The 72,089-nt window shown below is 41.4% G+C and overlaps 4 protein-coding genes across 7 annotated transcripts in view; 1 reads left to right on the top strand and 3 right to left on the bottom strand.

Annotated features, from left to right (window-relative positions):
• Nucleotides 1-19,324, top strand: part of plagl2 (pleiomorphic adenoma gene-like 2) — a 40,070-nt gene extending 20,746 nt beyond the window's left edge. For both annotated transcript variants that reach the window (XM_041945234.1, XM_041945235.1), the window contains exons 2-4: nt 15,345-15,507; nt 15,601-16,065; nt 16,916-19,324. In XM_041945234.1, coding sequence (XP_041801168.1) covers nt 15,731-16,065; nt 16,916-18,401 — 1,821 coding nt within the window. In that variant the 5' untranslated portion in view covers nt 15,345-15,507; nt 15,601-15,730 and the 3' untranslated portion in view covers nt 18,402-19,324. The remainder of the gene's footprint in view (nt 1-15,344; nt 15,508-15,600; nt 16,066-16,915) is intronic.
• Nucleotides 19,325-29,627: 10,303 nt separating this feature from the next.
• On the bottom strand, nt 29,628-45,598 carry tm9sf4 (transmembrane 9 superfamily protein member 4). Its single transcript, XM_041946438.1, has 18 exons — nt 45,575-45,598; nt 43,141-43,251; nt 40,840-40,939; nt 40,516-40,672; nt 39,859-40,003; nt 39,122-39,245; nt 38,830-38,951; nt 38,398-38,509; nt 36,785-36,855; nt 36,516-36,648; nt 35,163-35,244; nt 34,987-35,062; nt 34,731-34,814; nt 34,167-34,342; nt 33,968-34,031; nt 33,652-33,771; nt 33,308-33,397; nt 29,628-32,200 (listed from the first exon to the last, which is right to left on the bottom strand). The coding sequence occupies exons 1-18, from the start codon at nt 45,590-45,592 to the stop codon at nt 32,051-32,053; spliced, it is 1,935 nt and encodes a 644-aa protein (XP_041802372.1). The 5' UTR covers nt 45,593-45,598; the 3' UTR covers nt 29,628-32,050.
• A 297-nt stretch (nt 45,599-45,895) lies between these two features.
• hck (HCK proto-oncogene, Src family tyrosine kinase) lies at nt 45,896-63,250 on the bottom strand. The gene is made up of 13 exons (XM_041945047.1): nt 63,019-63,250; nt 57,252-57,391; nt 54,390-54,420; nt 53,520-53,613; nt 53,293-53,388; nt 52,855-52,958; nt 51,582-51,731; nt 51,143-51,295; nt 50,867-51,049; nt 50,420-50,496; nt 49,109-49,262; nt 48,632-48,763; nt 45,896-48,360 (listed from the first exon to the last, which is right to left on the bottom strand). The coding sequence occupies exons 2-13, from the start codon at nt 57,381-57,383 to the stop codon at nt 48,158-48,160; spliced, it is 1,509 nt and encodes a 502-aa protein (XP_041800981.1). The 5' UTR covers nt 57,384-57,391; nt 63,019-63,250; the 3' UTR covers nt 45,896-48,157.
• Nucleotides 63,251-66,118: 2,868 nt separating this feature from the next.
• Nucleotides 66,119-72,089, bottom strand: part of rbbp8l (retinoblastoma binding protein 8-like) — an 18,322-nt gene continuing 12,351 nt past the window's right edge. For all 3 annotated transcript variants that reach the window (XM_041946298.1, XM_041946300.1, XM_041946299.1), the window contains exon 14: nt 66,119-70,064. In XM_041946298.1, coding sequence (XP_041802232.1) covers nt 70,003-70,064 — 62 coding nt within the window. In that variant the 3' untranslated portion in view covers nt 66,119-70,002. The remainder of the gene's footprint in view (nt 70,065-72,089) is intronic.

Below are 72,089 nucleotides of genomic sequence, written 5' to 3'. Positions count from 1 at the left end.
ATGACGCTGTCTAGCAACAGTTATGACTTTGGCCTCAATATTTGTATGTTACATCTTTCATACAGTAGATATCACAGGCCTATGTAGTGTACTGTAAGAGAGGAGGCCAGTGGTTGTAAAAGTATGTTTGTTGTGTCTGCAAAGGCTCTGTTCTTTAAACATGTTGAAGAGAGGGGGTGGGGGTGGGGCAGGGAAAGAGGGGGAGGGCGATTGGCGTGACGCCCACTGGCACCGTGCCCACATCTCCGGCTGCTGTGGAGCTCCGTGTCACGGCCAGGACTCCCTGCCAGAAGGGCTTTCCCCAGAATCACCTCTGCACACACACACACACACACACACACACACACTGACTCTTCCACACAAAAAATCACATGCCGCACACTCAGTAATGCTGCCCATGTGTTTAGTGTCAATATTTTGCTAAAGCTCTGCCAAGCAAACAGTATATGCTGTGCTGATGGTGTGACTGAGCAGTTTTATTACTGCTCACCAATAACGTATTTTAATGTAAACATCATGAAAGGCTGAAGGCCTATAGGTTTTCTAAAGTACTTAACAATTGTACTGCAGCACACTTTTCAGGTACTTGCACTTTTCTTGAGTATTTCTATTTTCTGCCAACTTGTACAGCTACTACACAACATTTCAGTGAGCAACAGTGGATTTATTACTCCTTCAAGTTATGAGTTTCTTTACAAATTCCAATTTTACATTGAACACACGTAATCATTTCACGGATATGACTCAGTGTTATTGATTAAACAGCCTAGCGGAATAGAAGATCCACCTTAACCTCAACTTTGTTCTTATTTGTTATTTATTTTTAGAGTCATATTTTAAGCTTGTTCAGCACTTTGGTCAACTGTAGTTGTTTTAAACACGCTATAGATAAGATAAGATAAAACGTTATTGATCCCGCGCTGACGAAATTTACTAGTACAAGTACACTTTGATTTGACCTTGACACAACTAAACCATTCAACCACATATGCAATAATGCGCTTGTAAATTTGGAATGCAGGACTTCGCCTTGAGTATTTTACATTGTGGTATTTCTTCTTTAGCTTAAGAAAAGGACCTCGGCACTGCTCATTAACCTTAACTGACCCTGGAAAAGATCATTTTACAGATGAACTGAAATGATGAACATTTGGATGTGAGTCTAAGTTAAAATCTGATTTAAAAAAAACCTTTTCAGCTGAAAAGTATTATTTCATCAATAAAGAGATAACCAAAGTTGCAACTCTCTTAATGTGTTAAATAAAAAAAGTATACTTGTAGGTTAGCATGTGATCACTGATTCAATGTGACAGCTGTGTCTAATACCTGTACGCCTTCACTGAACAGGATTCGTGTAGAAGAACCAGCGCATGCTGTATGTGATGGACAGAACATGGAACAGTGTCTGTTGTCTAATCAAATGAAGAGAATGCATTTTTGAATTTGGCCCGAAATCGTTGCGTATGAGATGAGAGCAGTCCACGTGCTGCCACCACAGAGAGAGAGACGCCCTGTTGGTGTTTGTTTGTGGAGCCAATTAATTTTCTAATTAGCCTCCACCAAACCCCAGCCATCGTTAAAGGAAGGATGTGTGTTACCCAGATGTGTCTCTCAGCCTGATGGAGAGAAAGTGAGAAACATGGTGACAGATGCATCTGTGCTAACATGACGTTGCACTTTGATGTAGTTTAAGTTAGTGGGAGATGACTTGCGGTGTGTGCCAGCTTTTACATGGACATATACACACTGTAAGACTTGAAGACCAGTTATTTTGATAGGTGCCTCCCAAATGTGTCTGGAGTGACCACAGCAGGAGACGACGGAAGGGAAACTAGAGAAAAGAGAAGATGAGGCTCCGAATGAGCGCCGGCTGATTTCTGGGTGTTTGAATTGGCATGCGGGACAGACAGAAGAGAAGGAGTGAGGGATGGAGGTTGAAGGGAGGAGGAGGAGTATGGGAGGAAGAAGAAGGGTTGGTGCATGTGCTGTCAGACAGTTGTCTCTCATTACGTATTTTATGTATTTTGGGCAAATTGTTAGCAGCAGGAATTAATGTTGCTTAGAGGCGTTTGTCAGTCAAGTCCAACTGAAATTTGAATTCTCACTTTTTCTGCAAACTTCCAACCAGTCATATTTGTTGGAAGAGCGTTCTGGGTGGGTGTTTCCTGCAGGAGGAGGTGACTGACATTTGAATGTCATACTTGTGTATCATGGTCCCCACATGAGCTTTCCTGCTAAAGTCTCCCTCTTATCTAACTTACAAACATGAAGACACGTCTTGTCCTGCTCCTGAGCTCGTTAAACAAGTGATCTAGCAAACATTCACTGAGGAAGAGTCACTGCTACATCATGTAATTAGCCGCTCAGTTGCAGCACATTAAACTGCATGCGAAGGGCTCGTCCCCATGTTCCTGTGTTCGGAGGTATGTGCCTCTTCATACCTCTTGAGATGGGCGTTTCAGATGCATTAGAATGGTAAGAACACATTCAGAGAGATCATTAGAGATATCAACGTCTTAAATCTGTCTGTCTGTGTTTACTTTGTCTGTCATCCCTGATGTTGTAACACCAGCACTCTGGTAGGCTGCCAGCTGCTGTCAGTCAAACACAGACACGCCCAGAGACTGAAGAAGCATTTCTGATCTTTCTCCAGAGATCTTCCTTTTAATAATAATATGTATTTATATTTTAAATATATTTTCATGACACTGGGGTCTTAATGTGGCCACCTACTAGAAGGTTGGATCCCTGGCCCCTCTGGTCTACATGTCAAGTCTGCTTGGCCAAGATACTGAACCCTGATGCTGTGCCACTGGAATATGAGTGTGAGTGTGTATGGTTATTGCTAGTACACTAGTGGCACGGTGTAGGAATGTGTGTGTGAATGGGTGAATGTTGACTTGTGTTGTGAAGCACTTGGGTCAGTAAAAGTAAAGTTGTTGGTAAGCACAGTTTGTTGGCTGCAAATGATTGTAGATTTTACTTCTGTTTTTTCTCAGCGTCACAGTTACTTTAGAACTGCGGTTGTTTGAAATCTTTTAGTGCCCAGTTGATGGATATTGCATCAGTTTATCAGTGCTGACAGTATCAGAGCCAAAAATTCATGGAGATCACTAATCACTGGGAAAAGAACTTCTGGGCTATTACAGTTTTGCTAAAAACACAAGTCAAAGACAAACACTGATGATGTATGTACTGACTCAAGTTTGGACTAAGCATTCCACGATTTTAAGTGTTTGAATGGATTTGAGTTGAGATTTGCAGGCCTGTGCATTCATATGGGAAGAATAGGCAAGGACTTGTTCATGCATCTGTGTGTATGTGCGTGCGTGTGTGTGTGTGTGTGTGTGTGTGTGTGTATGTGTGTGTGCATGTCTCAGAGTGTGTGGCCTGCGGTCTCACTAACAGACACATTCCCAGTGTCAAATAGGCAGCGTGTACTCAGTGTCACCCCCAACAACCTGGCTGACCCCTGCATCCACACACACACACACACACATACACACACACACACACACACATTCAAACACTGGACCGATATGTTAGTGGCAGTTTAACAAGTAATACTAATTAATGTGTCTCTGTATATATGTGATATACCTGTAGAGTTACTTATTCTGCCTCCATCACACTGTGCTTTTGTATCGTCTTTTGTACATGTTTTTGTGTTGCAGCATTGATGGTGTAGCCTTTCCTCCATAGACTCCTGTCTGTCTGTTGTGCCACAGGTGGATGATTGATGCTTATTGGCTGTGACTGTACAATTTCAATAGTCTTATTTTGCAGATATGAAGAATTCACTTTAGTTATTGGACTGGTTTCACCTGGCTTCACTGATGAATACAACTGGGAATCAGCTGCATCCTAATGAAAATGTGTTTCCTGATAATATTTCCTAAAGTGAGCATATGAAGGAAGCATATATCATATCGGTGAACAGTGTCAGTCCAAGCACAGAGCGCTGGGGAACGGTGTTACTAACTGTGGTGTGTACAGAGGAATCATGAACAACGACATTTACAAACTGGAATCGAGCCTCTGTCTGATTAGATGACTTTGGTGACTTTGACCAGTGCTGTCTCTGTGCCATGATACGCTCTAAATCCTGAAAATCCTCAAATAAGCTGTTGTTATGGAGTAAGAGTGTTCGCAGTTCACCCTTCAAACTGAAGTTTCCTTCACTGTTTGTGCTGAAGCTGGTAGATAAATCACATGACATTGTAGCATGAGTTGTGGGGTTTATGTGGTGCACAGAGTGCGTATCCCTGATGTTGTGTATGCGACGCGTATTTGCCCTGTCCTCCAGGCTCCTGCTGCCCACCAGTCCGCGTTTCAGACCCGCCAAACTTTGTTAACTTGCTCAGATCTTGTGTATTTGGTCATTTCATAGTGAAGTGCTTTCTTTTCTTGTCTGTTTTAATTGTGTTTATCGTTGATGTGCCATCGGGAGTCTGCACAGAGTGTTTTATTTTAAAAGATTACACGTCTCTACACTGTTCCTGTGTCTGACTTCCAATGTGGCTCAAATTGCTCCTTGTAGATCAACGCATCATCCGTCAAACATGTGCATATTCTTCGTGGAGCAGAGCGTAAATACGCTTCTGGGACGGGTCTGAAATGGAGACGCTACGTCTGGTGGAAACGCACTCATTGACTATGGCAGCGATCAGAAGCAGCATATGCTTTGCAGACATTACGTGCCTGGTGGAAATTAGGGGTCAGAGATCACTTGCCATTATGGAGTCATTTTCATTGGACTTCCTGTTGATTCAATTTTGTAGGTGAGGCTGTTTTCATTTTTTTTTGTAAACTCAACTGTTTCTGCTCGTGTCTACCTAGTGACTGTTAATCAGCCACGTTATTTATTTTGCCGTGAACATACAGGTGCCTAGCCCACATGGACTTCTCAGACACCCAAAATACCATTGCAGTCATGAAACAATTAAAAAATGACACGAGAATTCATACAAAGAACTCTACAGGCTCTACAGATATATTTTAGCACAAAGAAGGTTCCTTCGTAAAACAGGACTCGAACGATGTGGCTCTAGGAATAGCATCGTCGCCGTGAGCATGTTAGCATGCTGATGGAGCATGTAGCTCAAAGTACAGCCTCACAGAGCTGCCAGCATGGCCGCAGACTTAGTCTATAGTCAGTCTATAATCATTCAAGCAGAAGAACTCATCAGAAGGGAGGACGTGCATTCTTTTCTATCATATTATAATGAATAGCAAAGCATGAAATGGATGCGCTCTTCAAACTCAAACCTGTTTCTGTAATGTACCTGAACGTGTCTGTGACTTCTGGTTAAATTCAAACAAATTAGATTTGTACCAAAGAAGGACAGACCATCTTTTCCCATACATCAGGGACAATTTGCACTAAGAATCGTGAATATTATACTGTAACATATTTTGGATATTCTGTCTGATGTTTTAGGGTTCCCATCCCATGCCACCACTGATGGTCAAATTTACAAAAATTTTCAGTGTTCACATAACATGGGCAGAGCAGTTTGGTCAGTCTTCACGCGGTTGGTGGTCCGATCCACGGCTCCCGCTGTCTGCACGTCGAAGTGTCCACCTTCAGGCCTCTCCTGATGTCAGGCCAGCACCTTGCATGGCATCTGCACCTCGACCTTTGTGTGAATGGGAGAAGGACAGACAAATTGTAAAACACTTTTCACCACTACACACAATGTGTATTTCTTATAAACAAAGCTGGTTCTGCTTCTGGAATGTCAAAAGTCCATCACTTCTTTTGCACCGGCATTTAGATCAGCAAGCCTTTCAGCTGGTGAGCTATATGTTGAATCACTACTGTGAGCAGTGTGTGTGTGTGTGTGTGTGTGTGGAAATGAATGTCAGATTACTAATTAGTGAAATATAGCCTCTAAATGAGTGCAAAAACAATTACAGTTAAGCGAAATGTGTGTTGTTTTTCACTGGCTTCTAACAGCAGGGTGAGGTCAGGAGAAGTAGGCAGTGCAGGAGTGAAGGTGTTCCTTAGTGACAGTTAGATGAACCACCCCCCCCCCTTGCAACCACACACACACAACCAGACCACAGCCTGGGCCAGGAGACCAGGGCAGCAGAGCTGGTTTTATGGCCACATCCCGGCCCGATGCGGCCAGGACTAACTGTCGGGATGGATGAGGGTTTGGCATGGCAGAGCTGAGCTCTGGTTGGGGGAGGGACTCTTCCTCTTGCCGCCAACCGCCCCTCCAATCCCCCCCTCTTCCATGTGTCAAGCTTCACCCTGGTTCAAAAAACACGAGCAGGAGAGGAACTGAAACTCGGGGGAGGAGAGGAGGAGGGAGGAAGGATGGAGTGACAGACAGAAAGAGAGGGAACACTGGTGAAAGAGGTGAGGGGTTTGAGCTGTGCTGTTACTGCAGGACATGACGGAGCTGCTGCAGACCTCGCATTCAAGGTCTACTGATAATTCCCTGTCAAGTCATTTTAAAATGTTCAATCATCACATTATAATGACAGAGCATTGATTCATTCTGGCATTCATATTCTATCATACATCAGCATTTTTGTATTGTTTTCTGAGGTGTTGTAGACCAAATCACTTATTGATTAATGGAGAAAATAGCTGGCAGATTAATTGCTAATGAAGTTGCAGCCCTACAATGTACTTAATTAATCTACACATTTATTTTGTGGCATTGTTTATCTTTATATTTATTTCTGCTGTGTTTGGTTGAGTAGTTGTGTTGACCTCATCTACACTTTCTATCTGTTGCCATAATGATCCAACATTCTAACAAAGAAATGAGTGCATGCGAGTCCCAATTTGATTGAATATACAAGTGAATGTATAAGTGAAGTGATAGCGGCCATGCTGTTCCTCCCTGGCTTCCAGTCCAGATCAATGTGGTTAGTAAAGCATGACCTATCTCTCTCTGAAGTCACTGGACTGGCGCAAAGACCCTGATTCCTCCGCTTCAGATGACTCCGTTTTCCCTCCCTTTTCTGCCAGCCTTTATCCCTCTCTGCTTTACATCGCTTCTGCCCGGCACTAACCTTCACTCTGTCCGTCTCAGCCGACTCTGCTGCTTCCAGTGGTGCATGAAGTATTCAGGGTCTTTACTGGAGTAACAGTACTGAAAATACTCCAGTACAAGTAAAAGTATTAAAACTTAAAGTAATCATTGCGCAGTAAAACGGTTCCTGTCACTGTTTAACAAATATATGTTGACTCTAGATGAATACTGCTGGGGCACTCATGTGTATGTTGAATTTTGCTGCTGTAGATGTTAATGGTTGAGCTAATTTTAATTCTAACTCATTTTTATATACTGTTGGAGAGTTACATCTCTTTCACTGTGTCATATACTCTGATCAGACTCTCCAGGTCCAGGTGAAATTTACACAGCTTTAGGTATCACATGCTTGTAATTGGGGTTTTATAATAGTGTGTTTTAGTAACTTTTCTAAAATCTTGAAATTGATTTGTTTCACATTATCACATATTTGCTTTTCTAAAGGTGAATAAATGTATTCTCTAATTATTATCAGATAATTCATGTTTGTCATGTTTCATACTGACATTCTTCTTCTTATTCTTATTATCATTATTACTATCATCTATTTATTTCTTTTGTGTCTTTACTGGATCTCTTTTTCAAGAGTGCTCCAGCCAAGATAGGGAGTAATACCAATGAGGTGCAGAAAAGCAACAGACAGGAGACAGATGTCTCTCTCTCTCTCTCTCTCTCTCTCTCTCTGTGTGTGTGTGTATATATATATATATATATAAGTTTTCATGCAAACCACCCAAAGAGCTGTCTAAAACTATAAAAATATTTGCTCTGTAAAAAATAACAATAAACCACCTCTGAAAAAGAAGATTAATATAAATGCATTAAAGATAAGAACTGATAATGAAACTTCAGTCATTTTCCATTCTGTCACTACTTGAAGCGCTGTTGCTGGGTCTACTTTCTAATTATCTTTATCTTTATTATAATTAAGAATCTTTTTTTAGGCATTAATGAAACTTTCCCGTGTCGTCAATAATCATTTTCTCTGTTTTAGTTCATATGTTTGTGCAGCATGTTCACCTCTCCAGAGCACTTCACCCCTCCTTCCTCCTCCCCCCGCGAGTGCGGCTGTTGTCACCTAAGCTCCGGATGGTGAACTCACTTTCTATATTTAGTTTGCTCGTATAGTTTAGTCAAACAGCTTCTGTGGCCGCAGCGTCCTGCTACGTGGATCATGGTTTTCCAGAGGCTACCAGCCTGCTCTGGTCTGGTCTGGCATCAGCGCCACAAAGAATCTGACATACCCGTAAAGCTTTCTCACATGTTACTCAGTATAGCTGCGGCAGGCAACGAAGGGGTTAATACTAGTCACTCAGCATGAGGGAGCCATGGCGGGCAGGCAGGCAGTGCAGAGGCTGACCTCTGACCCCTCAGGAAAGGAATGTGGAAGCTCTTTCATCCAGGACAGAAACTAAATACACCCAGGCGGTTGGAAAGTGGCAGTTCAATTCTGCTTTCAGCGTTTATAGGGGAAGTAAGCGGAGGTTCAATGTGAATGTGCTGTGGAGTGTTTGTCAAAGCGGCATCTGCCATTTTGGAATGGAGTTCCATTCTGCAGCAGTGTGTTTGTTACTTTGTGATCACTGCAGTGACGGCGATGTGTGATTAGTGGTTGGAAATGGTTGCAGTTGTGCTGTTTGTGCTGGCGGAAAACGCTGGTTATGAAGCAATGTGCTCTGACCTAACCTATAACTTGGAGTGTTTGTAGTTATGTGACAAGATGGTCATTACGTATTACTGACATTCAGGGCTGCGACTAATGATGGTTTTTGTAAGCACTTAATCTGTCAGTTTTCTAATTACATTGATTAATTATTTAGCCTCTAAAACACCAGAAAGTAGCAGAAAACATCATCACCCAGAGTCCTCGATGATGTCTTAAAAATTGCCTGTTTTGACCGAGGAACTGTCCAAAAGCCAAAGGTAGTTAATATACTATCATATCAGGCAAAGATAAGATAGAATAAGATCATCCTTTATTAATCTCACAGTGGGGAAATTTAGTGTTACAGCAGCAAAGGAGATAGTTAGATAGTATATAGCAATAGTTAGAAGCATCAATAAAAAAGATGAGAAATAAATAACAGAATAAGTAAAACAGTAGTAAAACAATTAAAAATGACTGAATTCAGTTTCATATAGAAATACTGATATTGCACAAGTGAATTTGTCAGTTTGAATTTGTTTCTGTTCGTGTGGTCTCCTGGGAGCAGTATTAATTGTAAAGTCTGACAGCAGCAGGAAGGAGGACCTGCAGAATCTCCTTCACACACCGTGGGTGAAGCAGCCTGTCACTGAAGGAGCTGCCCAGCTCTGCCAGAGGGTCCTGCATCCGGTGGGACATGTTCTCCATAAGGGATGATAGAGCTGTGTCATCATTTTCCTCTCTCCCGCATCCCTCTCCCTGTATCCTCACATGGTGAGGTAGTCCATGATCCGTGGTGTCAGGTGGTGGTCCACACCTGTACACTCCAACTTGTCCCACAGAAGCGTGGGCTGTATGGTATTGAAGGAGAAATGAAAAAAAAAAAAAAACTACTGCCGCTGGCCTGTGGCTGCTGAGGTCCTCCTGAGTTATTTCCTTACCTGGTTTGTTGTGAGGGACAGTTTGGGGCAGAGGGGCTGTGAGCTGAATGTTGTGGGAGTGAGGTGGGGATGTTGCATTACACAGGGGCTGCAGACGATGGGGGTTGCAGCAGGGAGGGCTGGACAGGAGGGGGGGCAGATGATTTATCAAATCTATTGAAGAAAGAGTTCAGATCAATCACCAACAAGCTTGAAGTTGGGTTCCTTGTTGCCAAAGATGGTCTTAAAGTCCCTCCAGACTCCACTGGTGTTGTTTTGCCCCAACTGCTCCTTCATTTTCATCCTGGAGCTGGTTTTCCTTCCCTGATCCTCCTCCTCAGCTCCCTCTGCACATTCTTCAGCTCCTCTTTATTTCCTGACTTAAGGGCCCTCTTTTTTTTTCCTCGAGGGGGGCCAAGATTCGTTTTTGGAAAAACACTCTAAAGTCGGAATTCCTCACAAGATGGAACCAGCAATTTCTGGAATTTTCTCTTGGAAAATGTTTTCGATTGTTAATCAGTGATCACAGTTGTTGGCGGATGAATCAGTGTTGGATGATATTTAAAGTGGTTTCATTATTGTTAGCAATTCAAACGAAAATGATTTTTTTTGTTTACCAGGTTTTGATTCAGTTGGATGTAACTCTATGCTATAGTTGTAGAAATAAAGCACAGTCAGTGTGGATGTTGTTTATTGTCTGGGGCTGGCCAGCGAACAGGTGGAAACCATGAAGTCATATAGCCGGATTAAAGTTAGAGTTACCATGAAACAGCAAGCAGAGTGCGATTAGATTCTGCAGTTTACATGCTTCCTGGAAAAACAGGAAGCTAGGTAGAGACTTGTCATGGATATCAATTGATGTTTACAGCAGCCAATAACACTATTCATACCCAAGATGGCAGTACAGACTACATGGAGCTGTCAAAACCTGCTCGCACACTTACACACTGGGGTGGGACTTGGGTGTGCAGAAACTGAAAATCAATACCAAGATGCCTCAGAGGGGACTAGCAGGCAGGTAAACAGCACCTCAGTCACCAACTTTGACTTTGTCCTGCTCATCACAGCAGTAGGACTGATACGCACGAACACTTGAAGCAAAAGCATCCCAGAGTTCTTTGTCACGATGCCAACAGCAAGACAGCACCTTCCTTTTTACCTTTTGCCCCCACCCAAGCATTATGTATTTGGATTATCAACACATGAACATGTTTCTGTTAGTAGTGGCGCCTTAATTGTCATGAATGTGATTGTTCAAATACTTGCCCATATACTAAATGTAAAATGTAATGTAACACTCGAGGACGTCAGTATTTTGTTAATTCTGAGATCAAGGCAGAAAAAGTGGCAGCAGGTTACTTTCAATCGGCTATCTACTATAGCCTCTGCATAACCTGGTCTCTATGGCAATGTTAGCTTGATTGGTTTTGACTGGAATTATGCTGACAAGCTTGATCTCTCCTGTGTGCACGTCTCATGCAACAGATTCACTTTCATTTGAATGTATGCAGCTCTGTATGCACCAGTCTCATGCAGGTTTGTGTTCCAGCTGTGTCTCACCGGTGTATCTCGTTTTGCCAAAACGAGAAAATGATGGTGAGAAACACCAACACATCACACACACACACACACACACACACACACACACACACACAGTGAGCCAGTCAGTTCAGCACAGCCACTTGCTGTCAGCCTGCCCTTTCCAGCAACCAGCATCTCCTACCATCCCATGTCTGCCTCTATACTGCCCCGATCGTTGCATCTTGCGTTCACGTAGCGTTAATTTCTGAGGATAAGTGAAACCAATGCTCCAAACAGACGCAGGGTATGCAAGGCAGCCATCATGCACATGTGAATGCATAGTTAAAAACAAGTGTATCTCGAGCCTTACGTTTTTTTTATTCAGCTGATTTATATTCTCTGTTTACTTTAACGGCCATATATGAGTGAGAATGGCTTAACCTAACGTTGAGGACTGTTTTTACCATCTATAAACTGTCTCAGTTCATTTGCTCGCCCCACACTGATGCAAAAATACATGTGCCAGTGATTATCTTAACTTCATTTAACTCATAAACTCATAAACATTTGAAGTTTTAAGTCAAGTACTTTAGTTAAAATACTGTTCCTCCAGTTCAGGGAAAGTGTTGCTATGAGAGTCATCACATTTATCATGTCATAGCGATCCTTTTGAATTTCAGGTCCAGTATTTTTCTGATCAGGCTTCTGACAAATAGGCTCTATTATTAAAATTATTGAAATACTTATGAGAAAAGTTTTTGATATTTGTCTTGGTTAAATAAATAGTTATATCGATGGTGATCACTGCAATATATATGTCATAAACATCTATTATGATTTCATGGGAACTTTAATAGAGTAACAAACAAATTGAAACAAATCGAAAGTATTTGTCTGATAACACCTGATTTAGACAGAAATTACAAGTGTGCACGACTACAATCCAATCTCCCTTCTGCCTTTCACGAGTGCTAGTGAGTGCACAGATACTTAGAAACTCTGCATGAAAATAGAGAAAAGGATGAATCATTCACAGGTACAAAGGTTACATGTACATTCTTAAAGGAGGGCCACAATGGCTAACAAGTTTTTCAAGATTTTCATGTTTATGTGGAACTGATTTGAAAGAAAACTATCAAAGCTTGCCACAGTATTCTAGATCAAACTAATGAGAGCTTTGAATCTACGAATGGCCTTTGAAAAAAAAAGAGTTGTTAAGAGTATTTCTATTTAAATGTTCCTTATTTGTTGTGTGTTAGTATTGTTCCTGTGAAATCAGCATTTGAACATAAGTGCATCTGGAGCTCGTACATCAGTTGATCATAGCTGTAGTCTGATCGTGATGGACTGACTGCACAAACACAACAGATGTAAATGAACAGAGGGGTTTTCTACATGTGGAGTGGGAACACAGAGGAACCTCAGCCTGATTGACACATAATGAGGAACATGCAGCAGCGTGTGAGGTGCTGCAGAGAGACATGCGAGGAAGATCCTAAAGCACATGCTGCTCGTCCTTTGACATAAACAGAAACATGAGAGGTGTTGATTTATTGGCTGGCAGAAAATCAATAACCGTACTCATCAGCTGAGAAAAGATTAGGAGCCCGCTTGATGATGTACTGTAGAAGAGTCAGGGATGTGTAGAGATTTGTTGCTTCAAATGATGGTTCAGTCCACATACCTCCACTGAGTACTAACTTACTAATCATACTAATGTACACAGCACTGCAAAGGAGGGAACAGTAGCTACAGAGAGGGTGACGTTGAGAATATATATCTATATTTATATATATAGCTAGTTTTTGTTTGAAAACAAAAATGGTCGCTCGCTCCTATAGAGTTATCAGAACAAGAGACTATTCCTTCATTGAAAGAAGAGCAAGGAATTGAAAAGATGTTTTTACTCTTTCCTCGACTGACTTCGAGTTTCACTTCGCTTAGTAAGTCACATGGGCCATTCGTCTGATTGGCTGAAGTCACTTGTCTAGTATTTTTTTGAAATACTAGACAGGTGACTTTTCCAAGCAGATCCATGGACCACTTACCAAATGGCTCTGTTTCGCAAACCATCTGGTGTGTCAGGTGAAGAAATGTTCACTTATTTAACAAATAATGTTCACCACATTGATTCTAATAGTTCTTCTAATTAGTTCCATGCTTGATTTTTCTAATGAAGTTAGACTTCTGTAACTAAACAACAGTATTGCATCGCAACAAAATTAAGTTGAAGGACAATATACGCATGTTACTGTCTCAATTCAAAACTTCAAACATTATTTACAACATAAGACATAAATTAGATTAAAAGAGTTGCTGTATCAAGCATAACACCGGTGCTTGAGGTGATGTAGGTGGTCAAACTGAATGAAACTAACACTGATTTAGGCTAATATTATGTGCATTTTGAAACATTATTTTGATCATCATAATAATATTGCATAGGTCAGTATCTTTTGGAGCTTGAGCGCAGCATGTGTTAAATCATCGCTCTAAATGGTCTATCATGGTGTGCCATTTGTTTTCAAGCTCTATTTGGTATATTTCTATAACTTGACGGTGGTGATTCGCTTCATTGTATTGTATCTGCCTGTCTGTGTGCGAGCCTTTGTGAGTGTATTTGAGCCTGCTGGCTTCGGGGGGGAGGGTGTGTACATGATGTTGCATTCGGCGTGACCAGAACTCTGTGTGTTGTATGTGCTGTTGTGTGGAGAGAGGAGAGAGGCAGTGCGACACGGCATGGTTCAGGCCAGGAATGTGCGACGTGGGTAGGCTGTACAATAGAGCTGGGCTCCCTGAGGGCGGTCAATGGGACGGGTGTCAGCCCCTGCACCCTCCCCACTGGGTGATGACCACCACACAACGCTACAGCTGTCAGGTCCTCTTAACCACCACTGTAAACACACATACATTGTGAGAACAAACACACATGTATGCACATGTACACACTGAGACATACGTGAGCATGCAGGCACACAAGTGCTAAAGTGTATCGTGTGTAGAAGAAATGACATGAACACACTCACAACTCACACATTTTTAACCACATCTACCAACCTGTGGATACATGTTTGTGCATTTCTATGTAAAAATGTAATTATTAACATCTGCAAAAACAATCAAAGTTGTCTTTCTTAACTCACTGACCTCTCACACAGAAAGGATGCCATTACTTTTGGAGTTGTGTATGCATGTGCAGACCTTGTGCATGTGTGCATTCTGTCACATACGTATGCCCACATGTGTTTACAGTACTTATATGCGCTCTTGCTTCACGTGACTGACGGCTAACATTGCGATCAGTCTGCTCAACCTTGGACTTAGCCGGTGTGTCAGCTCGCAGGGGTCACAGAGGTCACTGAGGGTAAATAAGGGAATGCAGAGATGACAGGGAGGGAGCTCAGCGATCTCATGGGAACACAAGTTAGCGTAGTTTGTGGTTTATTTTAATAAACACGTGCAGCTCAGCAGCTGCTTTGCGGTTGTCAGTTATGCTGTCCACTTTTTCGCTTCAAAGTTTTTCACCGTTTTCAACTGTTGACAAGAATTTGTTGAGTTCAGGTAATCCTGGTTCTAGGAAGAAGCCTGAGTGTGTGTGTGTGTGTGTGGCGTAAACACTCCTCCACCCGCCACTCTCTCTACCCTGGGGGTTGGGTGTGTGTGTGTGTGTGTGTGTGTGTGTGTGTCTGTGTTTTCCCAAGGATTACAGGAGTCTTATCCAGTTTCATAACAAGTACATACATGTACACACATTAACACACACACACACAAAGCTGTCTTTGTGCACTATGCTGTCATCTGAAGACACACATGATGAGGGATGAGGCTGTCTAATTACATTCTTCATACCGTCTTCACATGTGGTTGTACAAATAAAGGTATTGTGGCGTGACTGTGATTGAGAATCATCATTCACAAAACAGTTTTTTGCTAATCCTTCGCAGTTCCTGCCATGTCAGACAGACTTGTCGTTCAGCTCCCCCTAGTGAGCACAAAGGACACTTGCTTTTGAGGTGGAATATGGACGTATGTTTCAGGTCAAGCCTTTGAATTATGGGCAGGTTTCATTGTTGACTTGCTTGTGTTTTTAGGGTTTGAGCGTTAATGCGTTTTGTTACAATTTTTTCAAAGCTTAGAAATAAAACCATTGGAGTCAGTTTTTGTCAACTCACCTTTATGTCTGTCATGTTTGCTTGCTTCTTGCAGAACAGTAAAAATGCAAAGCAGTGTTTCCCACTCACCGCCAACCATAGCTGTTGGGACTGGGTGAGGAGGAGAGAACAAGAGAGTGAAGGAGAGGAGCGACTGAAGCAGAGAGTGAGAGAAGGAAAGTGCAGAGGCAGAAGAAGAACCAATAGGATTTCAACAGGTAAAAGGAGACTTTATGAGAAAAATGTGTTCAATATTGCCACAAACTTGGAAAAAGTTAGCTTCAAAGTATACACCTTTTATCTCAACACAGATTTTCCACTGGATCATTGGCCCTTCCTGTGAGCTTCATTTTCTATAATACCCCCACAACTTCCACGGTGAGCCTGCAAGGCAGGAGAGCCACGAGTGAATTTTCATGGCAGCGGCACTTTAGGGCTGCCATGGCAGCTGCTGCCGCCGATGCCTCACACCGTATTACCGCACTGACGCCGGAGGAAGAGGGACGACGGACTGCCGCCAAGCTGTTTGGTAGCGCCGCCCCACTGCCACGGACAGAGAGAGAGAGAGAGCAAGAGAGGGGGAAAGAGAAAGAGAGGGAGAGGGAAGAAGAAGAGGTTGGGAGAGCAGGTGGGAACGAGTGTTTGGTGTGCGGGGACCTGTTCACCTCACCGGAGAAACTCCGGCTCCACGGCTTGAGCCACACAGGAGAGAAACCCTTCCACTGCTCGCAGCCACACTGTCCCAAGGCCTTCAGCTCTAAATACAAACTTTTCAGGTACTGCACGTTAATCCCATCGCTCAGTTCACATTCTTTTAAATTTAAATCTTTAGTTTTCTCAGAATCCCCAGTGAGCCGCCTCAGAAACAACAGGATTGTTACTTTTATTCAATATGTATGAACCTGATAAAGTAGTGCTTGATCTTCAGAAAATAACCTACTCGTTAAAGAAGCCTTAAACAATATTATTGTGATAACAATGAATCACATGACTACTTGTATGTAAAAGATGTCACTGATAGCAATAAACTTCCAAAGGATGATCACTGGACGCTGCAGTTCCGCCGAGCTCTACGAGGAGTTTCAGCATCTTTCAGCTTACTGCTTCATTTCACACACACAACATTTCTGCTTTGGTTCACCAAAAGCAAAAGCACTAGACTTATATTCATCATCTGGCCAAGAACCCAACTCCATGTCAATGTCAATGTGTTTCTGTAACTGCTGGATGAAAGAGCAGCTGTTTGCTAACACCTTCTGTACATCAGCTGTATAAGGTGATAACAATGTAGTGTTTACATCTTGTTTACCCTAAGTGGCCAAAAAAAACAACAACAATCAGTTGCAGGTTTAAATGGCTCAAGTCAAACTCATCAACATACTACTAGGGTGTTTGGAATCCGAATCACAGGAAGTGGTTCCAAAACCCTGGCCCGGACTGCAAACCACCGTGACTCATTTATGTATATATGGACACAAGGGAAATTTGACTGAAAGGAATTCATGCCTCACTTTAGCATGGACACTACTGGCAGGCTACATAACATGACAATAAGACAATAAATGTGTACCTCCTCCTGAAACACCCCCACCATTTACAGTCTCCTTTTCTTATGTTTCTTTGCAGGCATATGGCCACACACTCTCCACAGAAGACCCATCAGTGCTCGTTCTGTGAGAAAATGTTTCACCGAAAAGACCACCTGAAGAACCACCTGCAGACCCATGACCCCAACAAGGAGGCCTTCAAGTGTGAGGAGTGTGGGAAGCACTACAACACGAAGCTGGGATATAAGCGGCATGTGGCCATGCACTCTGCCACGGCAGGGGATCTCACCTGTAAAGTGTGCATGCAGACCTATGAGAGCACGCCTGTGCTCCTGGAGCACCTCAAGAGCCACTCCGGGAAGTCTTCAGGTGGCACCAAGGAGAAAAAGCACCCGTGTGACCACTGTGACCGTCGTTTCTACACACGGAAGGATGTGAGACGGCACATGGTGGTCCACACGGGCCGAAAGGACTTCCTGTGCCAGTACTGTGCCCAACGCTTTGGCAGAAAGGACCATCTGACTCGCCACGTGAAGAAGAGCCACTCACAGGAGCTGCTGAAAATCAAGACGGAGCCTCTGGATATGTTAGGGCTTTTAGCTTCTGGGTCACCACCTTGCTCCGTGAAGGAGGAGCTCAGCCCCATGATGTGTGGCATGGGTCCCAACAAAGACCCCATGATGGGCAAGCCGTTCCCCAGTGGAGCCCCTTTTCAGATGGGCATGTACAACCCCCACCATCTCCAGGCCATGTCTAATTCTGGGGTGGGTCACCCACACCCGTCCCTGATGCCCGGTCCCTTGTCTGCAGCTATGGGCATGGGTTGTCACATGGAATCCCCTGGATCTCTTCATCCACACTCCCATCACCACCACCATCATCACCACCATCACCACCACCACCATTCCCCTCCGCTGCCCCCACACCACCAACCTCCGGCTCCCCAGCAGCAGCACCAGCCCCAGCCAGCCCCCAAATACCAGCTGGGATCTACCTCATACCTGCTGGACAAGCCCTTGAAAGTGGAGATGGAGAGCTTCCTCATGGATCTGCAGAGTGGCTCGCCAGGCCCGGTTCCCTCTGCAGAGCCCCACGTTGCTGCCTCGCCCCCTAAGGATGGACTGGAGTCCACCTCGGGTCTGGAGGAGGAGCTTTGTGGGGATCCCCTCCTGTCCAAGAGCCCTGCGGTGATCGCTGAGTCTCTGTGTGCTGCTAACATGGACTTCTCCCACCTGCTGGGGTTTCTGCCCCTCAACCTGCCTCCCTACAGCACTCCCATGAGTACGGGAGGGCTAGTAATGGGCTACACCTCATCTGCAACCTCCTCCTCTTCTTCCATCTCCTCTTCCTCATCTCTGCACGCTGCCGAGCCCCATGCTGCAGCAGTCGCCGCGGCAGCAGCTGCCGTCGCCACAGCACCTCTTACCTCTTTGCAACCGCAACCTCAGGAGCAGCAGACCTCCAGTGGGGGTCTGGGCCTCGGACCTCTGCACCCCCTCCCATCAGTGTTCAGCTCCAGCCTTAGTACCACCACACTGCCTCGCTTCCACCAGGCCTTCCAGTGAGAGAGCCAGCCCTCGGTCCAGCCCTGCCCAGCCAAGATGGCCTCCACACCATCCTCAGCTCAGTTCAGCTCAGCATGGATATTTCTGGCTGTGGTTCTTCACAGGGCGTGATCAAAATGTTGGAGAATTAGAATAAATAAATAAATACGCAAATGAACACTTAGAAGCCTTAAATGAAAGCGCACAAAAGCTTTTGATTGAGCCTTAAAAGGAAGTTAGACCCCTTTGAGCAAAAAGGAAAAGGTGAGAAAAGAAGTTGAAGCGGCTTTTTATTTGGGCCTTTTTCGCCTATCCTATAGTTATAACAATGTATTAACCCATCTTCTTTTTATTTCCAGTTACTTCCCCTTTTATCCCCCTTCCATCCCCTATTTAGTAGTATAGAGGGCAGGATCAGTAGGCTAAAAGGCGTGGTACTGCATACTTTCTAAAGTAATAATATTAAAAAAAATCAAAGATTATTTTTTAGTGAAGATTATCTGTCTTGTTGTGACCCAGAAAAAATATAGTTTGAAGTGGATATTTTGTTTTACTTTTATTTTTCTTTTCCAAATGTAAGAACATGGTAGAATGTGTCTCATCTTGAGTTTTGAACCACCTAATAACCTAAACTGTCATGATCAGTATGAAAAGGAGAGAGATCAGTGAAGGAAAGAAGACATGTAGACGTAGACGTTGAGTCAGTGATTGAACCTGAACTTCCACTAGACGGCTAGGCGAGAGCCACAAAAGCAACCCTGTCTCTAAAAAAAAGTGCTCTTCGAACAAGAAGAAGAATTAGCTAAATGTCCCTATGAACTTTAACTGATGTGCTCCGAGAGTCAGGTCAGTTTGAATGAGAGCGCTCACTAAATTAAAAGTGTTAGCTGCCAAACACAAAGACCCACATGGCCACACATTTTGGAAGAAAAGAAAAAAGAAAGAAATGTGAAAGTGTGTGAGTTGGTTGAAAATGATGTAATATTTTCACTATTCCTCAAGAGAAGCACTTTTTTTTTTTTTTTTTTTTTTAGCAGAACGCACTTCACTTCTAGGAGTCTCCCTGGGAAACCTCTTGTCTTGAGATGTAGACTTTCTCCTCACTTTCCTTCCTTCACGTATCTTCCTTCTAACAGTTACCTTCAAAAGTTCCAATGATAATTCTAGTTGCAGCTGTGTCTCGGCTTCTCGACATAATGAATACAGTACCAACACATCTTTAGGCAGTCTTTTAAAAAGATGCATCGTCATCATGGTAATGATGAACCCTGACATATGTGAATGGCAAAAAACAAAAGAATTACAGTGACAGATGAGGAAAAATGTGTTAAAGAATGTTATTGCAGTGTACGAAATATCTCAAAAATGAATATTATTATTGCTTTTATCTCAGTAAGGTGTATTTTAGGTAGACGTATTAAAATTAAGTGATGATGTTTTTGATGTCTGGCAGGTTTACATTTGTGTGTATCTTGCATTATTGATCAAACAAATGGATGAAGTATTAGCTTTTTCCCTTAAGCTTTCTCTGTCATATCCAATCTTTACCTTTACGTGTACTTGAGTTAGTATAGCGGAATCATAACTGTGGATGGGAAATATCTATAGAAGGCTGTTAGTGGCTTAATAATCAATTAAAATTTGAACTAGATAGACTGTGTCATAGGGATGCTGAAATGGATGGCCTATGAATCTGCTGTATGATGTAGGTCTTTATCCAGTCGAATATGTAACCCCTGCGCTGTGATAAAATCCCAGCCAATTTCCCTCCAAGCTCAGTGGTTTTGGATGTCTTGGAGTTTAGATCCTTTCAAAGCTGTCACCACCAGCCTATAAAACCTGAGCCCAAAGTTAACCTAAGCCTCAAAGTGAAATAGGTGCTCTTAATCTAGTGTTCTGTCTATGGCACGACCAACACAACTGGCATACCCATAACGATCCATACCGTTGTGCGTAGATGTGGCTCCAGTCGTAGAAGAAAACCAGCCACAGGCGATCCCTCACCACCATTAAATGAACACACAGAGAAAGACAACAGGAAAAACATAGCACATAAAAAATACAATACATATTGCTGCTTTTAGCTACGGTTGCTGATGGACGACAACTGTAGACCACTAGAACATTTCAATTTTTTGCAAGATGGACAGTGAGCTGAAAACATGCACAAACCGAACCGACTTAGTGTTCATCATCCCCGGGCCCCACCCCCTCTGTGCTCCTCCTCCTCCTCTTTCAGCTGCTTTGTAGAGTCAAAGGAAAAGGGTCTGAAATACAGCAATATCCAGAAGAACACAGTCTCCGCATTCCTGGCTTTGACATTCAAAGCACAGGGGGACACATGACTGACTGCATAACTTGGGGTGTTGCTCATAGTCATATATTTGTTTTGTTTGTTGTCATATGATATATTATTTTCTGTTTGTATAAAACAGGACCTCGAGAAACAACACAACACATCACCTCATTTTTATTTGTTTTATTTTTCTTACCAAAACCTGGGGAGAAGAAACTACATTTTTGCACAATTGCTTGTTACAAAATGCTATAAGTGTTATCACATTTTTGATACTGTAGGATATGAAATCCCAGCGATGAGCGCCTGATTGCCCTTGGGTGGTAGACGGGTGAATATTCCCCTTGGAAGGTAGAAGCATCTGAAAATTCAGAATCAGCAAGCACTGATGCAGGAAAAGCTTCTCCACAGTCTGACTGTTTGATTACAACATCATTGCCAAAATCCTAGATTTTATGATCCAAGTTCTGAACTAATTTGAAATTTATTTGACACTTACTATTATTCCTCTTATTATTCTTATTAGTCTCCCCCTGGAAACTCATTATTATGATAATGACTCTTGTAAAATGATCAAACTTTTTTTTTTTGATCCTAAATGAATTAGCTGTCGGCACCTTTCTAAGAATTTACATCATAAGTATATTTAAAAAAGGTAAGATTCAAATTTGATCTTTATTATGATCTTTAAAAAAAAAAGGTAGTTTTTAAGAAAAACCCTTTTGGCTTAAGCCAAATTTGTAGCAATCAAATTGAACATCTATATTTTTGTAACAAATATCCATTTAGTCCTAAAAAAAAGTCATGGAAAAGCTTTTGGCATGTATTAAGTTTGTCCTCCCTGGGTTTCTGTGAGCTAATCTGAATTCTAGCACTTTCAACCTTTAAAAAAAAGAGTATTTTTCTTTTAAAATTTCAGCTTATATGTTCATATGTTTTTAATTTTGTATTGATCCTGTATTTGTATGTGCCATTAGTTTGACGTGTAGACTTTATCAGCCTTTGTGTTTTTCTTTTCTCCAAAAAATAACAGTATTCTTCATAGACTTTCACTAATATCCTTCGACATAAGAACCCCCCGCCCCGTCTTCTTTCAAACCTTTTGTTTTGGGGTAAGCTTTGCCTTCTCTCTCAAATTGATCGCATCAAACTCTACAGCCAAGTGCTTGAAGAGAACAGCAACAACATACACTGTCTGTTACTCAGAGGCAGTGAGAAACAACACTGTTAAAGTCAAAGCCACAACCTGACCACAACCTGCCAGTGAAGGCTGTTCCAACTGACTCGTTTTCACAGGCCATTTTTAGATCATGTAGCTAAAAAAAAATTAAGCCAGGACTGACCCCAAAATATAGCACTTAGAGCTTACAGCCGTGGTCATTGAACTGGCTGTCCCTGCCAAAAGGGAACAGCTTCATGCTGATAATGACTCATGTGTGAAAACTGCCATAGTGTTGCAAGGATGACAGTTTCAGTTTTCCATTGCAGAGTGGGTAACTGACTCAAATGTCAACTACCCGTACAATGCCAATGTTACTAAACGTTAAAGTTGGTGAAGAAAAGTTTTTGTTTTTGATATTTTAAGACAGGAGTGAAAAAGTCTCGGTTGCTGAATGTGGAAGTGTGGTCAGGTTGTACTTGTTGCTGTGAAACACTGACAGACAGAGCTCACGTCTGTATGGTTGTTTCCAGAGTGATTCACCCAGAACTGGGTCAGTCAGTCTTCATAGAGGTATCAGTCTGTGAAACTGAAATCTGTCGCTGGACTGTATGGAAGCCCATTTCCACCCAGAAAAGAAAGACACACAACCATTTAGGCAAAATAAAAATACTGGTGGTTAATCACAAAGGTCCATTTATTAAGTCAGAATGATAAGATGTGAAGTCAAAATTGGACTTACTGTCTAATGATTCTGACTTATGATGTCAAAAATCACTTAAAATGTTGACTTTGGACCAAAATTTAGACTTAAAAAGTGATTTTGTTTGCTACGTCATAATTCCGACTTACTACTGTTTCATAATTTTGAGCTACAAAGTCAGAATAGACTGCTTCTTTACTACTAGTGTGAACTACAAAATGATAAGTTGAAACTTTAATTCACTGTCTTTTAATTCAGATTTACAACATCTCAATATTGACTTTATAAAGTCAAAAGTATAACATTGTTTACCTACTACAGTCTCACATAATTTGATTTCTTTTTTTGATTGGACTTTTTCTGGTAGAAATGGGCCTCTGGATACCAAATCAGACTAATATGAACTCTTCAGCTCTTATATCCAGAGATACACACTGGATCCTGTCCTCAGGCTGACAGCGATGTTGTCCTGTTCCTGGGCTTGGCTGTAGCTCCATTACCTCGACCTGCACCTACTAGGGATGCACTTATCCTCACCTTTTCCTCTTTACTACTAGGTGCAGAACACAAACATTGTAAGGGAATTTGTTCATCAGTTTAAGCCTTAGAAGAACTGATTTGATTGAATAATGCTCTCTCCTTCTCTTCCTCTTCCTCTCCCTCTCTTTGTTTTTGCTTTTAGTAGGAAACTGGGTACTGTCTGATGCAGGCAACATCCACATGTAGTTTTATATATTTCTAGCTTAACGTAAGTCTTGCATTCCAACCTCTTTGTGTATCTTGTTTAGTGACATAGCCCATTTTATTTTTATCACTTGCTATTACAGCCACCTCTGGAACAAAAAGGGTGAAAAAAGGTGAAAGAAAATAGAATTTTTTGCATTCATTTCACTTACTATTTTATATAGCATGGAGTTTATCAACTACAGGGAGAATTATATAAATGATGTGCTTTGGAGAAAGAAAGTAAACGAGAAGTCTTGCTTTTTTTGTTACATATCTCACATGCAATTAGTTGCTGCAATGTAAAAGTGACAGATTTGTATATTGGTTGATCCAAAGAGATGATGAACACAACGACAGAACTATTGACTTATTGTACAGTACAGTGTATCTTTGAGTTGTCATGTGTTATGTTGAAATGATTAAAAGACAAACCAGTGGTTTCATACCCTAGTTGCATCTCTCTTTTTTAATTTTTAAGTTTCTTCTCCTTCTTTTCTTTAAAATGTAAAAATCCACTACAAAAGAATTGTATCAAAATATCATGGCCTAAGCTTTAAACAGTGCCATGACCACCATGGACACTGTGGTCATGTCTCTGTTTCTTGGTTGATCCAAGCATTGTAGTGACCCATTGGCATTTTACTGTTGGTCACACAGGGAGGGGGAACATTTCGACCTCTAACCTACGATGGCCTATATACCTAACAGCTGAGTTTGGAAATAAAATGGCAGCACTTTATTTTAATCATCTCTAATTTCCAAACTTCCTGAGACGTCTCCTGTAGAGAACAATGTCATCTGGTGGTTATTGTAAATAAAGACAAAATTCTGAAACTGTTATTTTAGTTGGAGCTTAGTTGTGTTCAGTTTATAAGTAACTGTTGATTTTCAGCTGAATCTATCCTTTAATCTTGACTAATTTTAACAAAACTTACCAAGGATCTTGGATTTCTGTCTGCCAAAGACTCTGCGCTGTTGAATGCTCCCTTTAAAATTGCTGTTCTATTATATTAGTACAGGTACAGTATTACAAGCCCAAACTAGCTCCTTGTCAGGCACAGAAGTAACAAAACTATGACCTAAATCTAGTCCTGCACAGGGCCATGCTTACACCTTGGTAATATTATTCAGTTGTGTTTTTAACACTGACCAACCTTTTTTTTTTTTTCTTTGAACCTAAAACTGATATTGGCTAAATAGACTAGGGAGCTGGTAGGAACAGCCTGTGTCCTTCTCTTCCTTCCTCAAATCATTTTCCAGCTCCTCCTGGGGGATCCTGAGGCATTCCCAAGCCAGAGGAGATATAATCCTTCCTGTGTGTTCTGGGTCTACCCGGGGGTCTCCTGCCAGTTGGAGGTGCCCGGGAGGCCTCGCGATCATTTGCCTGAACTACCTCAACTCCATTTGACGCGCAGGAGCAGTGGCTCTACTCTGAGCTGCCTTCAGGTGCCTGAGCTCTTTACCCTTCAGGACTAAGCCCAGACAGCCTTTAGAGGCAAATCATTTTGGCCAATTTCGGTTGCTACTTTGATTACTCTCTAAAGATAGGTGAGGGCTAGAATGTAGATCGACAGCCGAACTGAAAGTTTTGCTTTCTGGCTTAGCTCCCTCTTCACCACAGTGGCCTAGTACAATGCCGAATTACTGCTGACACTGCACCAATCCACCTGTCTACCTCATGCTCCATTTTACGCTCACGAGTGAACAAGACCCTAAGACACCTGAACACCATCGCTTGGGGTAACTGACTCCAACCCAGTGGGTGTAATCAACTATTTTCCAGCAGAGAAGCATGGCTACAGAAGCTGAGGTTCTGACTCTCAGTCAGTCACCCATACTCCTGCTGCCCCCCAATGGGACTCCCTGGGGGGTGTCACAAAATACATCTAGACTGGTTGGACACTTCCATGACCTCTGTAACAACCCTGCAAGGTCAAAGAGCTGATGGACTGTTCCACAGCCAGCATGGAACCTGCATTGCTCCTCCTGGATTTGGGGTTCAACCCTGCAGTATGATCCCCTGATAACTGGCGTCCACCCTCTGGTCACCTGTTTAAAAATAGAATCCAGCACCCCAGTACTTGTACTGTCCCTGACCTCCACACAGCAGAGGTGTGTGACGGACCAAAAATGTTCGCGCGTAGCACCTTGTCACCAAGGACCTTCTTGACTACTTCAGAACTCTGCCAGGGATACAAGTGAGGCTTTTCTCAAGTCTTTAAACTCTGCCTCCTCCACAGAGGACATTGGTCAGGTTCAGGAGGACTCTGTCCAGCGCCTGACAGCTGGACACAGCCTGAGCCGAGCTCTGCTTTCCCTTCTTAAGTCTGCCACTTCAAGTCAAAGTCCTTCTCCACTGCCTTCCTGAACTCCTTCCACACCTGTGTTCCTGCTTTGCTGACCATCGAAGCTGCACCCCCTCATGAAACCCCTGGGCCATGAAGTGAATCAATGCAACAAAAATGGTTTCAAATAGTACAACATCTCAGCCTATCTGACTAGTGGCTTGTGCCCCGCTGTGTCTAACCCTCATACTGGACCAGGGTCTCGATTATGTCTCAGAGGGCTGCAAGCATAAACTGAGTGTCAAGACCGCCATAATTATAGTACTATGGAGTTAGCCTATACTTACATCAACTGAGCTGACTGTGACACATCGGGGCCTACACTTATGGGATGCCAACTGTGCAATAAATCAAGAATAGAAATCTTTTCACAGAATTTTTTTTTGGAGGAACCTGGAGAGCCTGTGAAAAGGACTTGAGAGGATCGGGACACCATGAGACAGACTTTGTAATTTGATCATAGCCCTCCAGACACTGAAAATTTCAGACACGCAGAGGGACAAACCAGAATTTAACACCTTGACAGGCAAATAGACATGTCTTTCAAAGGCCCAGTCCAGTGATTTAGAATTGGATTTAATTTAACTGCAGCCGATATGTAAGATGGGAGGAAGTAAGAGATGAGTGAAGTATTGAGGGTTGTCAAGAAATGCAGTGTAATGATTAATATTAACAGTCGTTAACAGTTGTTGATTGCTAATGGTCACGAGTTGAAGCTGTTCATCATCATGGCTAAAACCAAGTTTAGATTTCATAATAAATGGCTATGAGGCAATCAGGCAGGCAGGGAAGATGAGGCAGAATGGGGCTGTGTCACCTTTGTGAAGGGGGGCATGCCCTGCAGAAATACTGATACTGGCAGTTATATGTTAGTATGTTAAAGTGTGTGGTTGTTGAAATGTGGGCAGACAGTTGGAACTCAGTAGACTTGAGGAAATAGCATTTAGTGGTGTGGAGACTTTATTGCACATAATATGTTACGGGGGAAAGACAAAACTGATTACAATGGCCAGGTAGTGGAAGGATTGTTGGACTGAAAACACCCTGATTGTGTTAACAATGGCAGAAACACAAGAACAGATGTGAATGCTGGTGAATCTGGTCCAGATATTGCAGCACCACTGTGTGACTGGCATTTGCATGAAGAAGGGATCATTGCAGTGACCATCATCCAATAATTAGCAAAGTGACTTGCTAATCCTTTCTGACATGTACTGAAGTGGAAACATGATGCAGCAACAGGTGTGAAACAAGCTGGGACAGACCAGGAAAGATGTGGAACGCTCCAAAAACACCTGGAACATTCCACAGGTGAACAGGTTGACTGGTAACAGGTGATGGTGTCATGATGGTTCTCAGGAACGAACTGAAATGGAAAAAAGAAAAGTTCTCAGATTTTAAGCAACTTCAGATATGTTTTTTTTATCATCTCAACTACTTTTTGCGTTGCAGACACCACATCAGACAGCGACAGTGTGCCAGAGGAGGGGAACAAGAGAAGACGCACCAATCTCTGCCCCACTCCAGCGCCACCTGCACCTCCACCTACTCCACTCAATGAAGGTTGGTAGGTGTCTGCTGGACCTCTCTGAGACCTGAGGCGCTCTGCATCTCTGAGTTTCACTGGGATCTTCCTGAGCTGAAGTGGTATCAGTCTGCAAACCTCTGCTTCTGAAAGTATGCACCCATCAGCATGAATATGACTGACTTCTGCTCAGCTCCAACTCCTGGTGCTCCAGCTCCTGTTCTTACTACTTTCAGTTCCAGGCTAAAAATGTGTTTGTACCTCTTCCATTTATCCGCCTTGTCTCTAGAATACATTTACAATTTTGAAAGCATTGAATATGCTAGCTAGCAGATCAGTAATGTAAGTGATAACTGGACCCCTGTGGTTAACTGACAGAAACTATGGGCTTATAAAAGCATCACAGCTAACAAATGACACGGATGAAGTGTAATAACAAACATTCCTCAAAGTAACTTTAGGATCTGTTTGACCCTCACAGGGAGTTCAGGGCCAGCGATTAGCAGCAGAACAGCGGGGGCCAGTCTACCCACATTGCTACTGACTAAGAGGATAAAGCAAGTGTGTGCATCCACAGTCCCATTCAAGGAGGCGTGATGTAAGAACTGGGTGTTGCAGTAACTCAGACCTGTGTCGGAAATGATCAGAGATGTGGCCGAGAGCTTCTACTCTGCTGTGTGCTGTTGAGTCACTGCGACAGCTTGTGGTTTATCTGCTTGCCAGCAGCTGTATGATAGCCAAAAAGGCAGCAGGAGTACGACGTCCTTGGAGAGATGAGGGCCACTGAGGTGGAGGAGCTGGATGAGGTCACATTACTTATAACTAATTGATATAAGGGTTATCGTCTTTTTTATGGTTGGCTGAAAACCAATAGTAATGAATGTTTAATGTTTCCTCTTCTCTCTGGCTTTCAGTGTTACACAGAGGTGAAGCAGCCCTGTCGTGTTTGGGGTCTTCCTGCTATGGCTGTTAAGTCCTGGTTAGAATGAAGAAAGGAACCATGCATAGATACTCCAACAAGGTAATACACCACCTAACTCTTCAAGATTTTGAAATAGAGCAGACAGAATACAGAATATAGGACAGAATATGGCGTCATACTGCCATCTGCAGAGGGTCCAACAGATGCTGGAACACAGCGAGTGTCAGTCTGCGGCTTTGGAGAGAGCAGTTAGATGTAGATGACCGCGTCTTGTGGATGCTGGCCCAGTGGCTAATCCTAATACTACATCTTCTCTACCATTTTGATGACTTGTACTTATGGCTGCTGGTGAAGAGCTGTCAGTTACCATAGAAAGTAGCTCCAATGTTTGTCACACGGAAGTGGTCGTGGTTGCAACTAAGCTGGGCTGGAAAAACGCTAGACACGACCCGGCCAGTTGTCGTGAGCGCTCCACTGCTTTGCATTGCGATACACAGTAGGCGAGATAGACCGGCCCACACATGCTTATGGGAGGCATCACTCAAAAAGACAAACGTGAATGTCATGACAACGCTACAGGAAAAGTCAGGGGATCCCTCTGTGGAGAAACATCTGCAAAATTTCATGTCTCCAAGTCCAAACTGAGATACTCTGATGAGATTTTGTCAGGCTTTGGAAGCTTCTCCACAGCCACATCATGAGTGGAAACGCAGGCATGTCAAACTGATTCCATAAAGGGCCGTGTGGCTGCAGGTTTTCTTTCCAACCAGGGAGGAGCACACCAGGCTGGAATCAAATCAGCTGATTTCAGTCTTCAGCTGATAACTAAGTGATCCCTTGATGTTGATTGGTTGGCCTGGTGTGCTCCTCGTTGGTTTTAACAAAAACCTGCAGCCACACCGCCCTTTATGGAATCAGTTTGACATATGTGGCTTACAGTGTGAGGACTCCTCCAACCTGAGCCACACTGAACAGTGTGTGTAAATCATCTGATGCCGCCTTAAGAATATTTCAAAACACAGTGGAAGCTGATTTACATATTCAACTTGTCATCACTTTATTGTTTTGTCATTGTACATTTTGTAATTGGACATTCTGTAAAATAAAGAGAAAAGTAACAGAAACAAGTTCCTCGACAGTCATCATGAGCATCATGCGTTTGGCTAAAACGATAACAGGATCATTACAGAGAGCGCCACGAACAGCGAAACTAACAAATACAAAGCTGTTTATCTACATTGTAAACCCCTGGATCATACACACACACGCATGACTCAGGCCTCTTGAAAGTCTGTCTGTAAAAAAATCTCCCTGCCATGTGCACGTCAACAGCAGGAGTGTCTGTCTTTACGTAAGACAGCAGCCAAGTGTCAGAGCTCAGTAGCTCTTTGACACAATACAGAGGGTGGTGCAGTAAAGAGATGTGTCTGAATGTCTGATGGAGTGGAAATGAATGAAGTGCAATGGTCAATACACGAGTGCACTCATTTGAATCGAGGCAACCTCTGGGGCTTTACTCAGCAGTCGTGTCCCGCAGCAAGTGGCAGCGGTGACTCCACTGATTTGGCTTGTCTCACTTTCTTCTAGCAGCTCGGTCATATCTTAACAAGGGCTGGTTTGGCTTGATTATAATGAAGGAAGGCGGGGGCACAGGGGGACGAGCCATTCATTCATCTACTGCTTTGCCCCTGGAGAATCGGGGTTGATCTCGGTACCTGTCCCTCCTCTGTACAGCCCCGCACTGAAAATCACCTTTACTCCTGTGCAAAAACGCCAACCACTAAAAACCAATCCAGTGAAGTACTTCAGTTCTTCACTACAATTAGTTAAATACAACTCCAATAAATATTTACCTGAAGGGCTCAGAGGGTGCAGCGCATGCTGTCCGGGTTTCCTTTCACCTAAGAGGTTTTGTTTAGGAGATTGTGATCTTTTCAGGTCTGTGCTACTTGTTGGATTTCAGTCTTAGGGATATTCTCCTGACACCCACTAAACGATATTGTAATTATGCACCAGTGTTCTGCTGGACTTGTTATCTGTCATCGGACACCAGAGAATGATAACTGCTCTGTGCCTCAGATACATATTGATCTGCCTATGTTGCCTTTAAAGGGACAGTTTGTCATTTTGGGAAATGTGCTTCATTTGCTTTCTTTCACCGTTAGATGTACGCTATATATGAAGCTACTCCTGCAGCTGGTTAGCTTAGCAACAAGACGTCAGTAGAAAGCAGCTTGCAGCCTGCCTAGTTTCTGTTACTTACTGTTACTACACTTGCTAAGTTAGCCAGCTGCTGGTTGTGGTTTCATAATCAATAGAAAGTTATGAGTGGCATCAATCTTCTCATCTCACTCTCTGCAAGAAGTGTATTTCACAAAATGTCAAACTATTCCTCTAATGCCACGATCATGATGCAATCTGATTCTAATTTAGCTACAGTAAAATACATCGGTTGTCTGGGAAGCCCTTAGCTTGAGTTTCTTGTCAAGCAAAATTTTTGATCAGGTTCCACCAGTGTTTGAAATGTATTTCTCAAGTTTTTAGCCAAAAAATGAAACACAGGAAAATATAACCACATTTTTGTAAGCCCCCAAATGTCCTTTGAAAAGAAGGGAAAAAACAAGCTGTAATTCCAGAGAATGTGTCTACACAAAACATTGACCGTACATATCTAATGAGAACACTGGATTACATTTCAAGACTCCGCCATGACACCCAAGCACTGTCCAAATATCTACCACGACTGGTAGAAACACAGCGGTGATCTCGCTGCATTTTTTCATAGTATACACAAAAATGTATCATACATTAGATTCCAGCGTGAAGAAATGAGGCTTCATTTCTCAGCAAAATGGTCCTTTGAAATAACCTTCACAAACAGCAGCTTTGCTCTTTGTCTCCATTACTGCATAGTTCAGCAGGCGCCCAGCACTGCTCAGGCTACACTGACAGCATGGTTAATGAGCGGAAAAAAACTGACTCTATCATAGTTTCTACTGAATAGCTTCAAACACAGATTTGTGTTGTAGGCTTACAAATACAAAGGGTTACTCCTCCTTGTCTTTTCTGTGTTTGACCATAGCTTTTCCTTGCCTCCAGCTTCAGTAACTTCAGCCAACAGTCCACTGCTTTAGGGCATCGGTTCATAGCCCCAATCAGACCTGTTCTGCCATTTACAGCAAACGGACCCATATTTTGACATTAATAAGAGACCCATCGTTTTGGAAGGAGAAGCTAATATTTCGATACAGTTGTGGTTAACACGGGCACACCAGGACATGGAAACGGGAGTAAAAAATAACAGAACATTTAATTTATCCTTTCTTGTGTTACAATGTAGAACTTCCCAGCATAATTTCCATCGTTATCAGTCCAACACAACAAAGTCAACACCATAACCGCAATTAAGACTCCCCAATCCTTCCCTGACCTCCGAAGTCTCCAAAACAAAACCAAAGAGACATCTGAAAATAGAAACAATGGAAAGAGTAAAGACAGAAATCAGATGAAAACAGCTTCCCAGAAGACGATTGAAAGAAATGAAATCAGATAAATCCTGTGATGACAAATAAAAACCTGGATAAGTTAGACTCATAACACAAATGAAAAGACAAAATAAGAATGTGCAGAAACCATCATTTGACAAGCTTTGGCCCACTGTGTTGTGTGCAAGGTGAAACAGCAGAGGACATTAACTGTCCATCAGAGGACAATTCCTCTGGGTTTCTGTCCTGGAAAGAGGAGGGGGGTAGAAGCGAGGGGGGAGAGGGAAAGAGAGAAACAGCTGGTTTAGCTCTGCCACCTTGCTGTTCTTCCCCATGAGGCCAGTGGGTGGGGCTGTTGCGCCGTAAAAAGCACCCCTCTCGGTTCCCTCGACACACAAGTCAGTGCTTGTAAGACATGAAGAATAAAAAATATATACATTAAAAAAACAGAATGTGACAAAATCAAACAACAAAAAAAACCCCAACAAGAACAGCAGCGTCAGTGACACTCAGTCGATCTTGACCGCAGCGTAGATTTTCCTGATGAACATGTAGGCTGCATAGAAGCCAATCGTGCCCGTTAGCAGCCAGAAAGACAGGACCATCAGGGTCGTATAGCCAAAGTACAAGAGGGAGGGGATGAACTCCACAATGTCCAGCTGGAGAGAAATGAAGAGAAGAGGAATCAGTTTCAATATGCTGCCCATCTCAAGCTTTCTGCTCCGGATGGTTTCTATCTAAGGGGCAGCCTGGCAATCTCGTATTCACCTCCGTACATTTGGTACCAAACTTGTAAGAGACAGATTCTGGATAAGATCAAAGCAGCAGAGAGCCCTGTTCAGTCATGGAATACATTACAGAGCTGGCTTCATCAAACTGTCAAACTGATGGCTTTGAGTCTTTCAGACACACACTCTGTTATGTTAATATTGGTTAGGGCTTCATTCAGAAATAACAGAACGCTTATGAGCACAATGCTCACATTTTATTTGCCAATAGTGCCCAAGGGTTAGGGTTACCAAGTGTTGGGTGTCTAACCACTTGATTTTATTTTCTTTGTGCAAAAGAGATTATGATAATAAGACAAACAAGACATGCATTTAATTTGTGCATTGTTAAATGTTGTGCTGCTGCAGCCTTTGCATTCATCGGACAGCATTCAATTCAAACTGATGAAATGTTACAGGTATTTGTATGTTGCTCTTCTAGTGTGACGACCACTCAAAATGCTTTTTTACAACACAAGTCTCCATTCGCCCATTCACACATTACACTCATTACAAGCAATAACCATTCACACAGTCAGGTGCTGACGGCACATATTTGGGGGGAACTGGGGTTCAGTATCTTGCCCGAGGATACTTCAACATATAGACTGCTGGACAGACCGGGCAGACGTGCTGGTCTGGAAAAGGCACAGGGCGGGCCTGCCCATTGGGAGCAACTTAGAGTTCAGTGTGGGCAAGAGGAGCCGTCAGACCAATAAACCAGAGATTACCCACTCGAATTCCTTTGACACAGCCACCCACACCATCTTCAACACCATCTTTCAAACTCTGTGCCCCCAGTTATAATGCATGTTTTCTGCCAAACAGTGGAACCCAAAAAAACCTTGATGACATTGTCATGGATACTAAAAAACAACATGTATCATCACTCTAATGATTGTTACAAATGAGAATAGTGTGTTGAATTAAAAGCAGCACTGATTTCTTCAGCTGCAGTAGAACCAAAGAAGTGTCTCCTGTGGAGACAGCCTCTTTTACCTTGTTGACGAAGTAGAAGACGGCATAAATGAGGACGTAGAACGCAGAGCCTCCTGAAACCAGGAAAGTTCTCCACCACCATCGGTAGTCCTGATAGTGAGGAGAAAACAAAGCATGAGGGATGCGGGTAAGGTTCAGGTAGAAGCAAAAGAGCTGTTTTATGCTGGAAACTGGGTCACTCCAATGCTCAACCCCACCACCTGCCCCCTGCAGAGCTGCAGAGCATTCAAACCAAATCACCACAGTAATCTTTCTGATCAGTCATATGGCTGCCATGCAGCCAACAGAGAATCATAAATTACAGACTACAGAACTGTATTCACACCTAGTCTAAAAGAACTTACCTCTGCACACAGCTGGAAATAAACCATTACAATGCTGATCTGAGAGCAGGAGACCACCAAGATGATGAAGACCAGAAACAGGAAGCCAAAGAGGTAATAGAACTGATTCTCCCAGATGGCCTGTAGGTGGTGAAACACACAGTACCGCTGACATGTGAGGACCAAGGCACTGAGTTCACATCACTTACTTATCCTTTAAATGTAACTTCTGAACAATTTGGGAAAACTCTATCTCTATTACGTAAGACAGACAAGACAATGAGGTGATCGGGCTGGTGAAGAAGAGGTGATCTGTGAGGTGAGCGGTTGCACTCACACTGAAAATGAAGAAGAGCTCGATGAACATGGCACCGAATGGCAGGATCCCAGCCATCAGGATTCTAGTGGACAGAAAATATTTTATCACAAGAAAGCACACCTCAACTTAACAGCTCAAATGCTACACTGCAGCCACTAGCCATGCCAGTGACTGGCATTAGACAAAGAGCAGCCTGTCAGACTGGTTTAACACTCACCCTACAAACTTGTTCATGTACCAGCGCTGCTCTGGAACCTGCCGGGGGATCTGGTTGGTGCGCACTGGGTTATCATACGGCTGTTTGCGGAAGCCAAAGTAGTAGCCCAGGTAGACCAAAGGCATGGAGATACCGAACCACATACAGAGCAGGGCCAGCATTGTGGTGAAGGGAACCTGAGGTGGCGAATGAAGAGAGCAGGGACACAAGGACAGTTGTCAAGAAACAAAACACCATGTTTAAACACTCAATGTGATTGTACTAATAATATTAAAATTAGAGCATGGAGTCAAACTGCACACCTACATGGCTCCTAATTAGTAATCAATTAGAAAATAGTTCAGAAGGTGTTGTAGTGTACCAGCAAAACCTCTGCAGTGAAAAGCGTAAGGGTTATATTATATTTTATGTTTAAAGTAATTTAGGCTGAATATTCCCTTTAAATCAAGTATTACAAGTGATCTTTGATTACAGCGTCACTATTGCAATAGAGTAGTTAGCCTTTCCTAATTTGCTATGAATGTAAGTGGAATGCATACATTTTATCTGAGTCATGATACTCACCGCCCCAGAGGAGTGTTCTCCCCAGATGAAACAGTTGAGGATGAAACAGATTCCAAAAACCACTGCAGGATACAAAGTTGCTGTCTACAGTGGAGACAAAACAAACAAAACCTAAGCCTCCCTCTCACAGCAACACCAATGAAGTCAATTTAAGCTCATCTTCAAGTACACATAAAAAGCCTTGAAGAACTCCAAACAAACAGGGTGTGATGAGAGTCAATTCTTTCCACACTGAGGATTTTACTTATCCACTTACACAAAATGCTCCTTTTTTCCACCGATGGCCCTTCAGTGTGCGGTACAGTCTGCCAGCAAAGTAGCCACCAAATACACTGGAAGAGAAACATCCACTGTGAAAATACGCCATTACTTATTTCCTGACATCTTTGGGATTTTCTTAATGAGGATCAGTGATAGGAATACGGCCCTTACCCCATGAACATGAAGAGGAAGCAAGCAGTGGTCATCAAGGCTCCTCTACTGGATGGAGACAACATGCCCAACATTGCAACAACTATCACACACAGACACACGCGCGCACACAGACACACACGCGCGCGCACACACACACACACACACACACACACACACACACACACACACACACACACACACACACACACACACACACACACACACACACACAATATGAATTTATACAGTTTTACATAGTAATATAATTTTAGAAATCTGTGTAAATAAGAAGCCCTTTCAAAGTAATAATTCAATATTGGAAATTAGCTTTCTTGCCAAGAATGAGATGAGACAACTGATACAACTCTCATGTTTAAATGCCAAATATAAAGCCAGAGCTGACAGGTTAGCTTAGTCTGGACTAAGACTGGAGCGTGGAACAAGACTTCCTCTGTCAAAAGCTTTCCAATTGATATTTTATATCATATTAGTTTAGTCAGTATGAACAGATGCAAAAATGACAAGCTGTGCTGTGGCAGGGTGAGTAAATTCTTGGCATCTCCTTTGGTTACCTGGCAACCTCATTGTGATTACAAAACTCCAGGAAGTCACTGCGTCAGCCAAGAAACGGTGTATTTAGCAAAATTCATCAAAGTGATTTTAAACTATGAAACATTCTTCATCAGGTCATTACAACTAATGTCAAAGACAAAATGATAGAAGTTAACTGGGAGAGTGTGGTTAACGTCTATGTTCAAAATATTACTTTGATTTTGGTATCAAAAGTGTTCAAATATCAACTGATCAGCCACAACCTTAAAACTGTCTGCCTAATGTTTGGTGGGCCCCCCTCATGCCGCCATAGCAGCTGAGACCTGTTGAGGCATGGACACAGGGTCTCCACATTAGTGGTGGCAGATCCTTTGGGGCCTGTGGGTTGTGATGTGGGCCTTCCCTGGCTTGCACTTGTTCCAGCACATCCCACAGATGCTCAATCGGGGGACATCTGGGGAGTTTTGGGGCAAGTTTGGGACCTGAAGCTTTTTGTCATGTTCCTCGAGCCAGCCGGAACAGTTTTTGTGGTGTGGCTGATCGGTGTATTTGTGTGCATGTTAACGTTTAGAATTTTATACTCCTCTAAGCTGTTGTCCATGTGCTACAGACACATTTCGGTTTGTTTCTGCATATTTTGTTATTTCACAGACTTATCTTTTGCAGCTTTATATTTGTAAGATAATATGAAAGAGAGCATTTTTTACCTAATATTTGAGCCATAAGTCTAAATGATAAGAAAAGAAGCTAGTGGGATAAGGAGAGATATACACTGTCAAGATCTAAAGGGAACTGATGACAGAGAAAAAAGAAACTCACAGATGACAATGAGCACCATGCAAAAGAGCTGGATCCCTGAGCCCAGGAGAGAGCTGAGGATCATGGGATACTGAGGTGGCCTGAAGACATCACCATGGACATTCTTCCATCCTGACTCCTCCATGGTGTCCTCCTGGTTAGGGAATAGAAAAAAACACTAAATACAGGTACCCTGAAATCAAGTCATTCTAATCTTTCCAGTTTCTCAGAGACATTATATGTATTCTTCATCAAGCAAACTGTCTTTTGTCAGGTGTGTATTTTCTTACTATGTCATCCTCTCTGTTGTAGTTAGCAATGTCCTTCCTCAAGGTCCTGATAATGATCATACTCAGAATACCTGAGGAAGAATAGCAGGGAAAAAGAAGGATGAGACAGACAGAAATCTCAACATTTCTACATATTTATTTATAGCTATCCGTCTATATATCTGTCTATATCTAGATCTATATTTACTGTGAATAACTAAGTGAGTAAAAGGTGATCTGATTTCTAAACAGCAGAAAATTGAAGATGACACGTTTCTTTAATATTTCAAGCAAAATGTCTTTTCTGTTTCCGTCTTTTACAGCAAAAGTTTAGGACTCCTGCATGGTCACTACTTAGTAACACCCCATTCTTCGCAGCACGGGACGTGATTTTTAAGCACGATAGACGACAACTACCAAGTAGCAAAGCGATGCACCATCAGTTCACCTCACACACAAACAAGCACGCAGACCATCACCTCACCCAAACAAACAGCTTTGGCTATGTCCACGCTAACATGCTTTCATATATACACATAGACACGTAGCCCAGGCCACAAACATTTTAGCATAATTATGTAAATAAAAATATGTTATCATCACTAAAAACAACCACAAGCAGTGCAGTTAAGCATCCCTTTAAACAGGCATGTGGCAAAGGACATTTATGTTGCATACAGAGCACCATCCAAACCTTAACAAGAAATGTTTTCTTTTCTGTTTCCCCTTAATTTATAATGGTAATGGTAAATGCAGGGACATCCCTTTCTGTACACTACATCCATATATTAGCTTCAAATGAGCAGTACAAATCTCAAATGTTTATTATATATGCAATATCATTTCATATTGATAATATAGTACACATCTGTAAAGGGTTTTGTTCTTGTATTATTGATTTACACAGACATGGGATGCAGTGCACTACTAAAAACTAGAATCCAAAAGATTTCTTTGTTCTTCAACAGAATGCTACAGATTCAAGTTGGCCAAAAGAAGGGTCTGTGAGCAGACATCACTTAATAATAATAATAATTAAGGACTCATCATATAAGGGTCACCTCCTCAGATCTTTTCTGGAGTCCGCCTACATCAGCAATAGAACAAGAGCTGCTGTTCTTCACCAAAAAGTTAGCGCCAGGGAGGGAAGTCCTCTTCCACTTGACATTATATTGCTAATTTTTTTTATTTGCCAGTGTTTCATTCCTCTCTTATCACAAAGAGTTATCCTTAATATAAGCCAAGTTTAATTGAGCCAGTTTACATGCAACAAGAAACAACACATTTAGAAACTAATTATGTGGGGTAAATTAATTTAAATATCATGTTATATGATGATTACTGCTAATACCTAGTATTACTACTATTTTAGCATGAAAGCCCACATTTCTAATTTTAACCAAGTATCCTGTATTATAAATACATGTGTGGCATTTGTAACAAAAAACATGAAAGAAGACTCAGTGAATTATGATAACTGTAATTGAGGGACTGCTAGTTTTAGACACAAATGTGCATTTAGTCCATGTGATTTTTGCCACAGCCCTAATGACTTACAATACTTTCTTGTGTTGATGTGGACACTTAAGAGATGGCAGAGGAGCTCAGCAGAACTTGTCAGTAATTGGACATACCAGACAGGAAGAAGACAACCACCACAGAGTTGACAATGGAGAACCAATGAATCTGGACATCGCTCATGGTCAGGTACGTATCCCATCGAGACGCCCACTTCACCTCACTCTCCTGCACGGAGGAGACAAGAGGCTTTATCGAGCTTTGTTTAACCCCATATCCCAGAGAACAGGAGCTGCTGCAACATTTGCCTGAATTTTCAAACTGACCTTGCAATACTCAATAGTAATAAACTAAGGCTCTAAAGGGAATTAAAGAGAGTCAGCCCTGAGATTATATGTGGATACAAATTAATCAAACAGGTTTTAACTTCAAACTAATCCTTGATTAAATACTGTGATTTGCAGTTTTAGGAATTTACTGATTATTGGTTATTCACAGTATTTACAAGATGTTTAAAGTCACTGAGAATCCATACAGTGGTTACTGACCTTCCAGTGGACAGAGTAGGTGAAGAGGACTTCATTCTCCTTGGTCGGGTCAATCTCCTGGGGGGCCGAGCCACTGGCCTCAGGCAAGGTGCAAGTCTTGTCACTTTCCACAGGCTTCAGATCTGAGAATAAATAAACACAGAATAAGTATTACAAGAAGTGAGTGATAACATTTTTTACTTACCTGGCCACTTGGGAGGCAACACTTCTACTCGAATAGTTTTTAAATCACCATAGAAACAGAAACAGTACACAACCATAAGTAATTCAAAAAGAGTGTGTTGACACCTACCATCTACTTTTACACTTTGGGGTATGACCTCAAATCGCACCACCCTGTAGTTGTGAACATCCCCTTGCTCCAGCTTCTCCTTGTGGAAGTACAGGATGAAGGACAGGTGGTTGTGCAGATAAAACTGTGAGGAAGAAAAGACAAAGGGCAATACAAGAATCAGTGCTCTTTAAAAACATAAGCAGACTTATTATTTTAGTCAGAAATGAATAAATACATGAATTACTTGTTACCAAGTTCCCACTTTTTCAACTGATCTTGTACTGGAGCAGACCTTAAAGTTTCTCTCAGTGAATGTTTTACCTAAAATACAGTGTGGCTAGTCTATGTCCTGAGATACCTTAGACATTATCACCAATCTCTCACACACATTTGCAGCTGGCCCCACTCTAGTCTACAAATTTTAGCAGGCTACATTATGATTCTATGCAATTTGACTTTTAATCGAGCCTTACAGTGACCCCAGGCACAAAGCTAGAACAGCGTGTTCTCAACAAATAAAAAGAATGTGGAAATTAATTTCAAGGAAAAAAATATTATCCAACACATTCTGCATTTGTTCCATTTCCAATTTATCCACTGGTATTCCATTACCGTGGGTTAAATTGTCTTAGATTTCCCAGGTTTTTTATTAATAAAAGGCAAAACAATGCTGAAAATGCAAACTAAACTAAAGTCGTCTCCTTGCTCCACCTCCAAATAATGTATCAGAACAGACAGACACTATATAAATCTACCTTGCTGCTGTCGACAAAACCCAGTCTGTAGCCATGTTCAAACTGGATGTCTTTCACCACGTCCTTCTTCGGCTCCTCCTCCCCTCCTATCTCTCTGTTGGGGTAAAACTCTAACCTGGTGGCAACAGGCAGGTTGTCTGCAATACTGAAAGGTACAAGGAGGTGTTCAATCAGTCTAGGTTTGCATATTGAACATTCAAAGATAGAATTGGATGCCTCTGCCTAACAGTCAAGTTGCACTTCACATCTATGTTTGTCCAGACTCATATGCATGTGAAGACTATGACAGAATTTAGTAAAAACATATTCAGTGTGTTTTTTGGTGAAATGGAAGTTCTCAAAATATTGGCATGTATGATCCAGTGAATGATTGCCAGTGAGAAACATGCTGTCTTTGCTTTGAGCGGATTTTTGCAGAGGAGTCTAGAGGACTGATAAATGCCTCCATTCACCAAAGAAGAACTGTTTGAATCATTTCTTTACAAATCAATTTAGACTGAAACTTATGGAGTCTGGAGTCACTGAAAAAAATTAAATAAAAATAATAAATAAAACTTAATTAGATTACAGCAATCATTGGTATTCCTCATGGCAATAGGTCAATAAGAACATTTTGGGGGATTCCTCTGGTAACAACAGAGGGGACGGGGTGCTCACAGGTGAACATAATACTCCTCCTGGATTCGCTCAGCAACCAGCTTGCTTTCCTCTATGCTGAGTTTTTTCTTGTTGCACACCATCTCACATTTCTTGTCCTTGTTCATCGCAACATTGTAGCGGGTATTTACGATACGGTCCCCGCGTAACACCTCCCCTACAAAAAAGATTTGAAAAAGACAAAACAAAACAAAATACATATAAGCACGCTACATTACATGTAAGATCACATTGCTTTTCCTATATCGGATGAAGTCAAATTAAGTGATAAATTTAGAGAAACTTCAAAGACCTTATTCCACACATCTGCAGTATTCCACTTACCAAGGTTCTCCCCCTTGTAGAAAACAGATTCTGGCTTACAGAAAGGCAGGGAGTAGTATTCATAAGGAAGCTGGGTACGGGAGCTGGTCAGCTTCACTGCCTGAAAAACAAACAATCTGACTGACTGGGTCACAGATGTAGCCATTATAGTAAATGGTAAACGGACTGTATTTATAAAGCACTTTTTTAGTCTTACCCACCACTCAAAGCACAAAACAGCCAGCATTCATGCATTCACACAGTGGTGGCATGGTGCCACCTGCTCATTACAAGCAATACCCATTCACACACACACATTCACACACCGATAGCACAGCATCGGGATCAATTTGGGGACACTTGGAGACATAATGTAGACAGCAGGGGCCAGGGATTGATTTTTGACCATTTACACATGTTGGTCTATAGGTTAGCACACAGACAGACAGACAGACAGACAGACAGACAGACAGACAGACAGACACCAGCCAATCAGTGCGGTAGAGGGTGAGGGATTCAAATAGCTAGCTTGGTTCCTTGAGCCCAAGCACGTTTTGCCATCAAGAGCTATTGTGACTAAACACATTTAAAAACACCTTGAGGAGAAGAGGGATGAGCTAAAAGAGAAGCTAGCCAGGGCAGACAACCTGGTTTGACCAGCGACTGCTGAACAGCTCTCACAAATGGAAGCTTCATCACAACTACCTGTCTCTTCATCACTACTGACTGTGAGATGCAGTCCAGTGTGCTCCTCACTCAAAGCCTCTTCGTCTGGCACCTGTCAGACAACCTTTCAGAGAAACTGACCTCAGCGGTGTGCTGGTCGGTAAAATAACGGCAAAACATTGTGGTGGTTTTTCTTGAAAATTAACCGGCTAATTACAGGTTAAAGGGTGTTCAGCCATTAACCTGTAACTAACAGATTATTGGCCAAACTGGTTTATCTCCAGTTTATTTTTGATGTGAAAGCAAATTAGACCAAAGATATGAGATTTTAGAATAAATTCAAACTCTAAACTACTATTAAATCCATCAGCTGATCAGGGAACTGTGATCTGTATGGGTGATTTGTATAATAATGCTAATAAAGAACATTTGTCAACCATGGGAACGTGTCTGGCTCAATGAAAAAGCAAGTGAAATGTTTCTGTCAGTCTCTAGAATTTGATCCTCATCAGTGCCACTGATAAATGACAGTCCCCAAAACTGTCCAATGAATGAGTTAACTGTTAGCCTGTGTCAGGGATGTCAGTGTTGATAATTTTGCTTTTGATAGCCCGACAGCTATTAACTGTTAACTAACCTGTTCATTTTTCACTAAGGAGCATGCTTGATTAATCAGTTGTGTCCTGGATTTCATGGTTTCAGATTTCATGTCTTGGAAAAATTATTTCATATATGACCCCATTTTCCCATGTTTATGTGTCCAAGTGACGAATGGGGATACAATTTTTTTAATTGGTTCAGTATTGAATGAGAGAACTACAAAACGGGCTGCAATGTAATCCCTGCGAGTGTTAGCAAACCGACCACTAATAGTGTTTGTTTTTAGCACTGACAGGCTCAGACTGTATTCTGTGTCTGGCAACATTATGGCCGACGTTTTTGTTACAGAGTAAGATCCTCTTTGTTTAACCAGAAACAGCTACTATATGGCTCTTGCCAAAGACACCAGACTCAACCGGAGGGACAGATTTTCCCAGTAAAAAAACAGAAATGACCAGATAATGGAAGCCCTGCTCCCAGTCAGCACTGATGAGGTGACAGGCAGTTGTGATCCAACAGTCCAACAGTGGCTGCTCAGAGTCAGCTTGTCTGCCCTAGCTAGCTTGACTTTTAGCTCATCCTTCTTCTCCTCAAAGTGTTTTCAATGTGTTTAGTCACAGTAGCTCTCCATGGCACAACATACTCTGCCTTGAGGTACTGAACTTGCTCTTTGAATCCCTCGCTATCTACCACTCTGACGGGCAGCATATGGGTCTCAATCATTCGGCAAACCAGCTGAGTGATGGCCTCGGACCTAAGTTCATCACACTCCGTGTGTTAATGCAAATTAACCTATACACCGACATGTGTGATGGGTCAAAAATCAAATCAAATTAACTACAGGTGTGAAAGCATCCTAATACCCATGTTTTGGTATAGGATGAGGTGGACACTCACATGAATATGGACAGATCAAAAAACTTTGCAAAGAAAGGCCACAGTTGGGTTCAAACCGATCACTTCATGATGTACGGCAATGAGGGTAACTACTGAATAACCATATCACAATGTGCCTGATAATCAGCGAAAAGCTAACCAAATGAATCTTAGTCTTACCTTAATATCTACTGTGTCACCATCATGGAAGTCCCGAGGAGCGACTCCGGGAACATAGAAGGGCCGGACCGCAGGCAACAATGACAACAGCAGCAAGGCCCACCACGTCTCCTGCAACACAGACAGCAGCAAATACTGTACTTTACCTCACAAACACTACATAATATGCATGTCATGACATCTGACAAATAAAAGTTATTGTGTGTGCTTGTGTATGTGTATTAAGACAAGAACATTCTTAACATGAGCACTTTTATCTTGCCACATAACAAGACTATGACTATAGACTAATTACAAATACTGTGAATTTGTTAGAGGTGCAGACCATGCGGAGTTCTAAGAGAAAGAGAAAAAGGAGAGTTGTGTGCTGATAGCAGACTATCAAATCTCTTTCAAGAAATGCCTTCAGGCAGGAATAAACCTGAAACTACTTCCCAACAATTCCCTTTCATAATGTAACTGTATACACACCAACGTGTCAACATTTATCTGTAGCAGGTTCCCACCTCACCTGCAAAAGTGTTGTTTTGTGTGGAAGACAATGTCACATCAAAATGTGTTACAAAGTCTGGCAGGTAAGGATGCCTGGCTTTCCTCAAACATCAAACCAAAAGTGACATTTCAGTGAATCTCTGAATTCACCCAGAAAATTAATCAGTGCTTTTCCATATTGGGAAGTATTTTGCCTAGCAAAATGGATTAAATCATAGTACAGTATTAGTCCAGTAATGGACATCAAGTAAAAGCAACAGTCAAAACAAATCCAAGACTTGAAAGTAATGATCATGTGAGGGATATATGAAAATCTCCAAAACACTGAGTATTTCCCAGAGTACAGTATGGCATTTCTTTAAAATGGAAAACACATTGCACCACTGTGAATCTACCTGGAGCAGACTGTCATCAAAAACAGAAGGTCCCTATGAGAAGGAATCTGTGAAGATTTGCAGCTATACAGGTCATGGCCTGTGGACACTGAGGGGGCTAAAGTGCTCTAAAGCTGAGAGGAGACACTGTGCATACAACCCTGACCTGGGTGATTCAGCAGCAGCAGACTCATGGCTGAGAGTCAAAGAGAAAAGCCTCACATGACTCCTACACTAGTGTTGGACAGAGGGCGTGTGTAAAAGAGTTCCCCTCGTGCCCTCTGAGAAACCGACTGCATGCAGCTCGAGAAGTGATAAGATTTATTTTGAAAAACAACAGTCCCATACATAAAGCCACAGCAACATAAAAATGGTTTGACAACAACACTGATATCCTGATTGGCCAAGTCAGAGTTCACAGGTAAATCCAATTCAAACTTTAAATGGACTTGTAAATGGAAATGTACTGTATTTACATAGCGCTTTGATCCAAATCACTTTACTATTTATCTCTCCTTCAGACTTACACACACAGCAGTAAACCAGCCTTTCAAGGCACTTGCTTTGCTATAGGGAGTAACGTGGGGATCTGTGTTTTGCTCAATGACTATTTGACTTGTGGACTGGAGGACTTGCTGTTCTCTCACAGTTCTGATGCAACTGAACAGCTTAAACAGTTGTCTAAAAATGAATGGTGGGAGAAAACTGCAAAGCTGATACAGACCAAGTCAATGCTGTTTCTGCGAAGGGTGCCACTACTCATTTCCAACTCAAAAGGAGGAGGAGGGTATACTTATGGACTTATGGACACTAAAGTAAAGTTAAAGCTAAAGTTTGACATGATTAAGTAATTTGCTATTCTCGTGTCAGAACGTCTAATTCTGCTGTGTGAGTCAGTACTGGAAAATCATGAAAAAGTCCAGGGGACACATTCAAATGCATTTTATAAGCACTATGAGTGTATTATATGGCAACGACGGAAGTTAGCAAGCGTGGCTTTTGACTTTAACATTTAAGTTATATGACAGTACCACCGCTATAGAATAACAGAGAGTTTTAGTTCACATTATATTTGCCTACTTAGCTCATCACATGCTGTCATCTTTCCGCACTGTTAGCCAACTACACCGACAACAACGTCAAACTGGCGCTGCCGGACAGAGCTGCTAAAAGCTAACGTTAAGCCAAAGTTCGGATAGCTGATTTCTCTTGGCGGTACAACAAATGACAGTCAAACAACAGAGTACGTGGTTAGTCATACTCTGTCTGAACAGTGTATTATACCAGACAACATGATAAAAATATTTTTAAGCCCCCAATTACAGTCAAGCTAGGTAGCGACAGCTAGCTAATGTTAACTACAGCAAGCAGTTAGCAAAATCGTCACATCGACATTCAAACAGCAGCGAACTCTAGTAATTCTGTACCTAGATATTGTTAATATGTTGCTCATCGACTAAGACAGACCACTACTCTGCTACAAGAACAGCATTTTCTCTGAGTTAATTAGGGGAAGACAGTATGAGCAATGTGTACTTTCAAGAAAAAGAGTTCGCTTTTCCACATACCATAGCCGCGGCCGCCATTTTGAATACGTGTCATTAGTGACGTTGCGGAAGTCCTGTGGTTTTTTAATACATTTCTTTTTTATTTGACACGCCCGAAAATGTGGGACTGCTGAAGAACTGTGTCACATCAGACTTCCACAGCGCTGACCGAAACCACCACTGATTGAAACACATCGCACGTTGTTTACATAAACGTTTCTCCAATCTTCTTTTGAAATAATGGGAATTACTCGTTTGTTAACGACGATGTGTAATCATTGGTATTTGCCTCCACCTTCATTTAAAACAGCCATGGCTACAAACAAATAAATGAACTTATTATAGAAAAGCACAACATTTTAAATTTATTTTATGCTAACTTATGCTACAAAATGCTTGCTGTTATATAATTATACATTTGGGTTAGGGTTAGATACAGTAATTGTTAATTATTATAACATTTATTTAAAAAATGTCACCGTTGAACAGAACATCTAACAAAATATGCAAAGGGTTTTTATTGATAAAGAAAACACAAACAATTGTAACTAAGAATATTGGTTCAGTAATGTCACAATCCCTTGTGTCACTTTGCAAACTTCTCTCACATATTGTTCCTCACAGTTCTTTCTAAATGTATGCTACCAAATCAAGAAATGATAAAATGATCTTATACACTTGAGATTACTCTCTTTGAAATGTTAGGATTTTCACATTAGTATTTCCAACAACATGAGAGACACATTATCAAAACAGTCTTGAAAAAGAGCACAATCATGAGTCCTTGACTGAGAAAATGATTGAAAAAGCTTTTACTCTGAAAAACATGATCCCATTTAAGATACAGTGATGTTCAGAGCAGTACTATTTGCACCAATAAATATTTTTTTCACACAGAAAAAAGAAGGCCAAAAGATGTGAAAATCTGTATCCGCTTCTTTCATTTACTCCCCAAATACAGAACAACAGTTTAATGGGCCAAAAGGATCATCAAGCATTATTACTTCATATGGCTTCACATTGAAGACTCTACTCCTATGTAATTGTATTTATTTGTATTCATAATTTTATAAATACAGAGCGTATGCAATATATTATAAATTACTGAAAAAAGAAACAAACATTGCAAAAGGCACAATGAAGGAGTAATGGTGAAAAAAACACAGTATCATGGAAAATATCTATGGAATTTAAATAGAGGATTTATGAATGATCAGTCATATATCTTACACTCTGTGAAGTCCACAGTACCGTTCTCCTTTCACAATGTAAAACACTGCATTTAAGAGGAGGGGAGTAGACAACGACACCCTTTGCTTGCTGAATTGTTGAGATCAACACTGCAATATCAGAGCTGAACACTGCCAGTGTTTTCCTGTGATCATCTGTGTTATGGTTGTACCTTCCTTAGATGGATGCACAGTGTGTGCTGAAGCAGAACAAAGCAGTCCATTCTTTTCCATGTGATTGCTTTCAGGTGGCCAACAACTGTTTGTTTGTGAATATGACCATGCATGTAAAATAATAGCGGTGTGTGATACAGTCATGCTTTTACAATTGCATGTATTGCAGTTTCCTTCATGCTGTACATGTTTTGTAGAACACTTTCAAAGGTGTTCGAATGATATGTTAGGGACTGTAGAAAAAATATAACTGGGTGAGGGCAATGGGAGAGCAATCTGTCTTATATTCTTGTTTAGAAAAAAGTCATCAGAATTTTTTACAGCAGTTGAGGACCTGTAATTCCCTCCAGATGTGTTTCCTTTCAGTCTTTCCTTGCAAATTTGATACAAGTACTCAGTCTTGCTGTCCTTTCCGGCATACTACCGATTCATTACCGGCAATTATCTCTGGGTAGAGGTAGTTTTAAATGTCAGGTTGCATGTTTTCTGTGCATAATGACGTGCAGCTTTATCTCACAAACAGTGAACCGAAATCTGTAGTAAAATAAATCTAGTACAATAAAAGCACAAATAAATTATGTGAAGTATTCTTTTTTTGTGTCACTTATCATAATTAGAGGCTGCAGCTATAACTAATACACATATCTGTCATGCACTATAAATGTCCAGTGATTCACAAGGGTGCTGCTGATGTGCATCCAGATGATTTCTGGTTAGTTTTGTGAAGATAAATATCCAGTGCAGCTAATGCAGCTATGGTGATGTTAGCCTACTGTATGACCAAGCCTTTGGAACATCATAAGACAACATCTGATTTGGTTTGGCCATGACCAGCATAAGGTGGGATTTGTGTTATCATAATATTAGTAATAGTAATAATAATAGCTACTGTATATATTGCTTTTATATTTGGCTTTTCTTAATGTCTCTGGTTATATTGTTTTAAAATGTCCTAAGTTTTAACCCTCACAAATATTTTTTTTACAGTCCCTTACTATGTATTATGTGTGTGTGAACGAGAAAGAGACAGAAACAAACAGAAAGGGAATGGTAAAGAGAGAGAGAGAGAAAGAGAGAGAGAGAGAGTGTGTGTGTGTGTGTGTGTGTGTGTGTGTGTGTGTGTGTGTGTCAACTGCGCTGCTGCATGTGGAAAATGGACTTGCAATTAAGTATGAATGTAAAGTGATGTAATGAAAAAGTCTCATGGCTGCTGCTGATACTGGCTCTCTGTGGCTGTGTAGAAATCCTCCAGGACACTCTGCAGGTAATCGAAGGTGGGACGGTCCTCAGGCTTGTTCTTCCAGCACTCCAGCATGATTTCATAGAGTTCGGTGGGACAGCTGTCCAGGCGCTGCATTCGGTAGCCCTTCTCCAGGGAACGGATCACTTCTGGGTTTGTCATCCCTGAAAACAAGATCAGATGCTTGGGTTTAGAGAGGCTGCAGAGCCACAACTTATTAAAAATAAATGAGAAATATCTCATGGGCTCTATTAGATGACACTGGCTAATACATTAGCTTCCTGGTTCCATGGATGGCAATGTTGGTTGGCAGACTGAAATATCTTAACAACTATTGGATGGACTGCGATGGATCCATCACCAGGTCCAAATAGTTTGTTTTATGGCCAAACACCTGCAAAACTAATGTCATTCCCATCAGCCTCTTCCACTTACCTGGGTATGGTGTGCGTCCATAGCTGATAATCTCAGTCAGCAAGATGCCAAAGGACCACACATCAGATTTGATGGTGAAAGAGCCGTAGTTGATGGCCTCGGGGGCTGTCCATTTGATGGGGAACTTGGCTCCTGGTTATTGTGGAAAGTTGAAAACCAGTCACAGATTGAACTAATGTTGACGTTGTTATTGAGACATTAGCTGGCTCCTAATGACACTGAGAAGTCTCCTGGTGGTCACACATCCTCTCAAACTCTTACATCGTGTGCTCATGCAGTAAACCATACAGCGAGGCACTGACTATTCATGTCACTCATGTTGTAATCCAACATCTTGCTGACACAAAGTAATTTCCCCGACGAAACCATGACTGCTCCCATTTCATCATTTTTGGGGAATCAGTTCCCCTGTTTCTTAATCACTTCTGAAAACGGCCCCTGGCTACACAACATGTGACAATGAACATGATGCTTTACCTTCCCTGGCTGTGTACTCGTTATCTTCAATGATACGGGCGAGGCCAAAGTCAGCAATTTTGCACACTAGAGCCTTATTGACCAGGATGTTGGCAGCTCTCAGGTCCCTGTGGATGTAGTTCCTCTGCTCAATGTAGGCCATGCCCTCTGCAGTCTGGAGACAAATAATGCAGTTTAAAAGAGTCAAAACACAGTTCCCAATAGCAACTGTCACTGACAATGAAATTGTACAAACAGCAGAAGCATTTCCTTATTAAAAACAAACACTTCCATACTCTTAGACATGCTACTTAATACATATAATGAACTTTTTATAAGCTGTTTCTTTAAAGACCTTGTACTGCTGGTACAGCAGCATACATTTACTGTAATATGTGTGAGGATCTATTCACATGTGTACTCTCTCCCTTTAGTTCCTTTCTGTTAGCACAAGATAAGATCAATTTCTCTTCCTATCTGGTAAATAATTTTACATGACAAAGTTGCTCATGGAAGGACTGAATCCAACCAGGCAGCTCTAACTGTCCCCCTCTTTCCTTCCCTCTCTGCATACCTGCAAATAAAGACATGTCGACGCTGCCCTTCAGAGGCACAGAAATTGGCACCACCTTGTGGGATTTTTCTCAGCAGCCACCATGCAAGTACTATTTATGACTAAATAGTACATTAGCTTTAATAATTAACCTCAGCTGCACTTAGTGTTGCTCAAAAAGAAAGAGAATGAAGCCTGTAGCTGCACAACACAAAATGTCAGCTTTTGCAGATCTTGGAAATAGATTTATTTTCCCTTTCCATACATCTAGACACAAGTTCATGGTTTAAATACTCAGCATTAAAGACAGAACGTAACCTGCATTCATTTTTTTCATTGAATAAATAAAATGTAGGTGGGACCTTTCCTGTCCTGTGCAACTGGAACAGTCATCCTGGTTGAAGTTTCAGTGTTTTCATTGCATTCACTTTTGTCTATTGTTCTCTGAACCATCACCAAGAATTCAGGTCTTCTTTTCTTTCTGATGCAGACAGTCAGTCAAGCAATAACAAAGCCATTTTATCAGCAATGGCCCATTATCAAAAATATTGTGGCAGAATTACATCAATTTTAAATGGTCCAAATAGACACTGAATAATATAATTCACTTTCAACACAATCCATACGAGCAGAACTCAAGAAATGATGTGAATTTTCAAATATGGCCTGCAGACAAACAAAGGATCTAGTCATGTAGCACTCAACACAATCAATCGACCAGAGGATCTGGTCTGGCAAGCTGTCATGTCACGAGGCTAAATGTGGCGAATGAATCTCACCTGGGCAGAGAAGTCAATGAGCTTGGGCAGCTGCACACGGTTGCCTTCATCACTCTTTAGGAAGTCTAATAAACTACCTGTGGGCACACACACAAACACATTAACACACACATGCTACAGGTAGACGCATTCTCACCATAAACACAATGTCTGCGAGTTGGCAAAACAAAAAAACACTGTGTTGACAAAGGGTTGACCTGTACTTTTCATTTTAATTACATTTCATGACCGATGCTAATATCAGGGAGCTATCTAAGAGACCACAGACTGGACTCTCACAGCCGTGTCACTTCATCAACACAAACGCGTCCAACAAATTTAAAGCAACAGTGTAGTTATCACTGACTTCAATCAAAAGAACGCAGCAACTGTGACAAGTGTTCTGCACGTGCACTGCACCTGCACATCAACCCACCCACCCACACACACACACACACACACACACACCTTTTTCCATGAACTCAGTGATGATATAGATAGGCTCCTCCTTGGTGACCACGGCATGGAGTCGGACCAGTTTGTCATGCTGTAGACTCTTCATCAGGTTGGCCTCAGCCATGAAGGCTTCAACTGACATGCTGCCAGGCTTCATGGTCTTCACTGCTACTTTTGTGTGCTTATTGTACGTCGCTTTAAACAAAACAATAATTAGAATTTGAAAACGCATTGCTAGCCTCCCATCTCCATCAATAGCTGGATTCTATTGATTCAAATCTATCTCACCCATCCAGACTTCTCCAAACTGGCCGGCACCAAGCCTCCTTTCCAGTTTCAGTGATGATCTCGGGATTTCCCAAGCATCTTTCTCCCACGGCTTCTCAGGTTTGGGGCTCAAGCATGGGTTGGTCAGGGTTTGGCAGAGGCCGTCGCCCTGCTCTGGAATTAACAAAAACATATTTCATTAGATTTTTCATGTATTTATAATTCTTTTAATCTTTTAATTTTATGCAATGCTTTTATACAATGAAAATCAGTACTATGTTGTCATTTAGGGGGAATATCATTACGATGATATGATTTTTATATAACAAAGACACTTTCGTGCTTGAGTAATGAACCTGATAACATTTCAACTAGCTTGATGTATTAAAGTTGCCCAGCAGAGAGTGCTGTGCATCACTACAAGCATGATCTTTAGTGACTCTGAATGGAGAGAACTCACTCTTGTAATGGCTGACCAGCTCCTGCAGGGTGCTGAATGTGTTGCGGGGAGAGATGTAGAATCCTCCATTGTCCAGCGTACGGATCTTATAATGTTTAACTGTGTCACCGGACTGGACATCAATGTCCCTGACAGACAGAGAGTAGCTGCCTGTGGTAAAAGAGAAAGAAAACAGTGGTTGTCATGTGACTTTTAGGAGATTTCTGAATGCTGATGCCAATATTTTTTCACTGATAGTAGCTCATATCTGTACATGATTCAACAACTTGAAATCTTGACTTTTTAAAAGAACCAGTATTTCTCAAAGATGATTATTCTTGAGTGGGTAGAAAAGCTTCTGGGACTGCCTGCAGACAAACACAGGCCTCTTAAAAGGCCACTCAAGCAATCTAGTATTGCATCTCCATAAATTCATGGGCTCACAGAAGACAGATTAAAAAAAGAATCATAAAAATTGAAGAAACAGAGGTCAAGATATTCTGGCTTTTAGTCTCCATAATGGGTTGAGCTCCAAAACCACGATATCCTACACTTCCGATAATGCAACTCAACAGCACCTTTCATTCCTCCTAAATTCCCAGTTCTTTTAACAATCGATTTTTAACATTTATATTTTGGCCACTTGGTAGCAGTGGAAACAAGCTGTGAACACAACATTGACATATTATTAGACTGGCTGATGTGTTAGCAAACAGTTGCCTACTCACACATCTGGTAGACTCAATGCAAAATTATCATCTATTTGTAGCTTCGTCTCTGCCAACCTGACGAATGAAAGTTCAATATTCACTGTTTTAGCTCTGTTTTGGTCTCCAAATACTCATTTAGCTGATAAATCCTCCATTATGTTCACAAACTAGTTGCTAACTTTGTTCATCTACTGTTTGGTTCTGAACAGATAGTGTAAAATGAGTTGATCAGAGCTTTTTGTTGAAAAGGAGCTGCATCTGGAAACACTGAACAGCCCACAGAACAGTAAAACAAGAACAGTTAAAAGATGCTCAAGTTCAAGCTCAGAGTCAAGTTCATAATTTTAGAGATAAGAGCAGCTTTAACGGCCGATTATCCACCGTCATTAGTCTGTTAAGTATGCAGTACTCTTTGTTAGAAGGCTCCAGGACTTCACTTGCTTCACTTGTGCCTGTCTGTCACAGCTGTAAGTGCAGACTTGAATTGTCAGTCGGGATTGTTGCTGTCATTAAATCCTCTTCATGACTGCTTAGACTGCTCAACCTAAGGACATGTAATCTGTTGTTGAATGTGTTTTACTCACCCTTGGTGGTCTCACTGTCTCGGATCATGTAGGATCCCACTTTGTTCCCAGGGGCCAGCAGCTGCCTCTCGGCATCTTTCCTGCTCACACCCTTGAAGAACCACCTCAGCAGCAGAAAACAAATCAGTCAGTACATCAACGTCATGACATTGTGTTTTCCTTCATTCTTATTTCCTCCTTGTGGAAAAACTACTCTACTAGACCAAGTGCCATCAAAATTCAGTACATGCTACTATGACTATCTATACTGAGGCAAATTATACTATCATTGTCACCACTAATATTACTACTATTAATAATAATAATGTAATTTGTATGACTCTCAAGAACAATAGGGATCTATTACATTATTCTATATTCATACTCAGAAAAAAACAGTTTCCACCAGGGAGATACCAATAATACATATAAATGAGTTTTTAATGTGAGTACACTTACTCCTCTGCCTCCAGAGTATCTTTGGCTACATAATTACTGGGGATGTAGCCTTCCTGACCTGTACTGATTAACATAGCTCTCCACCACTCCCCCGATCTACAGAGAGAGGGAGAGAGAGAGAGAGAGAGAGAGAGAGAGACAACAGGTGTGAATATTTCCTGTCCACAAAGACATGATAACATACACAAAGAATTCAAGGTCTTTCTCAATGTTGGTACTCAACTTACTCCTCTAAGATTTTGACCTTATCTCCCTTCTTGAAGCCGAGGTCTCCCTCGTGAATGGCCTCGTAGTCGTATAGTGCCATGGCAATGCTCTCTCCTGCAGCGGCAGGGCCAGAAGGGAAAAAAAACAAAAGCTTTTGTGGTCATGGTATGCAGTGTAAAATAGATCCCTTTTGTGTTGTCGTTTGAAAGCTGTGAGTGTTTCCTTTCTGAGAAGTCATGGTCTGAGAAAACATCTTTGTGCTTGTAAAACACTAAAAACTTGATAAACTTAGACATGAAAATGCAGCTGAAATCAAGGCTGCTTTTGTTGACTCGTTAAAAGTGGACATTTTGAAGGAGGGTGTGAGAGTGTGTACAGGAGAGTGACAAAGTGCACATGACTGAGCATCTGTGCACATTGTTTTTTTAATGGGCTCACTGCATCTAAGTCTGAACCCTGCCCGCGTCTCTGTTACTAACACTGAGTTCCCGTACTTTGACTGTATAACTGACTTCCTTGTATGCTTGATAATAACAGCGGCAGGGCTGGTCCTCTGTGTATTAGAGGCCTGTGTGGTGAGGCGGTGAGAGGGGCTATCGCTCTGTTCCGGTACACTCGCTCTCTCTTCCTCTCTCTCACACTTTGTGCTGAGTTTCAGACAGCATTTCTCTGTCTAACCAGCACTGTCCGACATGACGCTGTTAAAAGTGACTGCTGGTGGTGTTGACAGTACTAGGGGGGAGTGTGGAAATAAACCTGCCATTGACTGAATAAGTGGTTCATTAGTGGTTGATTGGTGGATTAATATAAAATGCTGAATCAAAAAGAGGCACTTATGGGTTGTGATATTATGGAAGTGTAGTGGAAAGTAAATGAAGATTGTGACTCACCGTCTGAGTTTCCAATGGATGGCATTTTGCTCTGTAAAGAGAAGGACAGAGACATACAGACTAAGAGGCTGAGTACATTCAGTCCAATAAGCCCATGAGCAGATAGTGTACAGTGGAGTTTGAGGTTAAAACAGCTGTCTGCTGCTGGCAATCATGTCGATGAGAGTGGTGAGAATGAAGCAAAACATTACAGTTGCACGTAATAAAACCAAAACAACTAGCTGACAGATGCTGGACAGCTGTGTTAAGCCCAGAGTCCTTTTAATCTTACTGTGTATCTGACCTAACATTTATCAGTTGATTCAACACTTTATCTGAGCCATACAGCATGCACTGTGTAAACATAGCACACAATTGTCTTAAATTCTGCTTTGAAAGATCGTCAAAAGCAGGATTGTCCTAGGTTGTCTCGAAATATTTCTGACCTAGCTACATGAGAGCTAATCAAGATTATATTTCAATAAAATATATATAAATAATTTAATATATTTCTGTATATAGCTTTAAATTTTTATAGAGCACATTGATCACTCAAGTTAAGACCCAAATTCAGCTAGATAAAACAAATCTTTGACGGGGAGGAAGGAAGGAAGGACTTACTCTTCTCGATATAAAAATTAGGATGTTGTCTGCAGTTACCTTCACTATAGCTTTCTGGGTTTGTAGTGGGTTCTATATCAGAAGCAGTTTGTTTTCAACAAAGTGCAACGTTAGCATGTAGGTATAATGAGCTGAGCTGTGTTGACATCCCACAGCCAGACAGATGGTCTGTAAAATTAGACGGCTGTGAAATAATACGTAGTGTACATTATGTGTGGGTTAATGCTTTAGGTGTCACTTAATACTGAAGTTTAGATCATACGCCTCCTGTCTGAGTGCTCTGGTTCTGCTTCTGCCACTTCCTCTATCTTCATTGAGGAGAGATGTCAGAGTCAGCACACAGGAAGTAGGCAGAGGAACCACACTGACACGCAGCAGCACTGCTACTTTCCCCGTGGCACAGATCAAAGCCTGGCCAGTATGCAAACTCAACCAGCCACAGGAACATGTCTCGAGTGTACATCAGTGTACATCTACAGCATCCACTCTGAAAGCCACAGGAAAACCGTCTCCTATCACTTGTGGCAGTAGCCCATGAAACTGTGTTACCTCATCATAATTTCACTGTTTCTACACTTGACATTTGTACAATATTTACAGTACAATATTTGTACAGTTCAATAGTTCAATATAGTAATACAATATAGTGCTTTTTACTCCACTACATTTATCAGCCAGCTATAGTTAATACAAGCTTTTTGGATCAAATACTTAATTTTACAAGCAGGGGCTCCTTGCTAAAAGAGAGATAAAATTATCCACTTTTCTCCATAAAAGCAGACCTTTATATCATTTGGTGCAAATTCAATGACTGGATGGCCTACTTGCCTGTCTACATACATACCTGCCTACCCATGTCCACTCTGCCTGTGCACTCATTGCGCAAAACCAGATTTGTGCACAAGGCTAGGCAGATCGATTACTAAAGGTACAAAAATGGCAGAGAAAGTGCAGCCAGTACCAGCTACACCTTCAGAGGTCAAACTGGAGTCAGCAATGGTGAGAACTGAGGGCGAAGGGTCTGATAGGTGACACCATGGTTGCTGTAGTTCTGTTGGAAAGGTAATGATCTGGTTTGCTTTGTTTTTGGGGGAATTTGTCATGTTCATTGTTTATGTTCATTATGTTAATGTTAGGTGTTGTCTTACATGGGACATGCGGTAGTTGGACACGGTAAGCAATGACAATAATTAGGACTGGAAAAAAAAATGGTTCACTTAAGGGGGAACACATACAACAGAAATTAGCACCGCCAAAACAATAATATTATTTTAACATAAAACGACATGTGAGCTCATACTTTAAGACATATTTCTTATGCTCTGTGGAAACAATCTAATAGCTGCTGACACATTGCTGACTCAGTCTGCTAATCAACAGCAGCCTCAAAGGGTCAAAACTCAAACTCAATATTATCCACGGATTAAAAATACAGCCACCACTCAGTGGAAACATTGTGCGTCAGGGAGGACAGCACATATGCAGTGTGCGTGTGTGTGTGAAAATTACATATTTTTTATTATTCAGTCAGTTGTATATTCATTATATTCTACATTTTCTTTACCACTTTTATATGTAGGCAAGCCGAGGGCTTGTAAAGGACAGTTTGCAAGTTCAGTTTCCTATTCGAAGGAAGTTACTCCTCTTCCTCCTGCTCTCCGTGGACTCGTCCTCCAGCAGCAGTCAGGCCGCATGCATTCATGTGTTTTAGGGGAGTGGCTTTGGAGGAAGGCCTGATGGGAGAGCATCTGATTTTTGTAGTTGGATGCTCTCAAAATCTATCTTACTCTTGCTGGTTTATCCAACGTCACCAACCCCAGCTTTAATCATCTCACGAGCCTTTGGAGGGGTTCCAACCCCTCAATTGGGAAACTAAATTAAAGCACCTATCAGTATATAGTCACAGGGTCAGGGGTCAAGTGCTTTCACTTCAAATATTTGTGTATTTCCTCAATAATACTTCTGTACTTTTACTTCATTGAAGTTCTGAATGCATGACTTACTTGTAATGGTCAATGTATTTTTACATTGTTGTATTGGTGCATTAAGTGAAGTAAAGGATTTCAACACTTCTGCCGATGGGTATGTCATAGTTAGGAATTAAAAGGTGTATTGAATAGAGCATTTGTAAGGAAGCCAAGTGTAAATCATTACTTCTCTCTTCTGTGTGATTCTACATTATGTTGAAGTTGCTGTTTGACCTCTGATGAACACCAACTAGTTGCTTTTCTCCCAGTTGTATGTGACAACATTGCTGCTTACAGCTTTGTTCCCAGAGTGTCCTGCGGTGGGGTCTTTGACATAGTGTGCTGTCTGTGCCCGGTTCTGCAGCTCGTCGTGTCCCATCCCTTTGCTGAGAGGCTCCTGCTCCTTCTTCGAGCCCACGCAGCCCATAGTGCCTTCTGCAGGAGGAGAGCACAGGAAAAAACAGCAAGACATGAAGGCTGTGGATACCAGCAGGAAAACACCATGGGCACGTTAAACAGAATGTAAATAGTCAAAACAAGTTTTCCTAGCCATAGAGGGACTTGATATGTAAGTAAGTAAGTCGTGCCCATTTAGTACCAGTTTGCAGTATCAGCATAGGGGACTTTACTTAGGAAAAAAATGTCATGAAATGGATTTTTGTCTCACAAATCATTTGCCATTTTCAAGTTTTCCTCAAGGCTCAAGGCTGGGATGGCTTGTATTCACAAATACACTTCAAATGAGCGACTAAAGTATCAAATGACCTTTGAATGCTGTTTGCAACCATTTGTAGTCTATAAAGCCACTGAGACCCGCTCCTCAGCTCTGATTTGCCGTTTATTTGGCAGCAAGAGCAGCTTCTTTGCTCAGCTCATCCCCTGTACTCCACCATAAATACAAGACATGGAACTTTACCCATATATTTCACAGACTGTTCACACTTTCTGGGTCTATACTTGTGTAAGTATATGCATACAAATTACTGTAGTGTTTTATTTTATTTTCCTTTTTATTCTTACCTATTCTAATTAAAATATTTAATATTTGTATGCTCTATGTAAGTGTAGCACGAAGGCGCTGAAACTTGTAAAATGACAATAAATGAACCTTAATACTTTGATATATTTTTTATATTTGCCTCATGAACAGTCTGTCATGTTGCACCCTTTTTCTGTTTTGGTGCAAACTGTGACACATGTCAAGCGCTGTGGCACAGAGCTGAGCTGCTGCTGTAACTGTATGTCAAAATGTCTCTACTGTTGGGTGGAGAAAGTGTTAAAACAGCATATCACCATGTTGTTTGATATTTTGTGGAAGACTGAGGAGACAAAGACGACTTATATCTTACACAGTCAGAAAGTCAGTTTACTGGATAAAAATGGCTAATTTGATTTCCCAGATGTTGTATACTTCTGAACAATCTACTGAATTGATATTGACAGTATAATACTGCTTTGATACTTCAGCCAATTAGTTTAAAGTATTCCAAGAATGGACAGTGTAATTACTGTCTATCCACTGTAGCAATACAGATGTGTCCACACAAGTCCTCTTCTTCATCTGTAACGTCTTGAGATCACTTTGTTTTCTCTTTGTATCATACTGTATCTGCATGTGTGTATCTACATGCAAATGGCCATGCAGTTATATGGAACAAGGTTTAACAGGAGGGAGAACAAAGAGGGAGCCTGTGATGGGAGATACAGTAGAAGCTGTATTTTATTGGCTCACGTTGGCTAATATACACAGATGAAGAGAACAGAAGACAGAGAGAGAAGCAGCTCAGAGAATCAGATTATTACTCTGATCCAAAGACATAATGTTTATTAGGATCACTCTTCTACAATATCTGCAGTGGTCATTACCATTCTGCCCATGTACAGCGGTAAGCAATGGAAAATATTTTATTTGAACATTTAGACACAGGAAGTTCTAGTGTTCTTGAGTTCAAAATTAGTGCTGCTGACATATTTGCTTCCTTGTTCCACTCTGTTCAATACTTTGTTCCTCTTTAAATGTCTAATCAAAGGAGGCCAAAGTGTGTTTGGTCAGTTTTGACTTCTATTAAAAACTCTTTGGTGCAATTCTTCTTTCAAGTAATGAACAAGTGTGGCTCCCTGTCAGGTGCTCACTGATAAAAAATGGGGGTCAGCATGAGGCTTATGGTAACATATTGTCCTAGTTTAGCTCTATGAAAATGGAGCTGTCATTGACTAATTTCAGTCTGCGTTTAAAGCAGCTACATTGCATGTCAAAGGCACTCCACACTATCATGTAGCCTGAATAAAAACCTAAATCTAGTAAACATGCAGCTCTTAGTGAATACAAACTGGACAAAAAATGTTTAAGAAAACTTTCAGTGTCAGTAAAATCCATTGGGACTCAAATATAGAGACCAACAGGCCAAAACAAAAAGCTGAAGGTGGATGAAAGCTTCATGAAGCTGCAGACTGAACCCTTCACATTACAGTGAGATTATAGCATCACTGTAACTGTTCAGATGACATAAGTTTTAGTTCAATGAACATGACCATGTGTTGCTCACACTGCACTCACCACCATGTCACAAGTTTGTATAAACGGTGGTGGAACATTGTTGTGTTATTTAAATGAGATTAAGATTAAGATTGGGTCAGTGTAATGGCAGGTGCTGCCGTACAAAAGAACGGTATTAACTCTATTCCTCATCCATCACAATGATTCACTAGATAACACCTGCTGTCATACAAGTTCAATGTTCAACTTTTATTCTTAATCAGGCCTTAACTGATAACTGTAAGGGACTTTACAGATCTGACAGTTGGTAAATACAAATATTTGCTTTCTTTTAGAAGATTTGAAAGTTCTTGCTGAAGATGAGAAGATTGACACCACTCTCATTCTGATTATGAAGCTACAACAAGCAGATGGCACGTTTAGCCTAGCCTAGCCCTCCCCATCGAGTACAGAATGCTGCTGTGGAAGTCCACATTATCACCTGTGTGAAATAAAAAGTTGGTATCAAACATAAAAAACAGACCGCTGTCACTGGCCCAGCATGAATTAAGGTCATGTCAAATAAAATCAATTGCTTTCAACCTGACTTCTTGCCTCTTGCTCCATACACCAGTCTGTGTTCGTTTCACAATAATGTTGAAACCATTTCTGATTGTGGAAATCCCAAATTTCTATCACCAGCTCAGATGTTGCTCAGTGAAAAAGTTCTGTCCAACATGTTCAAAGACTAACTCTGTGAGCAGGATGTGGCTTTTTTCTTTCTCTTTGGGACACAATGAAACAGTCTTTTAGTCTCATAGTGGTGGCAGGATTTCAGGAGATACAACAAAGAGACTACGTGAATAAGCTTATTTACCAAAATGCTAAACTATAGTTTTAAAGCCAGGCTAGGTAACTTGTCTAGCTGCCGTGGCCACAAGTGGTAGTTAGAAGATTCACAAGATGGCCCATTGAATTTGCCTCCATTTCCCAATATTCTCTTCAGTCAGCTGCTTTAAAGACACATTAAACATAACGCGAGCAATCGTCAGCAAACATCCTCTGTAATGTCAGTTACAGCATCTATCGAAAGCTGCTAATATTAGTCACCACATGAGCGACTGATTAGCAAAAATCCTCACTGTGTTGAATTGAGCAATTGTGTGTTTTATTGTTTATGAGTATTTGAAAGAGGACAAATGTTTCATTTCGTCCTTCAAGTGTTTCATCGTTGCACTTAAAAAACAAGCACTGTACTTCTGAAGAGCACTGGCCTGTAATGTCTAAACCACAGCGGCAGTTGTAGTCAGCCACAAATAAAAGCATCACAGCCCCTTTTAGAAGAGCTTTAGAATAGCACTGTTACCTCTCAACCTTGGCCAGTTGAAGAAGAGTTTAAATAATATCATGACTCAAACTACAGCCAGTGTCAGAAGATAACATTGTTATAAACGCTGTCCCTTTAATCATACTGTAGCTGTATGATTAGCGTTTGTATAAAGACCCAGTTCAGGATTATCAATTTATATCATGCCATGCAAATGAGTATCACTGCAAAGACAGGCAGCCACATTCAGCACCAGCTTTTAGTACATGTGGACAACAAGTGTGCAGCGATGCTTTGAGCCCACACCACAACAAGAGGGCACAAAAATGTCCACTTCAGCATGAAAGACTTGCATGTGTCATCTTTGTCCTAGTTCTAAAACTTGTCACCATGTCCATCCACACCCTGTGCCTGTCAAAGCAGTGAGCCGGTACCAGTTCACCTGAACGCCACAATCATATGGCCGTGTTGGATTCATGGATCCCATGAATTTCCCTGTTACCAAAAAACATAAGAGCCAACACTCTCTCAACAGACAGGAGACTAACTCAGGAGAATAATTCATGTGTGTTATGTTATGAGGGATGGTTTCTTCCTCAGATGTAAATTTTGTGGGCTGTGAAAGGCTGCCAGGTTGTGTGTGTACCTGTTTGGGACTGCCTCGGGCCATAACAACATCACCTGCCAGCCTGGCATGCAACCAACACGACATAAAGACAGAATGAAAGAAAGAAAGAAAGAAAGAAAATCGTTTCACAGCCCCAAGGTACTACTTGCCACTTGCATTGTTATTAAGTTATTTATCAAGAGGAAAAACCAAAGACCCTGAACAGCAGGGTGTCTCTATCTGAGCATGCTCAGGTGGACGGCATGACATGATTGCATTAAACTTAATAGACCATCCTGGACTGAATCTGAGCTCCTGCAACATTTGTGCATCGACGTGCTTTGCTATGTTTGCTGTTCAATCATTATCAACAAGATCCAATTGACTTATCAGATAACCCACATGTAAAGAGTGATATCTTATAAAATCTACAATTTCTGTTCTCATTATTTTAGTCTATATAGTAACATTTTGTCTATATGATTACTGAACTACTACTACAATTTATGCAAGTGCTGCAGTGTATTTTCTACTCTGTATAGTTTAGTGTAGTGAATCAATCATGAAAATAATAATTAGTTACAGTCCAAGGCAAGATACATTAACTTAATGTGTGTTCATCTTTCATTTCTATCAGTTTTTTTATTGTACATAGTGCATACTGGATGATAAACTATATTATTCGTATGGACTTTTGTTCTTCATGCAGGAAGTTGAGTTTGACTCTCAAAATTCAAATTGTGCTTATCTGTCAAAGCACCACCAACCAACCATGCATGATGTGTTGTTCTGGGTTGCAGTAACTTATCTGTGTACAACATTTGGGGCCAAACAGGCTAAAATGACAGCTGCAGTAGTTTACAAATCCAAGATAGATGCTAGATTGGGGATTTAACAATGGCCACCAGTATGATGTAATATCGGCATTTCTGCTATGTACATGACACATTTTTTTTTTTTTTACAAAGACATTCTTGGTAAGATTCCTTGAGATTAAAGCAATGTCCTGTAAGGGATGCACCATTAAGAACACAGTTTTTACACACTGCTTACACCACACTACCGTCCATCTGCTGTCTCTTCAATCATTTCTGGGCACTGTCTATGATTTAAAGGCTACTCAGTGTCCAAAATGACAGTCAATGCACAGACACTGGAAGAACAGAGAACAGAACAGAAACTAGTCTACTTTCTGGTTTCTGGTTTGGTCTCATGGACAGTCTAAAAATAGCTGATACACGCACAGGCACACACACACACACACACACACACACACAGCAGAACAAAGATCAATTTCTAGCTGATCTCAGAAAAACCCTTGACTCCTCACTTCATAAGTCTCAGTGTTTGAGAAAATGATGGCGTTGTGCCCCGCTTCCTCGCGTCCTTTTTGACCACTTTAGCACTTGATCAGGTCCTGCACATGGCTTCAAACGCGGTTGCTTCAACTCAAGGACCTCTTAGTTCCTCTTTTCGGAAGTGAGCATCCTTGCTATTAAACTTTACGCGTTCTTTGATCATCATCAGAGCCCAGCTTCTGCACTAAACTTGTCAGAGACATTAACTTCACAGCCTGTGATGTTCCCTTCCACTCATCTCTCAGATACTTTGGGTACCCCCTTTCCACACCAACCCATGGAGAGGACTCTTACCGCGCTTCAAGCTGTCACTGCGACTGTTACTCCTGCGGTGTTAGATCTTCTAGATGAGGATGAGCTTGTGAGGACTGCTTCTCATTTCTGTGATGTGGGAGCCATTCCTCTGCCGTCGCTGGGCGCAGGGGGGGGGGGATGCGGACGAGGCGGCGGAGCGCAGCGTAGCCGACTGGACGCGTACGAGGAAGTTTGCGCTGTGGTGAAAAGAGGAACAAGCTCACAGCGACATCACTTTGCTTTCACTGTGTGGAACAGCCTGCTGTCTGTTATCAGCTGCTTCTTCAGTGAGGCTGTGATGGAAGGGGCAGAGACAGCAGCTGGCCACTGCGTTAAAGGCTGCAGTAAAAATAGTGTAGCATTGTTAACGGTGAGGTAAAGTTTTTAACAGAGGCCATATCATCCCTTTATTGTTTAATAGATGAGGATCACTGTCTGGCACTCAGAGTTAACAAACTTTCTCGGCATTATGGTCACTCTTGTATTAAACACTTGGATTGTGATGGACAGCTCGTCTCTAATTCAAAACATGTCTGCAACATGGTGAATGGTGAAGCCTAATTCATGTTGGTATCATGTTAGATGGAGGAGCGGATGGATAGAGGGAAGAATGGATAAGTGGAAGGATGGAGGGACAGATGTGAGGGACATATTTGCATGGTGTGCAGGACAGCTCCAACATGTATTCAAATGATAGTTTGACAGCTATCATGCAGTGCATCCTCTGGGTGGAGGCAGGCAGGCAGCAGAAGGGGGGCCGGGTGTGGGCTGTTCAGCCCCCGGGCCACAACAGCAGCTCCACAGCAACACATGAGAGAAAGCTCTTCATCTATAATCCTTAATCAGCAGTCAGGATTAGAGGCCAAGTTCCATCTGAAACCCCGGCTGCACCGAGAGGTAGGGAGGGGGCGTGGGCAGACGAGGATAAGAATGACATGAATGAGATCAGAAAAAAACAGAAAGGTAGAATTGAGTAGTTTAAAATTGGTGAAGGATAATACAAGATAAAAAAAAATCCCAGCATTAGGGATAAAGAGAAAGAATTGGTGTTTAGCAGCTGTTCACAGCTGCAGATGACCCGACGTTGCCTGATGTGGGTGCAGCCACAATCAACCATTTTCTCTGCATGACGGGCCTCAGTCTGGGCCTCTATTCAAACTCCAGGCGGAACTGAGTTCCTCTTTTAGAAGTTTGAATATAGTTAGCTATAATAGTTTAATTATTAGACAGGGAATTACTGCACTCACGGCTGGCAGACTAAATGTTACAGGTGTGTTTTACCCTGACTTCACACATGCTCTCTGACATGCTCGGTCTATGGTGCTTCATGAAAAGAGTAACAGTAGAGACACTGATCCGACGTTGGTGAGACCAGTCTGTGGATGGAGCGTGATTCACTGCTGTCTGGCACACAGTGCTCTATTCCACTCAACTCAAACATGGTTGTAGCATGACTGTGTTTTATTTTCCATGATTGTAAATCATTCCCTTGTCCTTTGATTTTGTTATATTTCCTCCTTGTATGGACTATTTCCTCTGCCAAGCAGGTTGTGCTTTTGGTTTGGTTTGTTTGTTCATTAGAAGGACTACAGAAAACTTCTGGCCTGATATTCTTTGGTAGAAGGATATAGCAAGGGCAAAGGAAGAGCCCAAAACATTTTGGAGTGGATCTGAATCATGAGGCAGATACACAGCTTGTTTTTCACCTTAACAATGTGAGATGGAGGAATAAATGCCACATCTTAATATCCAGTAGAATGAATCATAGATGGTAATAAATCAGATATTCAATCATAGATAGTAGACAAACATCCAGACGTACATGGTTGTGCTTGCAGTTTTAGAAGAGTGGGCTATTACTCCTGTTGGAGGTCTGTGCTCTCTGAGTGCCCTTTTAGTTTTTTGTGTGTTTTGAAATTAATGTAAGATTCACATCAGTAAAAAAAAAACATCAAACAAGTGGAGACTTGGTGTTCTTCTTAACCTTGACCATGCAAGATATGCTAGCTGGTAGCAGAGGGGTGGACTCACATGACACTTGAATCAGACTTAAGTCATGAATCTGATGACCCCAGACCTGACTTCGTTAGCATGACTAAAAAGATCTGCAACTCAGCTTTGACATGAGCATCAGTAACTTGAAAGTGCAGATTCAAAATGATATTACAAAATGTGTGCATAGCTCTTCATTTTTCCTACAACACATATACTTTAAATCAAGCTGACACAATCAGTCCCCTGGCTCAGCTGGAGAGGAGGGTGTGTTTGGCAGTGCGGACCAGCAGACAGACAAAACATTAACACATGTAGATGTTCAGACTCTGCTGTGGACAACACAAATGATGACGACACATAAGACTTCTGGCCCAGCGACTGGAACTGTGTCACAGCAACAACACACAAAGACACAGCTGATCACGTTGCTTTAAAGATGTCACACAGTCTGTTTGAAAGGATGAACACAATTTTTAAAAACATTCATTGTTTCTGTAAATTTACTGAATTAAATTCACAAATGTTTGGTGAAGGGGAGCTTGTTAAGGACGCAAAAGACAAAGTTTTTGGCCTCTTCTTGACTTGGAATTCATTCATTCATTTTCATTTGGTACTTTTGGATTTATCAGTCTTAACGTAGTTGTTGTCTTTACTTTTACTACACATAGATTGATTTACCCTAAAAGGAGGGCTAATGTAAAAGAGAGAAAAGAAGCAAAATGTCAGACCACACTCAAAGTTTAAATCTCCACCCGTCACTCACCAGAGGTGGAGATCTGACCATACAATCAAATTTCATCCGAGCAACCAGAACAAATCTAAAGATATCTTAGGCAGAGCTGATGAAATGCTCTGCTGCATTGCAAACATTTTGTTATTTAGACTGTAGTCAGATGATTGTAACGGTCCCTAAAAATCTTTCTGACTTTAAATTGAACCTGTGAATATGTTATAACAGCATACTGACCATGGAGTGGTGTCACACCACACTATTACATAACGAACGTTTGATGGTTTCATGTCATGTCTTGAACATGAAGTTACTTGTATTTCCCAGGAATACATAAGAGCTGAATCATATACCGTCAGAGATAGAGAAGCAACATTCAAGAACGGATACTTATTTCAGCATCAGAAGTAGTGCATTCATACAGTTTCTAATAGTGTATGTTATATCACTGTGACAAAAAAAAAAAATCTGTAAAGTTTGGTAGATTAGCACACTGTAAAAGTCAGTGCACAATAATACACTTCCAATGGCATAGTCAACCACATTTAATTAACACAGAGATGTGAACGGCAGGGAAAGGCTTGTCACTGACTATTGACCAATACTGTGCTTAATGGATTCTAATGGCATCAGAGCGACATAATGGAAACAGTAGAAATCAATATAACAGCATTCGGACTGCACAGGTTTTCACACACAAAATAAAAGTGCATGCTTTGAAAAAAGAAGAGGAAACAACTATCTTATATTTAGTACAGAGTAAATACTGGCTGACTCTCCCTATTGATTAAGGCATGTCATTAAAAAGGTATTTTACATATTTACACAAAATGGACACATTAGTTTGATAGTGTTGTCACAAAGGTCTAGATTATTTAACTGACTCCGTCACTGTGCTTTTATTGCCTCCACCCACCCATCCTACCACAGCTGTGAGCGGAAAGTTAATTCTTGCAAAATATGCGTATTCTGAAAATGAAAAAGAGGAAGAGGAACTTGTTTTTTTCTTTTCTTTGGGTGTTTGTTGGTGACTTAAGAAAGGCTGAGAGAGGAAGGGGGGCTCTGTGGCAAAAATAGCAGTGACAGCAATGCCAGGAAAGTGAAATAACTATACAGTAAATACTGTATGCGACATGAAAATAGGATAGTGTGTGACGAGCATTGGAGAGGAAGACTGAAGTTTGGCATTAGTAGGTGACACTAAATCACAGCTGGTTTACTTTGTTGGGCTGTAAGACAAGGGAAAAAGGATAATTCTGTATAAATTCTGAATTTGATGGGATAGTTTGTTTTAACAATACAGTGAATCTTAATCAGACACGTAAGATCAAACTGTTTAAAGTTAGTCACAGGCCTGGACTTTTTTCAGTGCTTCAGAAAAGGGGAACGGCGATGACGGTGCAGGTTGTGACAGAGATGGTTGTACTGCTATGGCAATAGCTGTGATGATCAATTTTGACCCATCAACAGCCAGGAGTAGACTGAATAGAGGACTCACTATCATTTCAATCTGACAATATATTAAGTTTCTACAAGAAAAGTCAGGTACTGAAATCTTTGTCTTCACTTACGGATATTCAGAGTGGCTGCAGACTGCAGTCACAGCCCCTCTTATCTTAATTAATGCATTTTAAAGGCTCTATGTGAAGCATTTCAACATCAATAAATTGCTACATTTATTTTGAGATGTTAGTAGATTACAGCAAGCAAACAGGGCCATCTTTGAATCTCCACTGACCACTGCAATGTGTGGTATCTACCTCTGCAAAACTCCAACAATAATACTTTTTCAATAATAATTTTTTTTAATCTAAATTAACAAGAAATTGCTTTAAGGTAACCAATGCAGAGCACTTTGTTCTGCTTTTTAGTGGCAAATAAAGGGAGCAAATACAGTAAAACTGTAAATACTCATCATTGTCTCAACCACATTTGAATTTGTTTACAGATATGATATATTTTGGCTAAAAGCATTGGACGAAAGGCAGGGAAAACCCTGATGTTTAAAAATGTTAAGTGGCTCTAATCAATGTATTTATATCCAAGATGCCGTACTCAGACTTTTGTATTAACAGACGGACCGGATGACTATGTGTCATGTGAAATCAGGTCTGTGTTTTAATAACGAGTATTATCTGTTCCCCTGAGCTCAACACCTTTGAGCACAACTTAACTGTTGTGATGAACTTTCAGTAGGCAGCTGATTTCAGTAAAAAGCTCAGGTAAACGAAGGTTATATCTACCTGCCGAGCACCAAACAGCAGAGAGACAAAGTTAGCCACTGTTCTCCAGAGTTGGTGAGGACCAAAGCAAAGCTAAAATTAGACTGAATATTGGACTGATGTTCGTCAGGTGGACACAAATACAAGTCCAAAAGAATGCCAAGGTTGCTCTGTGTTTGCTGAATAGAGAGGCAACTATTTGCTAAAATGCTTGCCACATCAACTTTATAAGGTGATAATACATCATTGTTGTAGATTCAAGTGGCCAAAAGCAGTTAGTCTTGGTTTAAGGTTAATCATAAAAACTTTTCTAAAATCTTCATGCTGTGGTTGGTAATGTAGACATATGGTGACCCTGAAAAGTAACAGGCACAGTAAAAGTCCCTTAAGATATCAGCGTACGGAAAGATGAGCCTGATTGGCTTATCTGTCTGTGGGGGCAGGTCTTACACGCATACCAAAGTTTGATTGACATATTTTGCCTATCAGATGATCTTCTGCAGACCATTAATGTCTCTCTACAGTCCAGTGTTTTTCCCAAGCCTCCTGTTGTTCTGAAAAAGAACAATCTAGATGTATCCACAACTAGCAATTATAGACCAATCTCTAATCTTCCTGTTTTTAGAAGGTTGTCTACAAACAACTGCGCAGTTACCTAACCCTCCATAACCTGTATGACATGTACCAGTTGGGCGCTAGAAAGAATCATAGCACTGAAATGGCTTTTGTCCAAGTACTCAATGGTCTTAAAATCAATAGCAATGCAAACACCCATCCATCCATCCATTATCTATACACCGCTGAATCCGCAATGCAAACAAACTTTCTGAAAACTGTACTGTTTATCTGGACCTGTTCTTCAGTAGTCCTCCACATATTAAAAATGAAGGACTTTCTCTGTATCTCTTGGCAACTCCTCATTTGAAGAAGTTGTAATTTTCTGTGGGGTTCCACAAGGGTCAGTTCTTGGTCCACTGCTATTTAACCCATACATGTCGATGACATCAACTGCTGGATGCCTCTCTTTTACAACAACAGGAGATTATGTACATTTTCATCTTCCTTTTCTCTAAAACACAGTGAATGTGTCAGAAATGAGTGTTGGTTCCACTTAACTTTCAGCATCACTTCACTGCTATTGTGACGACGGCTTTCTACCATTTCAAGATATTTCCAAATTTAGGATCTTCATGTCCGAGGCTCTGAAAAAATGGTTCATCTCCAGCAGATTAGGTTACTGTAATGCCCTTTTTATAGGTCTCCCCAAAAAGATAAGGCTCCAGCTCATCCAGAATGCTCCAGCCAGAGTGCTAACTGGGACTAGGGAAATACCAGATATTACACCTGTACTGAAAGCACTCCACTGGCTGCTGGTACAGTATAGCTCACTGACTTTATAGCCCAATCAGATCCTTCAGATCATCAAAATGTATCTTGTGAATGTACCTACAATCGAAGCTAAATCAGGTAAAGATGCATTTATTCACTATCGTTAAAGTTGGGAAAAATATCATGTTTTGACTTAAAATACTCAGGACTGGCCACAAACATGGCAGGAAAATGTCCCATTGTCTTGTGAAACACACCTTTTTTTGTTGTTACAATATGGCTGGAAAATGACTAGACATCTCTTAAAAATAAAAATTAGTGGGAAAAGATCAAGTGTCCAGAAACAGTGAATCCATGTCAGCTCTGATTCAGTGTTTTTACCTATGTACATAGTCAAACTGAATCAGGGTTGTTTAATAATAATAATTTACAGGTTGGTGGATGGCTTTTCAATTAGTTTCCTAAAAAATAAAAGTATATGAATACTGGGAGCCAGAGACACAGCATCAACTTAATGCTAAGGTTGCTCTGTGTTCACTGGATGTGTAAATACTCCACTGTTTGCTAATTTGTTGGCTGCATCAACTTAATAAGGTGTTGATGTGTCAGTGTTGTGTTTACAGTCTGTTGTGCTGCCCCCAAGTGGCCAAAACAGTCAGTTAATGGAGGTTTAAGTGTGATCCCCAGGTCATTGTGATGTCATGCTCTTTAGCTTGGGCTCTTCTCCTCAGATCTCACTGTGATCTTGATCTTCCTGTCCTGCTGGACGTCTGAAACGAGAAAAAAGGAAATCATTCCAGTTTTAGTGAGATTTTTTATGATAGCAGCTTTTATAGTTGTATAAAAAAAGATTGGACAGAAGGAATTAGAAAGACCATGATTGAGACCACATCAGTTGTGTGGAAGTCATTTCCAAGACCTGGTCCATTTAGATGACCTAGCCAGACTTCAGATTACATCAAAAAGAGCTCATATCAAGCAATTGTACCATTCAGCAGTCAATGGGATTACATGCCAGATTTTGGCACTTTAAGTATAAGCTATTTAAAGAATAGTTTGACATGCTAAATAGACACTAAATGCCACATTCAGGTGTAATGCAGATGAATTTTCCCATGGTTACATCTTTTTTCAGTGTGTTTGCTGAGCTCATCTGTGCACATCAGCAGCAGCAGTGCTGGCTCTAATTAAAGTTATTTTATTTTGAAGAATGATGCAAGTTCTCAGTCTGATGTAGAGAACTACGGACGGGTGGAGGCAAACATATTGCTCGCATAGACAGTCATGGCTTCTCTGTATATATCAAAACCTCCGTCACTGTTGACACACCAGAAGTCAATCTTCTTTTAAAGCTGTGCAGCTCTCTCAGTCAGTCACTTACAGTCTGTTTAGCTCACAGACTTTGCCTTATTCTCCCACCCCAGGTTTCCAGTCACAGACAAATGGTAAATGGACACTATATATATATCCTGTTTTTCTAGTGTGACAACCACTCAAAATGGTTTTACAACACAAGTCTACATTCATCCATTCACACACACATATTCATACTATGTGGCCAGGCCACCTGCTCAATATGAGCTCTTAACCATTCACACACACTCACACACTGATGTACAGCATCGGGAGCAATTTGCAGTTCAGGGGTTCTTGTAGACTGCCGAGGCCAGGGATCGAACGACTGACCCTCTGATGTGGACGCCTGCTCTACCTCCTGAGCCGCAGCCGCCACACAGCAAAAAGGCTTGTGCTATTTGGAGGTTTGTGTAATTAGTTTAATTTTCTGTCATGTATAAGTACCTAGGACTCATTTTCTAAAACTTTTAGCACATAAAAAAAGGATATCAGCAAAAGAAGGCAAGCAAAGCAAGGAGCAGGCAGGAGAGCAGGAAGTAGGAACTCACTCTATCTGTTAAAGGGGCCACACATGCTAAAGGTCTGGTTTCTCTTCAGTGTCTAAATGCTGGTTACCAACCACATGGCTGATGTTGTACAACACACTCTCACATTCTCAATGCAGCTAAATTTTGCGGTGCTTTTAATTTGTTGTCCTTTAATTCTGCTATACCTCCTCTCAGTCCAGATGCCCTGTTAAATTCATTCAAAGATCTGGGCTTATCCATCCTCAGCCAAACTGCACCACTTAAAATTAGGGAACTCGATAAAATACCCTCCACTGGAAGAACAATCACACTCAAGTCTTCTTCATCACTGTAAATAGCATATAACACCCTTTAAAGCCAAATATTAATATATCAGAAAGCAATTAAAGATGCAAGATTGTATTACTGTTCTGACCTGATATCTAGAAAATAACCACAACCCCAAAGTTCTCTTAAAAGTAATTGATTTCTGTCATCAGGGGTTGCCCCACTTCTTCTCTTGAACTTGATGTTGAGCTGTCCAAAAAAAATTGTCACTCTTCCTATAAAGACGATGGTGAATATCAGGACCCAAATCCATTTTTCATTTGTTCCAATCCCCATGTCAGTTCTGCTGCTTTTATCCAGTTTCAACCCAATACAGTTTCAGTGTCAGAGTACAGTCTCCCATAGGATTTTCCTGCATCTTAGATATCATCTCTACTGCGGTTAGCCCTGTAGCATGCCAAGCATGTTGTTGTTCACCCACAACTTAAAAGAAATTGATAATTTGGACCCCCTTTCTTTCAGTAACTGCAGACCAATCTCAAAACTGCATTCTTCTTCTTCTTCTTTCACTTGCTGGAGAATCTAATTTCTTCCCACTTTAAAAAAAAAAATTATAATAATAGTGTTTTAGTTTCTGCTCTGGTT

Source organism: Chelmon rostratus, chromosome 10 (assembly GCF_017976325.1).
Source record: "Chelmon rostratus isolate fCheRos1 chromosome 10, fCheRos1.pri, whole genome shotgun sequence".
In the NCBI taxonomy this organism is placed as follows: Eukaryota; Metazoa; Chordata; class Actinopteri; order Chaetodontiformes; family Chaetodontidae; genus Chelmon; species Chelmon rostratus.
This window is presented reverse-complemented; position numbering and strand designations above follow the sequence as displayed.

Bases quoted from the DNA above. Each gene is read 5' to 3' on its own strand.
- tm9sf4 (XM_041946438.1), bottom strand. The intron at 38,510-38,829 runs GTCAGTAACCAC...TCCTCCGTGCAG, and splicing joins CCTACTCTGTCCACTGGAAG to GAGAGTGAGGTGAAGTGGGC. The intron at 33,398-33,651 runs GTAAGTTCTTTT...CCTCACTATCAG, and splicing joins ATTTCCAGCTGTGTGCAGAG to GACTACCGATGGTGGTGGAG.
- hck (XM_041945047.1), bottom strand. From the start codon at position 57,383: ATGGGCTGCGTGGGCTCGAAGAAGGAGCAGGAGCCTCTCAGCAAAGGG. The intron at 53,389-53,519 runs GTAAGTTGAGTA...CTCTCTCTGTAG, and splicing joins AAGGTCAAAATCTTAGAGGA to ATCGGGGGAGTGGTGGAGAG. The intron at 48,361-48,631 runs GTAAGTGGAAGA...TCTTGTTTTCAG, and splicing joins TGGACGCACACCATACCCAG to GGATGACAAACCCAGAAGTG.